The 72,089-nt window shown below is 39.7% G+C and overlaps 3 protein-coding genes across 3 annotated transcripts in view; 1 reads left to right on the forward strand and 2 right to left on the reverse strand.

The window, feature by feature from the left end:
- Positions 1–11,009: 11,009 nt before the first annotated feature.
- On the reverse strand, positions 11,010–51,688 carry Sirt6 (sirtuin 6). Its single transcript, XM_076211669.1, has 7 exons — positions 51,116–51,688; positions 40,742–40,869; positions 39,220–39,338; positions 36,497–36,620; positions 27,322–27,495; positions 20,591–20,714; positions 11,010–19,667 (listed from the first exon to the last, which is right to left on the reverse strand). Exons 1-7 carry the CDS (start codon positions 51,179–51,181, stop codon positions 19,113–19,115), a joined length of 1,290 nt encoding a protein of 429 aa, XP_076067784.1. The 5' UTR covers positions 51,182–51,688; the 3' UTR covers positions 11,010–19,112.
- A 2,266-nt stretch (positions 51,689–53,954) lies between these two features.
- On the forward strand, positions 53,955–54,758 carry LOC143040803 (general transcription factor II-I repeat domain-containing protein 2-like). Its single transcript, XM_076212236.1, has one exon. The coding sequence runs from the start codon at positions 53,955–53,957 to the stop codon at positions 54,756–54,758; it is 804 nt and encodes a 267-aa protein (XP_076068351.1).
- Positions 54,759–65,773: 11,015 nt separating this feature from the next.
- The window catches only part of LOC143040804 (uncharacterized), a 34,648-nt gene continuing 28,332 nt past the window's right edge, over positions 65,774–72,089 (reverse strand). The window contains exons 9-10 of the mRNA XM_076212237.1: positions 68,057–68,239; positions 65,774–65,931 (exon numbers count right to left, since the gene is read on the reverse strand). Of these exons, the coding sequence (XP_076068352.1) occupies positions 65,786–65,931; positions 68,057–68,239 (329 nt within the window). The 3' untranslated portion in view covers positions 65,774–65,785. The remainder of the gene's footprint in view (positions 65,932–68,056; positions 68,240–72,089) is intronic.

Consider the following 72,089-nt stretch of genomic DNA (forward strand, 5'->3'; position numbering starts at 1 on the left):
TTTATTTATTTATCTATTCATCCATTAGTTTATGTAATTTTTATTCATTTATCTATTTATTCATCAATGTATTTACTTATTTATTTATTTATTCATTCATATATCCCTTGTGTAACTTCTTAATACTGGTCGTAACCTACAAAATAAAAGCCAAACAATTTCGTTCGGCAGAGGAAAACCTACAATGGAGACGTTATGTAACCCGTGTTTGCATTTTGTCGACAAATAAACAGAGCTTTTATCCTCGATGACAATGTCCAAAGTTGTGGAGTCGCAAAGATGGTGAAGGAGAGATGTAAGGAGGACAGCAGAACGGAAGAATGATAAAAGTGATCATCATTCTTTTTGAGTGGAGATTAGTCGTCAGTCGTAAGGGAATACTTTGATTTAATCATTCAATTCTCTGAGGTATCAACTGCATAAGACATATAATCACAACCACATACAGATACTTAATCTTTCATTTTATCTAATCCTAACTATACATAAAACGTAGCATGAAATCCATGAATATAATTGGTGGATAAGAGGATGGAGAGCTTGTGATTGGTGTTCAGGAAGGAGGCGGGAAGCGGGTTGTGTGTGTGGGGGGGGGGGGCGTCATACCAGCATTTGGCACATTTAACGCTCTCCCCTAGCCTCCTCACCACCTCACCCTTCGACTCCCCGCCCACCAATCACGAGCTTTTACTTACTCAGTTTACTTAGTCGAATTTAGAAGGTCTTTCTCATAGCTGTGGTGGTCCACTACTACTTCCAGTCCCTAGTTTCTTCTCTCCGAAGATCTATCTGGTCTGGTATGGAGTTAGAGGCTGCTCTGCAGTATTCTGTATACCCAGGTACAAGAGGCTTATCGGGTAGTTCCTTTAAGAATCTGTCTAGGTGGAGCGAGTCTAACATAACGTGTACAAAGAGGCACCTACGCCAGGAAGCGCCTAGCTGCGTCCTAAGCTGTCGCCTTTGACCTATTCCATGTGACCACTCGAGTAGCTAGAACGTTGCGAATTTTTATTCCTTCCGGAGGATTCTGACCTTAAAAAGATGGGTACTTCATTCTTTTATCTTTTTTGGTTTGCGAAGGCAAGTTCCTTATTTGTGTGTCTCTCGAACCGGATGATTCTATTCGGATGAAGAAAACCCACTGACCTTCGAAAAACAGGAACTGGAACTAGGAAGTACGCAGCCCGCCGCCACCAGGAGGGACTCTTAGATTCCACCTCGTTTTTAATCCTTCAGAGGCTTTGTCATGGCTGACGCCAGACGACTTTATCCAGATCAGGGGAATCCCTGGGTCCCAAGGAGCTAAAAATGGGGAAGCATGAATGGCTGCCTGCGAAGGACCTTTCAAAGATGTAGAAGATAAAAAAGTTGCAGAGGAATGGAAGATATCGTGCTTAGTGCCTGTCCATAAGGAGAGAGAAGATAAGTCTAATCATCCCGGTAAGATCATACAGCAGAATTCCAGATACGAAAGGAAACAGAAGAAAGGTATGAGAAGAACAAAGTTTAAAAAAAAAAAAAAAGGAAATGCTACATAGAGTAGGTACTTATCTAAAACAACAAAACAAAAATATATGAATAGTGGAAAGTATGTACGGCGTTCATGGATTTCGAGAACGCATATGGTAGAGTGGACAAAGTAACAACTTGGTAAGTAATAAGAATGTATGGTATGGAGGAAAGCCTGAAGATTGCGAAGAGCATGTTCGAATCAGGATAGGCATGTGCGAAAGGGTGCGGAGGAGAAACAAAATTATTTAAGGTGATGGGGTTGATGCAAGTGTTTGTTATGTCACCATAGTTCTTCAGTACATGTGTGGTTCGTGCTGAAGGAATGAAGGGAAGAACAAAGCTGATTGGGTTGGACTTGGGGGAAGGTAGCGAAACGTAGAGAGTTAGTCACATCATGCAATACAGACGATGTGATGGAAAATAGTGATAAAGAACTGCAGACTTGGTACTGTTGTTTATAGAAATATGGGATATATTTAAAATAATGTTAGCAACAGCGAGGTGGTGAGGATGGGAAATAGAAAAGAGGCAATTGCAAATCAAATTAAGAAGTAAGGTGAACAATAAATGTAAAATATGTCGCCCGGGGTCCACATAAATATTTTTTTGATGTGTAACAGGTGCAACCACTGGCAACTGTATCATCATCCCTTCCGTATCTATGTGCCATCTACGCCCTTGGTAATGTCCATCACCCACACTGTACCCTTTCTGTGATGTCCTACGTTACTCTAAGCTTTTAGCCTCCATGCCATGAACACCCCCCCTCCCTCCCAATGCTTTGAATTATAATCTTCCTTTCTGCTCGGTGCCTTTTTCTTATTTAACAGGCGAGGCGGAGCAACCCGTTGCTAATTCCCGCAGGATATTTTGCAAACAAACTATTTTGTCGAATAACCGGCGCTTCTAACTTTGTGGACAGTATCGCACCGAAGAAGTTGAGTCATAGAGAAGGTAAAGAAGTGATTTAATTAGGGCAACAGAGAGGTGGAATGGTAGAAGTTGAGAGTGATCACCGGTCTGTTTTGAGTGGAGATTCGTCTTCAATCGTCAAAGACCACTGCGTGGCTCTGGTCCGTAGGGTTGTCACTTAAGTCCCTGGGGGTATTGCACACACAAAAATTATGCAGTCTGAACCCCATATGGCGAACAGAAGCTTCGGGCAAATGAGTAACCGATGGCTTCATGCCAGCCCCCAAGGACGCACACGCTTGTCCTCTCCTGTTTTTTGTGCTCCTTTTTCGAGCTCACCACCACCCTCCTCTGTAGACGACCCTGGTCACACCATCGCCACTCCTGGCGACCATGGGAGGTGTTGGCGGAGGGTGCCGGTGGTCCTTGGCTTAACTTGTACACGTCTGTGGGTCACTAGGATTTCCCCAAGGTTCCTCACCGAGAGGAGGGGGGGGGGGGGAATATCCACAGTCCAGTGCGATGCGTTACTATTAATGCTAAGGGATTTCCCTTTAACAGAACGAAATCGCCACAAAAATATATTTGTCCGAATGCTGTTATACATAGGTTACTCAAAATGGGGTCTAATCCAGAACTCACAGTGACGTCATTAAGCTAAGTAACATCTGCAGATTATACCAACATATCGAAGGTATTAAGTCTTTTACTCCTGTGGCCCCCGTAAAGACCAAAACAATTGTTTGACGCTGATAAGATATATAGAATAGCCTACGTAATCGCAAGGAAAACACTAAATGGCAGTACTCTTGATTATATATACATACATATATATATATATATATATATATATATATATATATATATATATATATATATATACTGTATATATATATACCACAGAAGAGAAACTTGTAGACAGTAAGTACTTTCGTATATTACATCTTCAGACTGGTTATTTTGCACTTTCGTATCACGGTGATGTGATTGCTTGCATATATATATATATATATATATATATATATATATATATATATATATATATATTCCAAGAGCTTTTTCTCCCATCAACCACCCTTTCCCCTCTCTCATATTAGCTACTCATGGATGACGGGTCATTCCTTTATCCCGCCCCCTGCCCTGGTTCAGAAGCAAGGCAATGCAGCAAGACATAGTTCATCCACAACGATGATTGTCATCTGTGATTTGATGGCTGAGGTATGGCTGGAAGGTCATCTCAGAGTATTATATGAAAGAGAGGAATTTCCCCATTAACCCGATAGCAGTACTGTTAGATTGTCCAAGAATTATTGAACATTGAATTCAAATAACTATTGGTATAGTTGCCATTTGCTGTACTAAATTTTCTTACAGACTAGTCTCTGTTCATCTGGTCCATCACTAAAGTTTTCATATACCTTCACTCTACGACATCCATGATACCAAGGAAATGTAAACAAGCACATGCCCAGATACGACAAACACAACGCCATCTAGTTCCCAGCCAAAACCCTAGCCGAGTTATTTGCATCAGAATCGTTTTGGGCAGTTTCCACTCTTCCCTGTATTTTCTGTATTTTGATCCATCTGCTTTCCAGCTTATCATAGAACGAGAATGTGCGGGCATAAAGTAGCCCATGTGCCATGCGTATTTTTCTGTATTCAATAGAGTGTGTGAAAAAAACGTGATCTACCCTCAGTAAAAAGTATGTACCCACGATACACTAGTTGTTGTTGTTGTTCCCTAGACTGTCTGTCCGAGCAGTCCCGTCTCCCAAAGGAATGTCACGGCCGAAACGAAGTTTTCCCACAAATCCTTTATAAAGTGTAAGTTGTGTTGTTTGCGTGCAGAACACCCACATACACCAAGAAATATAAAAAACACCCAAATATCTATATCACACACAAATACTCTCTTCTCTTCCTCCACAACCACCAAATACCAGCCTCCGGAAACATATTCATAATCATATCACTCACTGCTCCATTAACACACTAAAAGACAACACATTGCTGCATGCCAGACCCCCTGATATCCACCTCTCTGAATCCTCTCTCCCACGAAAGGACAGAGTCCACTTGGCCAGACTGCGGTGCGGTCACCACCCAGCAGCCCTTCTAAGCTACCAGAAGAGACTGGATGACTGCATCGTGGACAAATGCCCAGGATGTAACACTTCACCTCTTACTATTCAACACGTCATGGAAGACTGCATTATACACCACAACGATACACTAGTTCAACCTATTGGGTTGCTCAGAAACTATTCTGCATTGTTGCCAAGAGATCCACCCCATACTCAGGACCTCTAGTCAGAAGGCCCAATGGTCAGATTTTTTCTTTCAATATGAGTTATGGTATCATTTAAATGTAAAGGACTTCTGCAATATGCAGAACTTTAAGTTAGGTCGGCTCAGGATATTTCATGAAGTATATTTTTTATATTTCATTTAGTATATTTTATGAAGTATATTCATATGTGCATTATTTTAGAAGTGCACACCTACGCGATATAGCAATAGAAAATTGAATATCAATTTTGTAAGTTATAATACATCAACGTAATATACGTTTTTCTAGGTAGAAATCAACGATAATAATAAAAAAAAAACTCACTGAAAGCAAACACACTACCGAACGGAGCTGCAACGATAGGTTCGGGACGCCATGTTGTCCAATCCCGTCAATGTCAATTTGACGATGGCGTTGACGTTGTGTACCGGGTGTCTTCCTACCCCAAGTGACGTCATAACGCCACATGTTTTTAAAACGGTACTACGGAGCTGAGCTTTATGTTTTTCTTCACGCTACGAAACTCCTCAACACCTCGCAGTCCGATCGGGTGACAAAACCTGATGACCTCTAGAATTACAGGTTAGGTTAGAGAAATTTATCTTGCTTTAATTTCTTCGACTTCCGCATCTATCAAAACAAAGATGATGTCTCAAGCAGTCGTCGTAGTTCCGTTCGTTTGTGTATCGCTTTTAGCAACTTTTTCTGTTATTGGTTTCCGCCAAGAAAAACGTATATTATGTCGATGTATTATGATGATGATGATATGGTTTAACGTCACAAACTCCCCCCTATCGGAAGGCTAGGACGGTGCCCCTCACAGAGGGCTTTGTAGCGTGGAATTTAATGAACCATGCCCTTGGTTCAACTTCGCTGGTGGCAGGATTCGAACCGCCATCCCCTCGACCTTCGCCGCAAGTAACGACGCCCTAACCCGCTCAACCAATCTACAAAATTGTTATTTAATTTTCTATTGCTATATCGCGTACTTGTGCATTTCTAACATTTTACCCATATATGAAGTATATTTTATCATTCAAATGGTGTTCAGTGTATACAATAAGCGGACCAGTTATAGAATAACCCCCCCACACTGATCAGCTGTAGAATCTTCACTCCAATTACAATCAATTGTAGGATCTCCACACAAACACACTATTGACTCTCCAGCCTAACATAGGCTAGGCTAGGTTTGGTTTGGTCAGGTTAGGTTGGGTTATGTTATGTATCACTATTCATAATCAACTATAGAATGTCAATGTAATATATCCCCCTTTAGTGACCTGATTACTGTGATTTTTTAAGGGAAAGCATGCAAATGGAATGAGAAGTAGAGTAACAGCAGCAACAAAGCCTTTAATGTTTTTAATATAGTACATACATACACACATACATATACCAAGGCTTTTTCCCCCTTACAAGGGGGGTAGCCAAAAAGAATGAAGGCATAAAATCATTCCCACCCATTCCATCCCTGAATACACTCCACACCCCTCCACCCTCCCTCTTATCTTAACACCTCCTGAATGACGGGTCATCCCTGCACCTTGTCCACTGCCCTGGGTCAGAAGCAGTGTCGCAAGACACAGCACATCCACAGCAAGGCCGCTTCATTAAATCGGCGACCCCCCCTCTCCGTCCCCCCATTGCATAAAATGAGAGGACGGGGAGAAATCCCTTCGGGCTGCGTCAAATTTTGCTAACACATACTACCTCACCCCCCATCCACCCGCCCATTCCACCTCATGCTATCACAACATCATCCATATACAACCACTCTCCATTCACCCCTGTCATAAGAGAAGAAGAGAGAAGGAGTTTGAATGTGTTTGAGATGAGGTGTCTGAGAAGTATGATGGGGGTTACTAGGCTAGAGAGAGTGAGAAATGAGGAGGTGAGGAGGAGAACGGGGGTGGAAAGGGAGCTGGGAGATAGGGTTGATGAAAGAATATTAGGATAGTTTGGACACATGGAAAGAATGAGTGAAGAAAGACTAGTAAAAGAGGTGTGGAAGGCAGATGTGGAGGGAGTGAACATGAGGGGGCATCCTAGGATGAGGTGGATGGATGGGGTGAAGGGGGCTTTAGGGAAGAGGGGAATGTCTGTTGAGATTAATATAGTGGCATACTATATAGATTTGAATCTGGCTGATGGAAGACAATTTCATTCAATTTAGGGATATGGTGAATAATGATGAGATTGGGCTGTAGGATGTGAATTTTTCCTGATTGCTTGGTTTTGATATGGGTATTATATGGGCTCTTTTTCCAGACTGCTGGAATTTTGTTGTACAACCTGGAGAGGTTGCATGCATCCATAATGTTTATTATTGCATTTGGGCCAAGGTGTTTTAAATGAATATTTGAGATTTATCAGAGATGGAGTTTCATCTTTTGGTGGATTAGTATCTGTCACCCAGACAACCAAGGGAATCTAGCCTCTTGGATGATAAGCCATATATAATTACTCAAAGGACCTAGCTTAGTGAGCTCTACTCCTTTCCATGTCTGGCATTAGCTGTTTGGATAGTGCTCACTTGGGTCAAAGATTTGGAGAAGAGTTTCTTCAGGACTCAGTAAGCAGGTCAGAGGTCGTTCACATTGAAATGACCCAACATCCTCAACTATTCCGTTGACATAGCTCTCTCTGTTCCTCCTCAAGAGCTATATTCCACCATTTCAGTCCCGTATTGGTCCAGGTGTCCAGCCAACCTGGTACTATGGCTCGTCTCTTCTCCGGGGCCTCACATGATACCACACCACTCCCTAACCTTGGGTGCTTTCAGAGTTTCACATTTGAAGGCATCCCACAGTTCTTCAGGGTCCTCAAGGGTACCAAACTCTTTGCATTGATTGAAGATTGCTACTGCATACTTATAAGTACATACATCATCCCTGAGTTTCTCAACCCTGACACAGACAGAGGCCTTGATATACAGACTCAGTTTGACTCATTGACTATCATGAACAACACACATAATCATACACATATCCCACACCAAGCCCTCTACACTTCCTCCTCTCCTGATATCACCTTTTGCTCCCCCTGCCTAACCCCAACAACATCATGGAGAGTGGTCGGAACCCTTGGCTCTGACCACCTTCCAATCATCATCACCACCAAAACAAGATGCACCCCAGTTGGCCACAGACACACTTACACCAATTACAAGAGAGCTAACTGGGAAGCTTTTACTGAAGAGACAGAACAACATTTTGAAACACTTAACAGTACACCAATCACAAACATAAACAATGCTGTGCACACTTTTAATACAATCATACAAAATGCAGACAAGAGATACATCCCTAGAGGCAACAGAAAATCACACAACCCCAACTTCACACCAGAAATCCAAAGCCTCATCAGACAATGTGACACACTTAAACACGGTACCCCCACACCTATCCCTCAAAACATAGCAGACCAAATACAAACACTAAACACTGTGATTGCCAATAAAATACATGAACAAAAAACACAAAATTGGCAAAACTTTATCAATACACTTGATCACAAAACAAACACCAGCAAATTGTACAAAACACTCAACAGCATTACACTATCCAACACTAACACTACACGCTCTCACGCAGCAATAATCACAACAACAGATAATCTACCCTCAAACAGACAACAAGCAAACGCACTCATACGTCACTTCTCACCCTGACGACCGACGCACCATTCGACGTAAGAAAGACTTTCCCACAGACTCAGACTATATACCCTTCATAGACAGTCAGACAAAACTCATAATACATAGTCTCAAGCACTCATCTGCCTGTGGCCCTGATAACATAAGCAACATCCACCTAAAACACATTGGACCACAAGGTATACACGCACTCACAAACATTGCAAACTACAGCTATTCACACAACACTATACCCGACATCTGGAAGCATGGTAAAATAATCACCATTCCAAAACCGAACAAAGACCCAACAATCCCAACATCGCACCGCCCAATCACACTTCTCTGCACACCCTCTAAAGTCATTGAATGCCTAATACTTAAACTTGTCACACCACATATTCCCCTTGCTGACTCACAACACGGTTTTAGGCCACTACACTCCACAAACACTCTTCTGACAAACCTCACACAAAGAATTTTAGATGGCATCAATTCAGATAGGCCCCACCAAAGAACACTTCTTATAACATTAGACATTAGTAAAGCTTTTGATGCTATCCCCCGCCACAACCTAACAAATAAAATATATAACACAGACATGCACAATAACACCAAAAGATGGCTGGCCAATTATCTGGCAGGTAGGAATGCTTATGTGTCATATAATGGCCAATCATCACACATCAGAAACATTAAGAACGGAGTACCACAGGGCTCAGTTCTATCCCCCACACTATTTAATCTATACATGCATGACTTACCCACGCCAGACACCTCAGAAATACAAATCTCTTCCTACGCAGACGACATAACAATCACATGCACACATCGTAACACAGACAAAGCTGCAGAAATAATCCAGCCATACCTTGACACACTCAACACATGGTTCATCACAAACAGACTCAAAATAGCTCCAACCAAATCTACAGCAACACTTCTCACCAACTGGACAAAAGAACACAAATACATACCTCATCTCTACATCAACAACACTCTAATACCACACACAAACACACCGAAAATTCTTGGTGCAACATACGATACATCCATGTCTTTCAAACACATCACAAACATAAAAAACAAATGCACACCCAGACTTAACGCACTTAAGTCAATCACTGGAACAACATTTGGACAAAACAAAGAAACTAATATAACAATATACAAACAATGCATACGCTCAGTGTTGAATTATGCGAGTCCTGCATGGGCTCCTAATCTCAGTGAGACACACCACAACACCCTTCAAATCATACAAAACAAAGCCCTAAAAACAATTACAGGCTGCACAAATACAACACCTACAGACCATTTACACCATGAAACAAAAGTCCTCAAAGTCAAGGACCACCTCGACATGAGAGGCACACAAACACTTGCTGCAGCCACCACAAACACATCACACCTGCTACACTACATAGCAGAACACCCACACACACCAAGAAACATTAAAACAACACCCAATGACCTTTATCACGCACAGATACTCTCTTCTCTTCCTCCACAACCACCAAATACCAGCCTCCAGAAACATATTCATAATCATATCACTCACCGCTCCATTAACACACTGAAAGACAACACACTGCTGCATGCCAGACCCCCTGATATCCACCCTTCTGAATCCTCTCTCCCACGAAAGGACAGAGTCCACTTGGCCAGACTGCGGTGCGGTCACCACCCAGCACTTCTAAGCTACCAGAAGAGGCTGGATGACCGCATTGTGAACAGCTGCCCAGGATGTATCACTTCACCCAATACCATACAACACATAATGGAAGACTGCATTATACACAATCATGCAGGCAAACAACACAACATACGCTCTATAAAGGATTTGTGGGAAAACCCAGTTTCGGCTATGGCATTCCTTGGGGAGACGGGACTGCTCGGACCGGCAGTCTAGGGAATGACAACAACAACAACAACAACAAAATCCCTGAGTTTCTCCAGATGAAATCATGGTGGGTTACATCTTGGGATCCTCTAGGACTTGCCATGCAGGAGTGTTACGACCACAAATGTGTGATTAGTTCTAGAAAAACCCAACACTCCAGTAGACCCTGCAGAGGTTGAAGGATTGAAGGATCCTACAGAGGATCCTTCAATGAGCACTTACAAGGATGTAATCAGTCTGCATTTCCACACCACCAGCACTGCTATACCAAGTCTACCAGTGTGGTTATCTCTGGAATCAGGAGCTAGCATTCCTCAACCTGAATTTTGCAAAATTCATGAGAACTGTTAATGATCCTGGTTTGAGAATGTCAGGGACCAAGTTGTACTTTATGGCCAGCTCCATTCTTACAAGTTGCTTATTTTGGTAAACATTTCTTTCTGTTATCCAAATCCTGTGCCTACACCTGTTCTAAGTATGTTCAATTTATTTGTCTTCACTTAAGAGTCTTTTACTTGTGGGGTGAAGGTTATTTTTGTACCAAATGTGAAGAGATTGATCATTTAATCTATTGATTTCTTCTTAGATTCATGGTAGTCAGAGGTACAACATCAATGGAGATTTCTGAAGGAATGTAAACATTTTGATTTTTGTCAGTCATAATTCTAGTTTAATGAGGTGTTCTTCAATGCTATTTTGTAAGTACAGCACTGGGCTTCAAGGATTAGTAAGAAAATAAAAATCATTTATGACATCTATACAATATGTGCTTTTATTTTGAAGTCTATAACAAAGGCACATGATCAACATAGTGATGTTAGGCCTATCTAAGTTTTAACTGAACATTCCATACAAATTTTAACCACATACACTCTTCTGATTGTAATTCTTTGGTATATCGAAAGTTTTTGTGTCACAATTTACTTGCACTTTCCAACTACAGTATATGACAGAATAAAGTTCAGTTGTTAATCAAAGCTAAGACTTGAACTTGTATATCTTTTGTTATTCAAGCTGCTGAGAAATAGAATAATAACTGAAGACAGACATGACCATATTCTAAAAATATTATGGCACATATACCATATTGCATTCATTCCATAATATACTTTCACTTTTAATTTACTTCTTTAATACATTTTACCATTCATACTTGCATATCTACAGTGATGTGCACTGACTCTTACAGGGGCAGGGGCTCCATTGGAAAAAGGACACTTCCTTTACATTTTTAAAAATTAAATCTACAATACCATTCAAGCTATATATTGATTTATCAATCAATCAATAATCCGTTACCCCAGGTCTCTCTTGCACCCATGACTCCTGGTAACTGGTAATGGCCACCTCATTGGGTCACAAATCACTCAAAGAAGAGATATTCTGTTGTTTGGGTAAAGCTATAGTTGGGCAGTGTTTAATGCCTTCTGTGTGGTGAGTGGTTGTGAGGAAATTTGATTCTGTACCCTGGCCTCATGTTAGTATTGTTTTAAAGGCTGGCAGCCCTAACACAAGTGCGCCAGTGTGGTTTTTGCTCATCATGGGAGGGGTATTTTTGGGTTGCGTAATGATTCAGTGATGGCAGAACCAGTGTTCGTAACATATCTTCCGTTAAAATGCATTTCTGATGAAATGGGCACTTTTGATATGAAAAAACTTCAAGAGCTCCCCCAACCCCCAGTGCACATGTCTTTATATCTATTATAAATATACATGAAACTACATATAATGTATCCTGAATTACTACTGTAACTTTAAAATCAGCATCTTTTTGTAGTTATGCCAGAATACCAAACATTTACTGATAACAAAATTGTGAGAGCTTTACTACATATACAAAAGCATGCACGCACACACACATGACATTCGAAGTGACAGTGAAGTTTGAAACTCCAGGAAAACTTCAAATTTCGTCGATCTCAATGATGAGGGAGTACCTTTGTTGTATTAGTAGAGAAGGGGAAAGCTCGTGGTGTAGTGGGAAGGTGAAGAAAATGGAAAAAGGGAGGGATTACTGAGTGAAATGGAAGGGAATGAGGAAGGAGATGAACGGGCTCCCCCGGACGTCAGAAGGAATATCAACAAAAGGGCTGCAGACGATGCAAGTGAAATCGAAAATATCAGTAAAGGCACTAAAATTAGATATATAGATAAGAACAACACAATAGAAAGTGGAGATAATAATTTCCATGGATTTAATGAGGGAGAGGATGCCAACCTCCCCTGATTAGCAAGTCTAGAGGAAAAACTAGAGAAAATGAATGAACACTGGGAGGTTAGGTTCAGCCAACTTACAGGGATTATGTAAAGAGTTGATAAATTGGAAGAACTAAAGGAGAACCAAAACTTAAATAAAGAAATAGAAGAATTAAAAAGACAGTTAAAAGAAGTAAAAGATAAGAATGAGGAATTAGACAAGAATAATAAAGAGAATAAAGAGTCCATGCAAAAGAGGTACAGGGTTGGAGAAAAGTCCAAGAGAACAACAAAACTGAATTTAGAGATATCATGACACAACAGATGAAAGAACAAACTAAGGGCACGTTATTAAAGTGATAAGAGAGAAGGAAAATATAGTAAGAGACTTAGCGGACAAAAAGAAATATATAATTATTTTAGGGATGGAAGAGAAACATAATCCAAATAGGACTACAAGAGTAAAAGAAAGGAAGGAAAAGGTAAACAAAATATTAGAAGTAGTTCAAGAGGATGAACAAGAAACAGAGAAAGAAATTGAATATATAGAATAGGGAAATACAATACAGAGAAGACCACACCAATTAAGGTTAAATTTAAGTCACAAACGACAGCAGAAAATATCTTAGCAAAAACAGGGAAACTAGCAAAACGTGATCAGTATAAACAGGTATGGATAAAAAGAGAAATGAATAAAGAGGAAAGAAAGGATGAGAAAACAAAAAGACTAGAAGCTAGGGAAAAAAGCAAGAAAAGAATAGAGTAAGACAAAGAGAAATTCTAATGGAGAGTAGTGGATATGAAAGTGAGGAAATGGTTCATAGCAGAGAAAAACGGAAGGGAAACAGAAAACACGATGGAAGTAGCAGAAAATTAAAAGTGTCTTACACATAGATGGCTTAATAATAGGCTTGAATGAACTGAATGATTACCTGAAGGAAAAAGAACCGGACATAATGGGAATTGTGAGACAAAATTGAAAGTGTAGGGCATGGTGCATGGTGCATATAATTATTGGATTAGAAACAGAGAGGTAAAACAATGTGGTGGAGTTATGTTCCTGACTAAGAAGGATATAAATGTGAGGAATGTCACATATGGAAAGAATAGAGTAGAGATGATTATGATGGAAGTGGAAGACAGGGATGGGAAGAGCAGGAAGTTTGTAGTAAATTATGTGCCTCCTAAAACGGCTTCATGGGAAGAGAGAGAACACAAAAATATGTCAGAAGACACAAGGATAACACTAAATAAGATAATGGAAGATGGAGGAAGGATAGTTATAATGGGTGACTTTAATTGTAAAGAAATCTGATGGAAAGAGATGACAGTGAAGGGTGGAGATGACCTATGGGGAAATGTACTACTTGATATGATTATATAACATACAATGACGCATTGGATACAAGAGAATACTAGGTATAGAAATGAGGAAGAACCATCGAGACTAGATCTAATAATCACATCAGAACTCGGAATAGTGGACAAGATTGAATATAGGACACCAATAAGTAAAAGTGACCACATATTGGTTGAACTGGAACTAAATGAGGAAAAATACATGGAAAAAATGAACAATATAGAAAGGGAAGATTGATGTATGAAAAAACAAATTTTGATAAAATTAGAGAATTCTTTCAAAAAGCAGACTGGGAATGGATACACAAGGAGGAAACAACAGTAGAAAAGAAATGGAATATTTTGACAAAAATTTATAAAGGAGTGGAGAAGTATGTTCCAAGACAAAAACAAGAAAAAGAATATTTAACCTCTTCCATACGGTGCCGCCTACGTAGGCAGCATGGGGAGCAAGTGGATACGCGAGGCTGCCATATCGGCGTCTTGATTATATTTATTGTAGTTGTCCCTGCGTAACTGACACTCTCTAAACTGGCTTCATCACATTTTCTAGTTATCAAAATTCACGGGTGAAAGAGAAAACGATCGATATAAGCGGTGACTATTTTTTATGATGCGAGTATTATGATGCAACATCGTACGTCTGGCAGCTAATGCTGCCCGCGAGATTTTGGCCCGGAGTGAAGTGGGTAAAGTGTTGGTACAACAAAAGATGTAGGGAGTTAAAAGACAAAAGGGATAAAGCTTAGATAAAATGGAAAAAAGACAAATGACCTGAAAAATGGAAAATATATACTAGTTATAGAAATCAATACGTACAAGTCTGCAGAGAAGAAAAGAGAAAATACAAAAAAGATGTCATAGAAAAATGTAAAGATCAACCAAAACTATTTTACAGATTTGTAAACAAATTGAAAAGCAAAAAAGAATTAGAGAAACTATGACAAGGAGTCGAATACACAGAGGAAATAGAAATGGCAGAAATCATGAACAAGCATTTTAAATCAGTGTTTACAAGGGAGAACATACAATTTAGAGATATCAAGTGGGAGGAGAAAGTTCCCCCTATGAAAGAGATAGAAGTAACAAGGAATGAAATAATGAATCACTTGAGTAATCTCAATGTCAAAAAATCGAATGGACCAGATGAAATGGCAAACTGGATTTTGAGAGAATGCAGGAATGAACTAACAGACAAAATACATAGTCTAATAAGCAGTTCATTGAAAGAAAGAAAAGTTCCAGAGGATTGGAAAAGAGCAAATATAGTACCAATATATAAAGGGGGAAACAAGGATGACCCTACTATCTATAGACCAATTTCTCTTACAAGTACGATAGCTAAAATTTGCGAAAGAATTATCAAAATTAGATGGGTAAGGCATTTGGAAAAAAACAATGTACTAAATCCAAGGCAATTTGGATTTAGACAAGGACGATCATAAGTCACAAACTTATTGTGTTTCTTTCAAGGCTAATAGATGTAATACAAGAAAGAGATGGATGGGCTGATTGTGCATTTCTACACCTGAAAAAAGCTTCTGATAAGGTGCCACATAAGAAATTGCTAAAGAAATTAGAAACTGCAGGAGGAATACAGGGCAAACTGCTGAAGTGGATGGAAGACTTCTTGCATGAAAGAAAAATTGAGAGTGGTGATAAGAGACAAACACTCTAATTGGGATGAAGTGATTAGAGGAGTTCCACAAGGAATAGTTCTGGCCCCAATAATGTTTGCTATATATATTAATGGTATGGATAAAGGAATTGAAAGTTATATGAGCTTCTTTGTGGACAATTAAATTTTTTTGAAAAAAGTGAACACTGTAGAAGATTGAGTCACTGCAGAGTGATCTCAATAAAGTATGGGAATGGAGTAGGAAGTGGGAGATGGAATTCAATATTAAGAAGTGTAGTATAATAAAATTTGGAAGAAGCAAAAAAAGAATGGTGGGATCATATAAATTGGGAGAGGAAGAAATTAAAAAAGTAGAAAATGAGAAGGACCTGGGAGTCATTATTATGAATAATATGTCCCCTGAGAAACATATAAACAAAATTTCTGGAGAAACTTATAATTCAATAACAATCAAAGTGGCATTTACATACCTGGACGAAGAAATGGTGACGAAAATACTAGTCACTTTGATAAGACCAAGATTGGAGTATGCAGCGATGATGTGGTCACCAAGTACAAAAAAAATTATAACAAAACTTGAAAGAATACAAAGAGCAATTACGAAATTGGCACCAACACTCTCAGAATTATCATATGAAGAGAGAGTAGCAAAACTTGAGCTACAGACATTAGAACAAAGAAGAGTGAGAGGAGACTTGATAACTATTCATAGAATCATGAAAGGCATAGAAACTATTGATAGAGAGGATAGTAGAGATACAAGAGGACATAGAAAGAAAATCAAGAAAGACAGTTATAGAAGAGACCTGACAAAGAACAGCTTTCCCCAAAGGGTAATAGACATTTGGAACAAGTTAGATGAAAATGTGGTGTGTGCAAAAACGATACACGGATTTAAAAACAGTCTACATAAAACGAGATATGAAGATGGGACACCACGAGTATAGCTCCCCTTCCAGTAAAATACAACTAGGTAAATACACACACTATGTATCAGAGCTGGGAACGTTAGCACTGGACAGGTAGTGCATTACTTCCAGACAGGTAGTGCATTACCAAAAAATCTGAGGTGCATTTCTGTCAATGTATATTATATACATGTATATGTATACACACTATGTATATGTACATTTTTTGGTAATTCATTACCTGTCCTGCAATAACATGCCCAGCTCTGCTATGTATAATAATGATGTTGCCTTGAGTTTCTATGACTAGAAACCCATAGCCCCAAAGTGGCTGACAACAGTCCTCAGGCCCATAGATCTCTTTGATAAGAAACATTGAACTATTGTCTGTGGTGTATTAGTGTGGGAGGGGCCAACAGCAGTTACCTATTTGTGGTGGTGTACAAAGGTGGTGTGAGATTGTCCATATGGATAAAAGCACCAATATACTACAGTCCATAACAACAGCAACTTTTTGTGGTGGTCCTGCAAGACACATATCTGAGAAAAACCTCCCTGCTGCCTGTTTTCAAAGTCCATCAACAATTTCAATTCCATCCAAAGGTTCAACCCTGAGGTGTAATCGGTCACCAGACCAGCCTTAGGATCTCATCAACTTTCAATTGTATTTTCTCCACCTTTTCACATAAGAATAGTTAACACCAATAACTGCTCTCTCCTACTCTTACAAATTGGTGACACAAAAACAGTCCCAACTATTACGGCAGAGACAGTCCAGTCCAAAGTTTATTCCATGCAGGATCCATGAAAGGGGCCAACAGCTGTTGGCAGCCACTGTTGGACTGCAGATTTCATTAAAACTTGTGCCAACAATTATTATTACTCTTCGTGAGACTCTTTCTATGTCACTAGTAAGAGGAAGCTCGCTGGTTGAGCAGGTTAGGGCGTCGTTACTTGCAGCGATGGTCGAGGGGAAGGCGATTCAAACCCCACCACCAGCAAGTTGAACCAAGGGCATGGTTCATTAAATTCCAAGCTACAAAGTCCACCATAAGGGGTACCATCCTAGCCTCCCGATAGGGGGGAGTTTGTGATGTTAAACCATATCATCATCAGTAAGAGGAGGAGAACAGTTGCCAATTCTGAGCTCTCCTTATGTGAAAATGTGGAAGACAGACAGTCAAAGTTGATAGGAATATTTTGGGCACAGTCCAGATCAGTGGTTCCCAACCTTGTCTGGCTTGAGGCACCCTTGCCAAGCTTTTCAGAAGTCCCTGGCACCCTTATTAGAAAGTCTAAGTTCTAGTTTGTCAGTATTTTGTCGATTCAACATCAGTGTACCAAAATTTTGTCCCTAGATAATATGAAAATACTCATCTTTACAATGATGCTGCTTTAATGAACGAAAATGGATGACAGAGAGAGTCGGTAATACGAAAATTATTTTTGCCCTGAATTTTGGCAGCACCCTCGGTTGATCTCGCATCAGTCTTTGGTGCCGTGGCACACCGGTCGGGAACCAGTGGTCTAGATACTGTCAGTCTATTGAGGCTCCAATTCCAGTTCCAGATGGAGGTAAGGGTGTTGACAAATTGTGAAGGTATGTAGCAAGGAAATTATACTCTAGAATTCATTTCACAGGACCACCACTTACAGATACCTGTCATTGATCCTTATGTACATATGTTTGCAAAGTGTAATTTTACATACATACATATACCAAAAGGCCCTTTCAACTAAGGCAGTGGCCAGCCGAGGCATACAGCCACCCTTCACCCATCTTCAGTTATACATGCATATGGAAAAATATACCCAGTAAACATGCACTATCATACGTAAGCACAATCAGTATCCAGTTTTGTGTATATAAAAAAAAATCATTCACTTCACAGCATTATATATCTGAACACTGAAACCCCATAGACAAGCTTTTTCATACTAGATGAGAGGTCTAAACCTATTTTTTCTTACTTGCTAACACTCAGACTCTATTTTGCTTAAATGCAAACTACTAAGCCAGTCACAAGCAAGTACCCTACAATTTAAATATTGCAAGACCATACCATCAAATAATCTCTAACCCACTAACCAACTACTGCAGCTTGGCATGTGACACACTGACAACCTAGTTCATGCAACTGTTTCAATTCTGTTGCCATACCAACATTGTGCAAATGACAAACCTACATAAAGCAAGGATGACTTTCGTGTGATGGCAAGAATGTTGAACTCATTCTCATTCTTGAATACAGATGTTTTCACAACATCTATTATATAAATAGAAGATTCCTTACAGTGCTTCAGGCTAATTCTGCAAGTTAACCCCTTCAATACCGTGCCATGGTGAAGAGCAAAATAAGATTGGTGGCACCCACAATAAAAGGAAAAATGAAACCTAGAAAAAAAAAAAATTAATTAATAACCCCTTTGCTACCACGGGATGGCACAAAGAGAAATAAAATAAAGTCTAACGGCAGCCTGAATGTGGGGGAAAGTACCCCCAAAGTACAGAAGGAACCTGAGACAGGTCCTTGAACACCAATGGGGTACCACAAAATTAATCAAATAGTCCGACAACAACCAAATAACAGGAGAAGTACCATACAGCACAGAAGGGGGTTAAACTACAAATTTGTTGTCATTAATGAAAGCGAACATTTAATGAAAACTCAAATTCAAATTTCTGGGAGTTGATAAATTTGCACTCTGTTAATCTGAGGCAACAGTAACTTCAGTCTACATAATATCTACATTTAAAATGTCTCAACTATTAAAACATCATCACCACACAGTCCTGGAGTATCGAGAATAGTTGGCTTCAGATCGTGCTTGAATTCTCTCTTAACTAGCGTACTCTCCTCCACAACACAATTCTCTTCCCTTTCTGCTAAGTTCTGAAACCTGTTTCTGTATTCTTGATCTGTTGTTTGGTTATTCATGCTATAAAAGATATTTTCAATTCTTCTTCTCTTGGCCACCTTGATGTCCTCCTTCTGAGACTCTAAAACTCCCTTTTTATTTTTTATAACTTTTCTGCTTTTCACTCGTTTTTGTAGTTCAGGCTCTTTCAGCCATGAATCTAAAACAGTCCATTCAATAAATTTTTGATCATTTATTTTTCCACTTTTTACATCTTCTTCATCCTCACTTCCTTCCTCATTGATTTTTCTCTTCCTTCCAAAACTTAAAGAAATCTTCACAGGATCCGTCAGAGGTGAGTACTCTAAGAGTGGAATATCTAAGACAGCCAGCAACTTCTCCATGACATCATCAACGTATGTGTTTATGATCAAGTCTGCATGGCGATCCTGTAAAAGAAAATAATTTCAATGTAAAAGCAAAAATGAGGTGACTATAAGATGTAAATAGTAAAGGACCAGAGGTGATCCTGTATGATGCATGGCAGAGAGAACTGTCTCCCTTCCACCCATTTTCAAAACCCATCAATTCCCTCCCCTATATCTGAAGATACAGCCCCAAGGGGTTGCCATTTTATGTCTGGGTCAGGCCCAAGATATCTTTCAACATCAACTTTATTCCTTCCACCCTTTCACGTAAGGAATGCTCACAGATACTTAATCCCTCCCTCCTCTTACAAGAATGGGCTATGTTCCTGCAATAATACTCATAATTATTGCCTTCGAGTTTTTCTAAGAAAAACCCAGTCATCAGGAATAGTCTTCAGACCCTCCCATTGCGAAGAAACTTTGGACTGTTGGGGGGGAGGGGGGCAATAATGAGTATTTGCAAGTAGTCTTGCAAGATGGACATGAGAAATAATAATCTTCCTACTCCCCATCTGCAAATACTGTCAACACTCTAACATCCATCTAGAGGTGTTGTTGAGTGCAAGTGACATTGTGTCTGGACCAGGCCCAAGATCTCTATAAACATCATCCATATTTCCTCCACCTTTTCCCATAAGGATAGCCGATAACTGGCAACTGCTCCCCTTATCCAACTAATTTACTATGAGCTGGTGACATTGAAACATCCTACACTAATCCAACACAGGAGAACTATAGGAGGGCTTGGAGATTACTACCAGCCACTGTAGGGCTGTAGAAAAAGGGAAGGTTGAGTCAATGTACAAATCCCCACCATAAACAAATAAAACCTATTAAGCCTCCCTTTCCATCTCAACATATTGGTGATGGAGGGTTGCCCTATTCTCCACCACATGGAGGACAGAGAATGATCTGAAATTGAAGTAAATCAGTGAAGGGCATACCTGCTTGGTGGGTTGTAAGTTGCAAATCACAAGTTTGCCACCCCTCTTCTTGGTATATACAGGCAAGTTCCCACTGGGTACAATCTGCAGTGTTGTTCCTAAACAGATGCTCAAATCTGCAGCACTGGTAGAAAGCAAAAATATTATTTGTTTATCTATCATTTATTTACAAGACAGAAACATGGAACATAAGAGAGGAAAAGAGGAGGAGTTTGAATGGGTTTGAAATGAGGTGCCTGAGAAGTATGATAGGGGTTACTAGGCTGGATAGAGTGAGAAATGAGGAGGTGAGGAGGAGAATGGGGATGGAAAGGGAGTTAGGAGATAGGATTAATGAGAGTATTGGGATGGTTTGGACACATGGAAAGAATGAGTGAAGAAAGAATAGTAAAAGAGGTGTGGAAGGCAGAGGTGGAAATGTGAACATGAGGGGGCGACCTAGGATGAGATGGATGGATGGGGTAAAAGGGGCATTGGGAAAGAGGGGAATGTCTGTTGAGGAAAGACGGGAAAGGACAGAAGATAGGGGTGAATGGAGAATGGTTGTGTATGGATGATGATGTGATGCATGAGGTGGAGTGGGTAGGGGGTGGGGGGGTGAGGGAGTATGTGTGAGAAATAAATTGACACAGCCCAAAGGGATTTCTCCCCATCTTCTCCTGTTCTGCATGAGGGGATGGAGAGGAGAGGTCACTAATTTAATGAAGCAGCCTTGCTGTGGATGTGCTGTGTCTTGCAACACTGCTTCTGACCCAGGGCAGTGGGTGAGATACAGAGATAACCTGTCATCCAGGAGATGTCAAGATGAGAGGGAGGGAAGAGGATGGACAGGAGTGGAGTATGTTAGGGATGGAATGGGTGGGAGTGGTTTTTATGCCTTTGTTTCTTGGCTACCTCCCTTATAATGGGGAAAAAAGCTTTTGGTTTATGTATGTATTATTTTTGTAACCAAAATGTATCATATCATCAAATTATACAGTTCAAATCTCCTGAAGTGGAAGGAACTATCAATGCACTGATGTGGTCAGTCACTCAGTCTGTTGCCTCAGCTCTCACTTATAAGAGACCCACAGCTCTCAGGTATCTGGCAATCGCTCTGGGAAGGAGTATTGTGTTGTTGTCTTGGGAATGTTAATGTGGGATATTTACGAACAAAGTGCTCTGTGTCTTTTGTGTAGCGGACGTCCTCAAAGCATATCTAAAAAAATGTAACATAAGACTTCAACAACTGGGAGGAAACAGCAAGAAATAAATCCCTCTGGAGAACCACCATCAGAGAAGGAAAAGCGACCTTTGAGTAAAAAAGGTCTGCACAGCTGGAGGAAAAAAGAAAACGTCAGGACAACAACAGCCACGGCCAGCACTTCCTCCAGGAACTGTATGTCTGCACTGCGACTGATCTTTCCAGGCATGAATCGGTCTCATTAGCCACCTTCACACACACCAATAATAACTCACGAAGACCATCTTCCTTGACCATGAGGGATAGCCACGACGCATCTAATTCAGTTTGAATCTGTGCCCAGGCCTATTCTTTGTTGGTACAGTGAGTCCTTATTATACGGTACATGTGCATTCCTGAAAACCTCACTGCAAATTGAAATTACCGTATACCGAACCTAAGTTTCAACTTATGGCAGATGTACCTTCTCCCTGCTCTTTCCTCTTCAAAATATCTAATTTTACCTCCAAAACATGAGCGGATACCGTATCTATGAATTTTTCTCTGACCCAGGGCAGTGGACAAGGTGCAGGGATGACCCGTCATTCAGGAGGTGCTAAGATAAGAGGGAGGGTGGAGGGGTGTGGAGTGTATTCAGGGATGGAATGGGTGGGAATGATTTTATGCCTTTTTCTTTTTGGCTACCCCCCTTGTAAGGGGGAAAAAGCCTTGGTATATGTATGTATGTATGTAAATAGAATCAAGGGTAGTAATTACCAAATACCGTAACTGTGAATTTACCTGATAAAGAATTACCGTATAAGGAGGACTCACTGTACCATTTTAATGCTGGATGGTGTTCTAAATGCAAACATGCCAGTGTAGTTCTTGCTTCTTTTAAGAGGGATTTTTCTGTGGGGTTAATGTTTGAAAGGGTGTTGATTAAGTATCAAGTTTGGTGGTCTACTTTGGAGAGTTTGTTTAGTTATCTGAATGTGAATGTTTTTCTGTGTGGTTGTGTAGTTGGGTGTAGGTGGAACGTTGATATGGTGTGTACCCAAATTATATGCAAGTTCAAGAAGAACCTTGATCTTGTACTTATATATTTCTATCTATAGATAGATGTAAATACAATGAGGAAGGTTGATATGACGATCCCTAGACTGTCTGGCCAAGCAGTCCCACCTCCCTGAGGAACACCATGGCTGAAATGAGGTTTTCCCATAAATCCCTTATGTGTTGTTCTATCTATCTGTCTATATTTATATAACAAGGGTCTTTTCCCTCTCATAAGGGCAGTACCCAAGACGAAAGTCATGCACCCACTCCCACCTATTTAACTCCCATCCACCACCCACTCCTCCCTCTCATCTTAGTTCCTTTACTTCTAGGACTCAGGGAAGCTCATTGGCTGAGCAGATTAGGGCGTCGTTATTTGCGGCGAAGGTCAAGGTGAGGGCGGTTCGAATCCTGCCACCAGTGAAGTTGAACCATGCTACAAAGCCCTCTGTGAGGGGCACTCTCCTAGCCTCCCAATAGGGGGGAGTGTGTGACATTAAACCATATCATCATCATATCACTTCTAGGATTCTACCTCATTAGTGTGACATTGTTCCCAGGGACAGAAGTGTTGTTTATTGCTGATAAAATACCATAGCAGCAAAGAAGTTAGCTTTGTAAATATCATAGCAAAAAAGTATGAACTTTATATTTACAAAGGGGATTAATTAGTTTTGCAAATATTATCACAAAAATATATTAAACTTCATGTACCCTCCTTACTCACCTTCGTTTAATTCAGTCTAGGTTTAGAATTTCATTTCCTTCACAAATATTTTGCAGAGGGCAAAGGTAATGTTGAACTGATCATGATAAAAGTCGAAGGCATACATACATACATACATATACCAAGGCTTTTTCCCCCTTCCAAGGGAGGTAGCCAAAAAGGGAAAGGCATAAAAACACTCCCACCCATTTCATCCCTAAATACACTCCACACCCCTCCCACCCTTCCTCTCATCTGAGCACCTCCTGGATGACGGGTCATCCCTGCACCCTGCCCACCGCCCTGGGTCAGAAGCAGTGTCGCAGGACACAGCACATCCACAGCAAGGCCGCTTCATTTAATCGGCGACCCCCCCTCTCCGTCCCCCCTTGCATATAAGGAGAGGACGGGGAGAAATCCCTTCGGGCTGCGTCAAAACTCACTCACACACACTACCCCACCCCCCATCCCCCCGCCCATTTCTCCCCATGCAGTCACAACATTATCCATATACAACCATTCTCCACTCACCTCTGTCTTCCGTCCTCTCCCTTCCTTCCTCAACAGACATTCCCCTCTTCCCCAAAACCCCCTTCACCCCATCCATCCACCTCATCCTAGGACGTCCCCTCATGTTCACTCCCTCCACATCTGCCTTCCATACCTCTTTTACTAGTCTTTCTTCACTCATTCTTTCCATGTGTCCAAACCATCCTAATATTCTTTCATCAACCCTCTCTCCCAAATCCTTTTTCACCCCTGTTCTCCTCCTCACCTCCTCATTTCTCACTCTATCTAGCCTAGTAACCCCCACCATACTTCTCAGACACCTCATCTCAAACACATTCAAACTCCTTCTCTCTTCTTCTCTTATGTTCCACGTTTCTGCCCCATATAGTGCTGTTGGCACAATCACTCCTTCATACAGTCTCCTCTTTGCATCCATTCCCAAATGTCTATTTCTCATTACACTCTTTAAACCACCAAGGCATTTACTCGCTTCTCTCAATCTACATTCTAACTCCACCTTCACTCCACCTTTTCCTGCTACACTTGCACCCAAGTATCTAAAACTATCCACTTCCTCCAGTCGAAGGCAAGAATATGAAAAGTAGAAAGTTTGTGGTGACCTATGTGCCTCCAAAATCGAATGCTTGGAAAGAGAATGAACATACAAAAATGCTAGAATATACAAGAAAATCACTAAATGAGATACTAATGGGTAAGGGTAATCTGGTAATTATGGGGGACTTCAATTGCAAAGAAATTTGTTGGGACAACATGACAGTGCGAGGAGATGACTTGTGGGGCAATGTACTGCTAGACATGACCATGGAGTACACAATGACCCAATGGGTCAGTGAAAACACAAGGTACAGAAACAATGAAGAGCCATCGAAACTAGATTTAATATTGACAACAGAACCTGAAATAGTGGACAGAGTCCATTACAAGACACCAATTGGAAAGAGTGACCATGTACTCATCGATACTGTACTAAAGGAAGAAATAGACATGGAGAGGAACGAAAAGCATAGGGAAGGAAGATTGATGTACAGCAAAACAGACTTTGCAAAACTAAAGACATTCTTCCGGAATGCAAACTGGGAAAAATTCTATATGGAAGAGACAACAGTGGAAGAGAAATGGAATATATTGATGGATAATTACAATGAAGGGGTAAACAGGCATGTACCAAGACAAAAGCGAGAGAGAGTACATTAAATGTTGGTTCAACAAAAGATGCAGTGAAGCAAAAGACAGAAGGGACAAAGCTTGGAAAAGGTGGAGAAAAGACAAAAAACAAAGCAAATGGCAAATTTATATAAACTATAGAAATGAGTATGTTAATATGAGAAGAGAGGAAAAAAGGAACCATGAGAAGGATATTATAGATAAATGCAAAGATCAACCCAAGCTATTCTATCGGTATGTGAATGGTAAACTTAAAACCAAACAGGAAATGGTGAAACTATGCCAAGGAAATATAGAATACACAGAAGAATTAGAGATGGCCAAAGTCATGAACAACCACTTTAAATCTGTCTTCACCAGAGAGAAAATACAAAATTGGGACGTAGATAATAACAAGCAATCTTCCCACATGTGTGAGTTTACAACATCACAAAAAGAAATATCAGAACATCTATCAAAACTGGATGTCAGAAAATCACATGGCCCAGACGGTATTGCAAATTGGATTCTAAAGGAATGCAAAGAAGAACTAACGGACAAAATACACATCATAATAAATAGCTCACTCAAAGAAGGAAAGATACCTAATGACTGGAAAAATGCTAACATTGTACCAATATATAAAGGAGGAAACAAGAAAGAACCCACCAACTATAGGCCAGTATCACTAACAAGCACTATAGCCAAAATTTGTGAGAAAATCATCAAGAATAGATGGGTAAAACATCTGGAAGACAACAACATATTAAACCCAAGACAATTCGGGTTCAGACAAGGAAGATCATGTACCACAAACTTAATATGCTTCTACTCAAGGCTAATAGACATAGTGCAAGAAAGAAATGGATGGGCTGATTGTGCATTCCTAGACTTGCAAAAAGCCTTTGACAAAGTACCACACAGAAAATTACTAAAAAAAAAATGGAACACATAGGAGGAATACAAAGGAACCTACTAAAATGGATGGAGGACTTCCTAACTGGTAGAAAGATGAGAGTAGTGCTCAGAGAAAAATATTCAGATTGGAAAGAGGTGATCAGTGGAGCACCGCAAGGATCTGTACTGGCACCAATAATGTTTGCTATCTATATGAATGACATGGACAAGGACGTGAACTGTTACATGAGCTTCTTTGCTGACGACGCCAAACTGTTAAGGAAAGTAGAAACTGATAAGGACTGTGAAGCACTGCAAGAAGACCTGAATAGGGTATGGAACTGGAGTCAGAAATGGGAAGTGGACTTTAATACTAAGAAGTGTAGCATAATGGAGTTTGGAAAAAGCAAAAACAGAATATCAGGAAAATATACAATTGGAACCAAGGAAGTAAAGAAAGTAGGATCCGAAAAAGATTTGGGAGTAATCATCACGAACGACTTGTCCTATGATAAACAGATTAACAAAATTGTCGGGGAGACTTACAACTTGCTAAGATCAATAAAAGTGGCATTTGCATACTTGGACAAAGACATGATAAAAAAAATATTGGTTACATTGATAAGGCCTAGACTAGAGTATGCGGCGACATTGTGGTCCCCCAGTACCAAAAAGAATATAAAGAAAATAGAAAGAATCCAAAGAGCAGCTACAAAAATGGCACCTGCACTTGCAAACCTATCATACGAGGAGAGATTGGCTAAACTGGAGTTACCGACACTGGAGCAAAGAAGAGAGAGAGATGACCTACTGACCATCTACAGAATCATGAAAGGCACAGAGATACTTGATAGAGAGGACTTACTTAACTGGGACAAGAAAAACACAAGAGGACATGGAAAGAAAATCAAAAAACATAGCTATGGAAGAAAACTGAAGAAAAACAGTTTTCCACATAGAGTTTTGGATACTTGGTACAAATTGGATAATGAAATAGTATGCACAAAAACCATTCATGAGTTTAAAAGCAAACTAGACACTGCGAGATACAATGGCGGGACACCAAGAGCATAGCTCCCCTTCCCGCAAAATACAACTAGGTAAATACAACTAGGTAAAATACTATACATACACACCTAATTTGCAGAGATATGAGTACTCTGTCAGTCTACATATCTGAAAATGTTTATGAATGTACTGCCAGGTTTACTTTTAGTTTTAGTATTTTCTTACCATGAGTGCATGTCTGCAAGCTGAAGATCATTTTCTGGCAAATCATGCTCCCAGTCGAGTATGGTGTCATGAAGTTTACCACGACATCTACGATTATTGGCCCTTCTGCCAATACAGTTCTCATTAAGTGTCTTCTGTCCTACAGTCGTGGCAGCTTTTTCTCTCACAAACTGCCTGTATTCAAAGAAAATAAAAACAATAACTGCAAATTCTGGGTGAAAGAGGCCAAATAAAAACAGAGATATGGGGGACAGAGAAGGGAATGTAGGGAGGAAGAATGTACAAACACAACTAAAGGCCCTCTCCTACTTATGTAGGGAGCAGCAAAGTCAAAGTACATACCTACCGTATATTTCCACGTATAAGACGACCCTAAAATCCAAAAATTCACCCCTTAAAATAGGGGGTCGTCTTATACTACCATTATAAAAATCAGACCTTGAATTCTATGTGAGATGACTTGGTAGGCTAGCCTGCCAATAACCACCGATACACAGGAAATGATTCACATTATGATAAGAACTGGTAATAAAGGTAATTAAACCATATTTACCTTATATATTATTGGCATATCTTTATAGTAAATGGCAATTGTTAATAAATTCGAGGAATAATTCTATATCAATGAAATTACAGTACTTTTAACTACTCTATGTAAACACATTTAACACAGCTGAAAAAATTTAAACATTGAGCACTGGTTGTGTTCATAGCAACCTTTTTCTTTCACTAACTTTTCAGTAATTTTTAAGACTGAAAATAATAATTTTGGATTTCAGTACATAAAACGTTTATTTATCAATAACAAAATATATTACAGTAGTTGAACCAGGAGCATAAACAAATCATTTTTGTTAGTTGACGTGAGTTCTCAGAAAATCATGATACATGACTTGCTGTGTTATTTCATTTATTTTGAATTTATAAGGATACAGTAAGTAATTTACTGTATCTGGTATAAGGATACAGTTGAGTAATGAGAAAGAAAAGAGAAAAAGCGGAAAAAAAAGCTGATAAACGTAAACAAAACAATTCTTTTTGTACGGTAGGTTTGATACACTGATGCTTTTGTAATTTAGCAGTCGTCTTATACTACCAATATGAGATAAATTCATAAAAAATTGCTCTAATTTTGTACCTCGTCTTATACAAAGGTCGTCTTATACACGTAAATATACGGTATTTCATACTCAATTAAAACTGATCTAACACCCTTTTCATCTCATCACTTCATGGATGAAAGATTGTGTCTCCTATCACACAACTCAAATTAAGGGCAATGCAGTGAGGCAATTTCCACAGAAGGCCCCGAAAACAAGGGGCCACTGTTTCATCAAATGGCAACTCCCCTCCATCCTTATTTTACTCAAAATGAATTATAAAAGAGAGAAGTAGAATATTCCTTCACGATGCACCATCCTTTCATACATTCACAATCTCCCTCCATTCACTCCTATATTTTGCACTCTCTCTTCCCTCCTAGACAGTCATTCCTCATGAATATTTCAGAGAATTGTTGAATGTGGAGGAGGTTAGGGAGGGATTGATTGTGGCAGTGGGAGAAGCTTGGAAAGTTATCTTGATGGGAGAGGAAATGAGAGCTATAGAAAAAGATGAGGCAGATGTGCCAGAAGGATTTTTTTTTTTTCTTTTTTTTTACTTTAATGGATCTAAAGAAGGTTTATGACATGGTCAACAGGAAGGTATTGTGGGAGGTATAGGGGAAAAGCTTTTAAGGGCAGTCAAGAGCTTTCATGAGGATAGTAGAGCTTATGTTAAGGTTGAGAATAGTGAGAATGAGTGGTTTAAGTTGAAGGTGGGGCTGTGTCAAAGTTATGTCACCATGGCTGTTCAATGTGTACAATAAGTAAATGCGGGAGTGATGGGCTGAGGAACGAAGATGGTTAGTAAGAGAGGAGAGAAGATAGAGGTAATCCAGTTGTTTACTGATGATACTGTGCTTGTAGCTGGGTCAGAGGAGGGTCTAAGGTAATTTGTGACAGTTTGAGAAGGTATGTGCTAAAAGGAAGTTGAAAGTAAATGTGGGTAAATGCAAGGTGATGAGATATACAAAGGGTATGGGTGGCAGTTGTATATGGTTATATATGGATGGGTAAATGCAAAGTGATTAGATATACAAAGGGTATAGGTGACAGTTGTATATGGTTGTATATGGATGTTGTGATGCATGTGTCAGAAAAAATTGACGCAGCCTGAAGGGATTTCTCCCCGTCCTCTCCTTTTCTGCATGAGGGGACGGAGAGGAGGGGTCGCCGATTTAATGAAGCTGCCTTGCTGTGGATGTGCTGTGTCTTGCGACACTGCCTCTGACCCAGGGCAGTGGACAAGGTGCAGGGATGACCCGTCATCCAGGAGGTGCCAAGATAAGAGGGAGGGTGGAGGGGAGTGGAGTGTATTAGGGATAGAATGGGTGGGAATGGTTTTTAAGCCTTTTTCTTTTTAGCTACCTCCCTTGTAAGGGTGGAAAATGGCTTTGGTATATGTATGTATGGGTGGCAGTAAGTTGGTGAAGTTTTAAAGGAGAGAGCCTAAAGGAAGTGGATAATTTCAAGGACCAGGGAATGGAGGAGTGGGGGTGAAAGAAAACTGTAGATTGAGGGAAGCAAGTAAATCTCTTGGGGGATGAAAAGTATCATGAGAAATAGATATCTGGGGAAGGATGCAAACAAAAGGTTATATGATGGGGTGATTGTGCCTACAACACTATCTGGGGTGGAGCTTTGGAGTTCAAAAGAAGAAAAAAGGAGAAATTGAAATGTGTTTGAAAAGTATGGGGTGGGGTTATGAGGATGGATAGGACGAGAAATGAGGAGGTGAGGAGGAGAGCTAAGCTGGAGAGGAAGCTGGTTGATGAAAGAATACTGGGATGGTTTGGGCACAGGGAAAGAATGAGCGAGGAAAGACTAGCAAAGTGTGTGGAAGGCAGAGGTGGATGAAATGAACTTGAGGGGTTGGTAGACCAAGAATGAGATGGATGGATAGGGTAAAAGAAGCTTTGAGCAAAGAGGAATGTCTGTTGAGCAGGGAAGAGAGAAGGTAAGAGATAATTGTGATTGGAAAATGGTTATGAATGGACTTTAAACTGATATGGCCTGAAGGAATTTCTCCTTATCTTCTCTATACAGTCAAACCTCATTTATCCGGCCTTCACATATCCGGATTTCGGTTTATCCGGATGTTTTGAAGCAGCTGGGCAGCTAAACATTATTTTCTAAAATAATATTTAGCTGCACGAAAAAACGAAAAACCGCCACATACGCGAGGCTAACGATACCGAGTTACAGTAGTTTGAAATGTAAACACTAGATGGCATGCGGCGGGGTATATAAATGATGCTAGTCGCGGGGTGAAGGCCATACAACACCTATTTACAGTACACTACTATACAGTACTACAAATACAACTGTGTCATCATGCCTAATAAAGTCGTGAAACAAAAGCGAGTTGCTCTAACAGTTGAACAGGTTAGTTGAAGGGTGAATTTGGGTTTATAACTTTGTATTTTGAACTAAAATAAAAGCACTTTCAATATCCGGATTTTTTCATTATCCGGGCAGGTAGCTGCACTAATTAATCCGGAAAAACGAGGTCTGAGTGTATTTTGCAAGAGGGGACAAGGAGGGAGAATCACCATGTAAATAAAAAAGTGGGGCCCTGCTGTGGATATGCTGTGTCTTACTGCATTGCTTATGACTTGGGGAGTGGGCAAGAGACTGGTATCACACTTCATCCACAAAGAACTAACAGTGGTATTCTTAAAAAAAAGTCTTTCCTTATATAAATTTTCTATAAATCCTTGAAAGGGAAAGATTTATATAAGGAAAGGATTTTTTTTTAGAATACCACCATAAGATTCTTACGGTCGTATTATAAAAAAAATCTTTCCTTATATAAATCTTTCTATTTCAGGGATTTACATAAGGAAAGAATTTTTTTTAAGAATACCACCATAAGAAGGGAAACAAAAGGATGATGAATGGAAGTGGGATGGGTAGGGATGGGTGCATGCCTTGGCTGGCTACCTCCCTTAACCCCTTGAGTAACGGATGTGTGTTTTGTGACACCTGCGTGTCACGGCTGAGTGCACCTGCCAGGAACCGAGCGTGCTCCCCATGACACGCACGTGTCATGGTTATAAGCTGTGTGTATTGAGGGCTCTCAAGGCCTCAGTTTCTGGGTTATTTCTACCCACGTGGTGGCAAGTGTCTGGGTTTACAAACATAAGGCTCCAGCCATTCATGGGACGGTTTGAAACGTTTGTTTACGTAAGGTTGACGGGTCGGTAACGAAGGGGTTAAGAACATAAGAATGAAGGAGACTGCAAGAGACCACAAGGCCTACACAAGGCAGCTCCATATCCATCACCACCTGTCATCCCCATCCATAAAGTTGTCTAACCGTTTCTTAAAACAACTGATAGTTTCAGTGCTCACTACATGGTTACTAAGTCTATTCCATTCGTTGACCACCCTATTAGTAAACCAATTCTTGCCTATTTCCTTCTTAAATCTTCTTCTCCCTTATGAAGAGGAGCCTTTTGGTATAAAGACAGACTAATCTCTTTCAATGTTATTTTGAGCTCAACATGCAAAGGAGATGCAAGCAGCAACAGACTTATTAGTCCTTATGGGGCTGTTTGTGAATTGAAAGGGCATGTAAACAGAGGAAACAGTTAAGAATCACAGTTAAGAATCACCGACAAGTTCGCAATGCTGAGAAATAAGTTTTTTGGCATTTTTCTATGTGTCAACTGTATTTGAACTTATAAAATAAACAGATAGTTTGTTCCAAATATTTAAAGAGGCAGTAAAAGAAAAAAAATATTCATTGGTGTATAATCTCTTACAGACTATTTTTTAATAATTTTTTCTTGAGACATTACTATGGTCCACAACAAAATAATTAAGTTCATGTTAACCTCTTCCATAGAATGATACCTATGCAGGTGTCATGAGGCATGAGAGGGTATACAAGGATGTCGGTGTCTTGATTATATTTATTTAGTTGTAGCTGAGCAACCCCCGGATTTTGTGAACTGGCTTGATCACATTTTCTATGTTTATTATTACTTAGTGAAAGAGAATGAGTAATTCAGCAGTGACTTTATATTTCCTAAATTGAGTATTGAGATGCATCAATTATTGTACATCAGGCATCTGATGCTGCATGTGAGAATTGGACTCATATTGAAGGGGTTAATGAAAACATGAAACATTTCAAAGACTTCAGTTAAATCACCCTGCATTCTATATTTGGATAAGATAAATAAATGTGTTCACTAAGATGCTCTTCATAGCCATAGGGTTTACTACATGAATGAAGGATCATTTTAGTCATTCTATGTTGTACCTTTCCTAATTTGTCTATGTCTTATAAGTCATGAGGACCAAAACTCAACACAATATTTGAGAGTCTTGCAAGAGAATGATATAGAGTAATTACTCTTTCAGTCTTATATTCAAATGTTCTTACAATAATTCATATTTACTGAGCAGTTTTTGCAGATTTTTACACTGAAGAGCCAGTTTTAGATCCTTGGATACTATGAAACCTTTTCTTTTTCATGATCCGTTTTCAGAATAATTACTGTTTATGGAATAATCATTACATTTATTTTTGTTGCCTATAAGAAAACTTTACTTTTAACAATGTAAAATTCCATTTGCCGTTTATTGCTCCACTCAACAAAAAACCCAAGTCAGACTGTAGTTGATCCCTATCCACTGCATTACTGATTACGGGTCATCCCTGCACCCTGTCCACTGCCCTGGGTCAGAAGCAGTGTCGCAAGACACAGCACATCCACAGCAAGGCCGCTTCATTAAATAGGCGACCCCCCCTCTCTGTCTCCCCATTGCATAAAAGGAGAAGACGGGGAGAAATCCCTTTGTGCTGCGTCAAATTTTGCTCACACCTACTACCTCACCCCCATCACCCCGCCCATTCCCCCTCATGCATCACAACATCCTCCATATACAACCATTCTCCATTCACCCCTGTCTTCTGTCCTCTCCCGTCCTTCCTCAACAGACATTCTCCTCTTCCCCAAAGCCCCCTTCACCCCATCATGTACATACATATACCAAGGCTTTTTCCACCTTCCAAGGGAGGTAGCCAAAAAGGAAAAGGCATAAAAACACTCCCACCCATTTCATCCCTAAATACACTCCACACCCCTCCCACCCTCCCTCTCATCTGAGCACCTCCTGGATGACGGGTCATCCCTGCACCCTGCCCACCGCCCTGGGTCAGAAGCAGTGTCGCAAGACACAGTACATCCACAGCAAGGCCGCTTCATTTAATCGGCGACCCCCCCTCTCCGTCCCCCTTTGCATATAAGGCGAGGACGGAAATCCCTTCGGGCTGCGTCAAAATTTACTCACACATACTACCCCACCCCCCCGCCCATTCCTCCTCATGCAGTCACAACATCATCCATATACAACCACTCTCCACTCACCTCTGTCTTCCGTCCTCTCCCTTCCTTCCTCAACAGACATTCCCCTCTTCCCCAAAGCCCCCTTCACCCCATCCATCCACCTCATCCTAGGACGTCCCCTCATGTTCACTCCCTCCACATCTGCCTTCCATACCTCTTTTACTAGTCTTTCTTCACTCATTCTTTCCATGTGTCCAAACCATCCTAATATTCTTTCATCAACCCTATCTCCCAAATCCTTTTTCACCCCTGTTCTCCTCCTCACCTCCTCATTTCTCACTCTATCCAGCCTAGTAACCCCCACCATACTTCTCAGACACCTCATCTCAAACACATTCAAACTCCTTCTCTCTTCTTCTCTTATGTTCCACGTTTCTGCCCCATACAGTGCTGTTGGCACAATCACTCCTTCATACAGTCTCCTCTTCGCATCCATTCCCAAATGTCTATTCCTCATTACACTCTTTAAACCACCAAGGCATTTACTCGCTTCTCTCAATCTACATTCTACCTCCACCTTCACTCCACCTTTTCCTGCTACACTTGCACCCAAGTATCTAAAACTATCCACTTCCTCCAGTCGCTCTCCCTTAATTTTCACTTCCAGTCTACTGCCACTTTCACCCCTTGTACATCTCATCACCTTACTTTTACCCACATTTATCTTTAGCTTTCTTCTATCACATACTCTCCCAAACTCTGCCACCAGCTTCCTCAATCCCTCCTCTGACCCTGCCACAAGCGCAGTGTCGTCCGCAAACAACAGCTGGCTCACCTCCCACTTTTCTCCATTTTCTTTAACCATCTCCAATCCCTGACCCACTACCCTAGCATTCACCTCTCGCACCACCCCATCCATGTATAAGTTGAACAGCCAGGGCGACATAACGCATCCTTGACGAAGTCCCACCTTTACTTCAAACCACTCACTCTCTCCATTTCTAATCCTGACACATGCTCTACTACTCTCATAAAAACTCTTAACAGCTCCCAAAAGCTTTCCTCCTATCCCATAAATCTGCATAACCTCCCACAGTGCCTTTCTGTCTACCCTATCATAAGCCTTTTCCAGATCCATAAAAGCCCAAAAAACATCCTTCCCCTTTCCTATAGCTTTCTCACATATCTGTCTTACCACAAAGATCTGATCTACACAACCTCTACCTGTCCTAAATCCACACTGTTCCTCACCAATTACTCCTTCTGTTCCTCTCCTAATCCTCTCAATTAAGATCCTCCCATAAGCCTTCCCTACCACACTTAACAGGCTAATCCCTCTGAAACTACTACATTCACACTTGTCCCCTTTTCCCTTGTAAAGAGGAACTATACAGGCACTTCTCCAGTCCTCCGGTACTCTACCCTCTCTCCAGCAAACATTAAATAACCTCACCAACCAGTCCACCATCACTGAACCTCCCTTTTTCAGACATTCTGCATGGCATCCATCCAGACCAGGTGCCTTACCTGCTTTCATCATCTTTACAACTGCCTTCACCTCATCCTTCCTTATTTCTCCTCCATTCTCCTCACTCATCACTCTCATTTTCTTCGCATTTCCCACTGCAGCTATCTTTCCTTCCCTATCCTCCTTCACATTTAGCAACTCCCTAAAATATTCTGCCCATCTTCCCCTTACTGCCATCTCTTCCATTATCATCTCTCCATCTGTACCTTTTACCTTTTCTTCCCTACTTGATTTGCCTCCTCTTCCTCTCTTAATTTCCTTCCAAAACATCTTTTTATTACTTTCAAAATTTTCTGTCATACTCCTACCCCATTTCACATCTGCTCTCCTCTTTGCCTCCTTTACCTTTAATTTGTGTATTGTTCCAGCCTGGGCTATATCTCTTAAGCTATTCCAAGTACTTATGCATCTACAGTGAGACCTCTCATTAACGGACGTTAATTAGCTGTGTTTGTGGTGTTTTCGCTGTGTTTTAGGTGTTTTTGGTGCTGTTGTTTAGTGTGTGCAATCACTGTGCCACCCAAAAACCACTCCAAAACATCGAAAACACAGCGAAAACACCACAAACACAGCTAATTAACGTCTGTTAATGAGAGGTCTCACTGTATATGGAAAATGTATTTCTTCATATTCTTTAGACATGTAGTCTTCTTTAATTTGTTCTCATGACCTCTTAAAACCCTCCTCTCTGCAGTTAAAAGATCTCTTCGGTCAATGCAATCTATCCCTTTTAGTGACCTGAACACTGTAATCATATCACCTCTCTCTCTTCTGTCAATGCAATCTATCCCTTTTAGTGACCTGAACACTGTAATCATATCACCTCTCTCTCTTCCGTCAATGCAATCTATCCCTTTTAGTGACCTGAACAATATAATCATATCACCTCTCTCTCTTCCGTCAATGCAATATATCCCTTTTAGTGACCTGAACACTGTAATCATATCACCTCTCTCTCTTCGGTCAATGCAATCTATCCCTTTTAGTGACCTGAACACTGTAATCATATCACCTCTCTTTCTTCGATCTTTCAAAGTTGGCAGACCCATTGCTTTTAGTCTCTCCTCGTATGGTGTGAGTATTTTACTGAGTAGTCAATTATGCAGGATCATATCAAATGCTTTTTGGAAATCTAAGTATATCATACAGACTGATCACGAGTTATTAGATAAAAAGTAATGATAGTAATCAATGCCCATAAACAACAGAGTATATCAGTCAGTTGCAGAAATAGTATATAAACTTACCTTTGACAATAGCTGCACTTCTCAGTAAACATATCTCCATGGAGCTCAGCCAACTTCTTACGCTGTAGTCCAGATCGTAAGTGCAGTCCATCTATGTTTTGTGTTACAACATATTGCACAAACCCTATTAATGAAATAAAAGTGAAAATGAGAAGAAAGAAAAACAGAAAATCATAGGTGTTTCAAGTTACTGATGGACAATTTACATTCTTTTATGAACCAAGTCAAGTACTGTACAGGTTTTACTATATTGTTACATAATATATATATATATACATACATATATATATATATATATATATATATATATATATATATATATATATATATATATATATATATATATATTTTTTTTTTTCTTTGTTTTTGGGGGGCTACCTCCCTTGTAAGAGGCAAAAAGCCTTGGTATGTTTATGTATGTATATATATATATATATATATATATATAATATATATATATATATATATATATATATATATATATATATAATATATATATATATATATATATATATATAGTACTACCTCTCATTAACGGACATTAATTAGCTGTGTTTGTGGTGTTTTCGCTGTGTTTTCGGTGCTGTTGTTTAGTGCGTGCAATCACTATGCCACCCAAAAACCACACCAAATCAACGGATTATTCACATCAACGGACACAGTTACCCCCCTTTTAGTCCATTAATGAGAGGTAGTACTGTATATGTATATATATAATGGTCAAGAGGGAAACCAAGAAAAAAAAATGCAAGATTAACTGAAGATCCCATTAACTTCTTTATCAAGGCCTAACAAGATAAAATTATATATGGATTCCATATCTACTAACAGCTGCCAGTGCAACTTTCAAAATCCTCTTGCATGATTTTTTAAGTGAGAATAGGGAAAAATACATGACCTTTCTCTTCCCTTAACAGACTGGTACTTGCCAGTGGTGAGCCATACAAGATAAATAGGATAGAAAAAAAAATATCCATACTGCCCATTTTCAAAAACCATCAACCCTTATGAAGCTGCAGCCCCATGGAGCAGACACTCAAGCTCCGGACTGGGCTCAAGATCTCTCTCTGTTAACTTCAACTGTATTTCTTTCACCTTTACACATATGGAGAGCTGACAACAACTCTCTTCCAAGTACTTTCAGCCTGTGACAGAAACAGTCCCATAATTACACAACACAGACAACGTTCCAAAATTTCTTCCTGCCAGCTACTGAAGGGCTTTAGGTATTCAGTCAGTGAAACTTAAGGCAACCAACAATTATCATCATCTATTCTGTAAAGCAGTGATTCAAAAAAAGAAGAAAAAAAATTCTAGTTATACAATAGCTTTCTTTGGCAAATGATGTTCCAATACTTCTTTTAATCGACATGCTTACAAGTTTCAGGTATTTCAGGAGAGGCAGCTGTCCTTCTACCGGTACCATGTAACCCAATACTACCTGCTACACAGTAAGATTGTTGCCTACTAAACTGGTTCTCCCACTGGTGGCTTGCCAGTGAGGAAGGTGTTGTACACCCACATGAAGGAAAAAGAAAACCATCAAAAGGGTAAATGAACTCTGAGTCAATGGCTACACAATACCATTATGGGTCACTAACCCACATGTTTGCTGTGAATGGCATCCCTGCAGGGCCCAGAGACGGGAGTCCCGGAGGCTGAGTGATGTCCCAATGCCTTGGTTGCACTGAGGTGTCCCCTTGGGACTAGTCACATGCCTCTTTGATCCTCTATTTAGATCAGAATGGGTGGCCTCTCTTGGTTCAGAAAGGCAAATCAGCTGGGCTGACTGACTTAAAATTGAGGGTCAGGCATGCCTTGAATCAAGCAACTACCATCTGGTCTGACACTGCACAGTCTGTGGCTGTCATCCCCTAGTGTCAAGGTGGTGTTTGTGTATACTCTCCCATGAGCCCTGGGACTATTGGTGGTGGGTGAGTGAATCACAGACATACATAACCACTCCCTACCCACCTCCCTCTCATCCTTGCATCATAGTATCATTTATATTCATTGCTCAGTGGACATTCCCTTCTTGCTCAAAGCCCCTTTCACTCCATCCATCCATCTCATCCTTGGTTGTCCCCTCAAGTTCACCCCACCCACCTCTACCTCCTATACCTCTTTTACTAATCTTTCTTCACTCGTTTTTTCCATGCATCCAAGCCATCCAAATACTCCGTCATCAGCCACTTCTGCCTTCTCATTTCACAACCCCACTCTCCTCCTCATTTCTCACTACACCCAACCTTGTAACCCCTACCATACTTCTCAGACATTTCATCTCAAACACATTTCAACTTTTCCTCTGTTTCCCTTAAATTCCAAGTCCCCACTCCATAGTGCGCTGCTGGCACAATCACCCCATCATATAATCTGCTCTTTGCATCCATTCCCAGCTGCCTATTTCTCATGACTTTAATCCCCAAGTTTCTATGAATCTATAATACTTCAGAGATCCAGGAGTTGTATAATTACTGATTCAAAGGTATATTGCTTAATTACTATCATGTGATCATTATTAGTTAGACAAAATTGAAAATTCAACCTGGTTCTGGAATCATGGGTGCCAGAAGCTTGGTGATGCATCCAGAATCAGCTGATGTTGTTCACCATAATTAAGGAAATGTTAACAATAATCTTAAGAATATTATATACAGTATTTAAAAGTGAGATAAATGCATACAATTTAAAGGAGTATTTATGAACTTCTTCTTACATACCTTTCTTTTCCAACGATGCTAATGCCATATGGGTAGAGGTTGGTTTAGCATCATCCCAAGAAATACTGATATCGGGTTTCAGACCCTTCTCCTCCAGCGTCCATACACCATTGGGACCTCTGAAAGTGATTGACATACACAATGCACATTCCAGAGATTTATAATGAATAATTAGAAAGTACATACATATACCAAAGGCTTTTTTCCCCCTTACAGAGGGGGATAGCCAAAAAGAAAAAGGCATAGGAACCACTCCCACCCATTCTATCCCCTACATATTCCACTCCCCTCCACCCTTCCTCTCATCTTGGCACCTCCTGGATGATAGTTCATCCCTGCATCCTGTCCACTGCCCTGGGTCAGAAGCAGTGTTGCAAGACACAGCAAGGCTGCTTCATTAATTCGGCGGCCCCCCCTTCTCTGTCCCTTCATGTTGAAAAGGAGAAGACGCGGAGAAATCCCTTCGGGCTGGGTCACACCATTTCTCACACATACTTTCTCACCCCCCATCCCCCACCCACTCCCACTCATACATCACAGCATCATCCATACACAACCCTTCTCCATTCACCCCTATCTTCTGTCCTCTCCCATCCTTCCTCAACAGACATTCCTCTCTTTGTAATGCCCCTTTTACCCTATCCATCCATCTCATCCTAGGACGTCCCCTCATATTCACTCCTTCCACCTTTGCCTTACACACTTCTTTTACTAATCTTTCTTCACTCATTCTTTCCATGTGTCCAAACCATCCTAATACTCTTTCATCAACCCTATCTCCCAGCTCCCTTTCCACCCCTGTTCTCCTCACCTCCTCATTTCTCACTCTATCTAGCCTAGTAACCCCTATCATACTTCTCAGACATTTCATCTCAAACACATTCAAACTCCTTCTCTCTTCCTCTCTCATGTTCCATGTTTCTGCCCATACAGTGCTGTTGGCACAATCACTCCTTCATATAACCTCCTCTTAGCATCCATTCCCAAATGTCTATTTCTCATTACACTTTTTAATCCACCAAGGCATTTACTCGCCTCTCTCAATCTACATTCTACCTCCACCCCCACTCCTCCCTTTCCTGGCACATTCACACCCAAGTATCTAAAACTATCCACTTCCTCCAGTCTCTCTCCCTTATGCTCACTTCCAGCCTGCTGTCACCCTCTACCCTTGTACATTTCATCATCTTACTTTTGCCCACATTTATCTTCAGCTTCCTTCTTTCACACACCTTCTCAAACTCTGTCACCAACTTCCTCAATCCCTCCTCTGATCCTGCTACAAGTGCAGTATCATCAGCAAACAACAGTTGGCTTATTTCCCACTTTTCTCCATTTTCTTTAACCATCTCTAACCCCTCTCGCACCACCCCATCCATGTATAGATTGAACAGCCAGGGTGACATAACACATCCCTGACAAAGTCCCACCTTTACCTCAAACCATTCACTCTCTCCATTTCTAATCCTAACACAAGCTCTAGTGAACTGAAGAATACTTTATCGTACAGTTTAATACGTACCTGAAATCTGGAATTCCTGCTGAAGTGCTTATACCTGCTCCTGTGTGGAACACTGTATGTTGTGATTCCTTAATCCATGTTGCCAACAATTTTACCTTCTGCTCAATCTCTTCTACAGTGTCGAATTTCTGCAAATAAGAAGTAAACAGTTCATGAAGAACTACTCTATTTAGTCAACTTTTTTTTTTTTAAATTTGACTTTTTTAAACAGGAACAAGTGCCACTGTTAGTCTCTTGTATGTTTAGTCTTTTCAACAAGCTGTAGTTGCTGTTTAGGTTCCAGGGCAGAACTGACAAACCCTGCCCACACAAACCCTTGTTCTGACATCCAGGTCTCCATCCCTACCCTTATTCCTATTCAAATTGAGAAGTCTTAAGAATGGGTCATACCCAAATCTCCTGCTGTGTAACCCATACTAAAAAAAAAAAAAACACATTGATACTCTCCAGAAACAGGGGGACCTCTGATCACTTGAAAGAATTAAGCCTTTTGAGTTTTGTTTCTACAGCCAAGTGCTGAAGACCCTTGGCAACATTGCCATATTTAAGTGGGGTTGCACTTCAATGCACACTAATACTGAAGAGATATGAATAGTATGCTCCTGATAGCTCTTTGCTTTATTCACTTGGCTGTGCTTGTGTAATGTAATGAGATAAGTGAGTAGAATGAGAACTCTTATATACAAATGTGTACCTATCATTTTCATATGCTGTTCTATGGAGAGAATTACTTTGGCTTCTGTGTGCAGGTGTTCTGTTTGGGTGGTTTTGGTGCATCTTATTATAATTCTAAATATTTTATTTTGCAAAATGTGTTAAATTGTTTTTGTTTGTTTTCCTGATTGTAGGAAACCATGCTGTGAAAGTATAGGCAAGTGCAGTTCTCAAGAGCTGTTTGTAGACTGTGAATAGAGTTTACTTCTATCCAGAGCCCACACTTACTACTGATTCTAGTATGTTGATTTTCACTATCAAGTCTGTGTGAGCTGAAGGTCATGAGAGTAAAAAAAAATTATAATAGTAAATAAATAAATAGATAGATAGATAAATAAATAAATAACAGATTTTTTTAATGGATCTTGGCCATTCAATTTTACTATTGAATGTTACTTTGATTCATGATTGTCTGAAATGTATAATGTTAATGATGATTTCTGAGGGGAGACCTTCATTCTATCATTTTTAAGTCAATGTTCTAGTTTGCCAAAGTAAACTTAGGTGTTCTTAGCAGCTATTTTGTAGTTATGTTATACTACTATGGCAAGGCCATCTGCATATGTGAGTGCTTTGGTGTTATGTTCTAGATTTGGTGTTAGGGGATCACTTGTGAAGAATTTGAATAATATAGGTGAGAGTATTGCTCCCTAGGAGACTCCATCATACACTCTTTCATTCTAAGAAATTTTGTTATTTTGGGTTACTCTAGTGTCAGCTAAGTTTGTCAGCCATTACTTGTAATTGTTTCCACAGCCTGTCTCTGATTTTTTTTTATAGTATGTGTCTAGGAGCTTTATCAAATGCCATACTTATATCTACTATTGCCATGACCATTCTTTCTGGTAATACTTTATTAAATCCCTCTAGCACTTGTTGTGTCATGTTTGTGAGAAGTGTGCCAATGAAGTAGTCCCTTATAATCCATGTTGGTTGCAAGAGATGAGTGAATTAGTTATATTTACTTCTTCTATTACCCTTTCCATCAACATGGATATGGTGGATAGTATTGAGATTGATCTCTTTGGATACTGGATCTTCTGCTGGTTTGTTTGATTTTAGTCTGGGTATCATATGATTATTTTCAAGATAGTTTGAATTTTGTTGTAAAACCAGGAGTAATTGAATGTATCAGTCAAGGCCTAGGTGATGTTTGAGGTCTTATCCTGGACCTTATGTGTGTGAATTTTCTAATTTTCTACTGCTCTTTATACATATTAATTGGAAAATGGATGAATGGTATCTGTGTCTAGTTTGATCTTTTGAACATACATATGTATACACATTTTTATAACTACAGTGGTGCGGTTGGTAGAGTCCCTGACTGTCACTAAGGCTGTCAGGGTTTGAATCCCACCCAGGGCTGAAATAATTTCAGTACCACTGCGCTTTGAGTCATTACCCCAACTCTCGTGGGCGGGGAGTTGGGTGTGTGTGTGCGTGTAAGGTCACAGCATTACCCATAGATCGGTCATACGAGCTCTGAGCTCTCTTCCAAGAGGGAAACAGCTGTCAATCACAAGTCCAACATGTGATTCAAAGACCAAGGTGAATCACAGTAAAATTCCTTTTATCCAACTTTGGTGGGATCTACCCTAGATCAGATGTTTAGAAAAGTCGGACGTTTGGACATACACTAAAAAATTAAGAAAAAAAATTTTGGTTTGAGACATTTTTACTTATTTATGGTACAATAAAAGCATAATAAACACAGTAGAGTTGAGGAGAAATAACCACCAAAGGCCAAACGTAAACAAACACTGAAATGCCCACAAAAATAACAGATGACCTGAGCGACATGAGTCAGTAGCGGCGATAACAATAACTAAACAATCACTCGATGGTCAGATGTTTGGACAAATTTAACTTTTATCTGACTTGGGGCACTGAAGAAAAAAGTCAGATGTTTGGACTAGTCGGACGTTCAAAGGTCGGATAAAAGGAGTTTTACAGTGGCTATTTTCCTATTTTCTGGAATTGTGAGTTTGAATATTTTTAAGTGTTTATTAAGGATTACAAAGGCGGAGCATGCCGACAGGAGACCTTTTGATCCATATCTAGGTCGGATGCGAAAAAAATAAATCATATTAATAATAAAATAATGAATAAAAACTATGATAATGTAAATAACAAATAAAATACATAGATAAATGCATAGGTATAGTTAAATAATAAACAAACAGGTAAATAGTAAATAATAATAAATTGGCATATAACTAATAATAAATGAAAATCAGACAGACAAATGATAACAAAACAAAAACAAATAATATAAGATAAATTATAATCATTACAGCATCTTACTTAGGTATTTATCTAAATGATTCTTAAAGCTTCGAACTGAACTACATTGCACTACCTGTGCAGGAAGTTTATTCCATTCATTAACTACACGGTTGGCAAAGTTGTTTCTACCTACTTCCAAATTGAATCTATTTCCGGACAGTTTGAGACCATTGTTTCTTGTCTGATTCTCATTCAATGTAAAAATTTGGTCACTTTTGATGTTGTCAATTCCCTTTAGAATTTTAAAGACCTGTATCAAGTCACCTCTGAGTCTACACTTTTTTAGGGAAAACAGATTCATATGTTTTAGTCAATTTTCGTATGATTTATTTTTGATATTTGGAATCAGTTTTGTGGCTCGTCGTTGTACTTTTTCCAGTCTGTCAATGTCTTTAATGAGATTCGGTGACCATACGGAAACAGCATATTCCAAATGTGGACGAACTAACGATTTGTATAGCTTGTTAATGAGTGATGGACTTTTGAAATCAAAAGATCGCGCAATCAGTCCTAGAATCTTATTTGCTTTCTCAGAGGCTGAAATACACTGCTTGGATGATTTGAGGTCGTTACTGATAATTACGCCGAGATCTTTTTCACTATCCACTTTTGTTAACGAATTTCCAAATAACTTGTAATCGTACTTACTGTTATTTTTACCTATGTGCATTACCTTGCATTTACTTGTGTTAAATTTCATTAGCCACTTTTCAGACCATTGCTGTAATTTATCTAAATCTTCTTGAATATCTAATTGGTTTGAGTCATCATTTGCCACTCCGCACAGTTTTGTATCATCAGCAAATTTGGAAACAGTAGATTTTAGTCCATGGTCTATCATTTATATATACTATGAATAGAAGTGGCCCAAGAACGGAACCCTGAGGAACTCCACTTGCAACACTTTTCCATCCAGAAATTTTTCCATTTAAAACAACTCTCTGTTTTCGACCATTCAACCAATTACTAGTCCAACCTAATAGACTACCACTTATTCCATGCAAAGCTAATTTAGTAAGTAGTCTTTCGTGTGGGACGGTATCAAAAGTTTTTGCTAAGTCTAGATATACTAAATCTATATTGTTTCTTTTGTCATAATTCGAGATAACTGTGTTGTAGAATTTGAGTAAGTTAGTCACGCAATTAATTATATTACATTACTGTTCTGGCAATGGTATTTCACCTTAGGTTGCTCTGTTTTTTCATATTTGTTATCTTCCTTATCTATTGCATTTGTGTATTTTCCAAGTTTTATCTATTTATTAGTTAATATTTTTGTTATTTCCAAGTCTCACAACTGTAGATTATTGCTGGTAGAATGCATTGATTGTAAACTATACGTTTCAAACATAAAGGTAGAGAGCCTCTCAAGATTTTTTTTTACTTACCAAACACTTTCCAACCAATTGTAATGCATCTTTTTATTTCATCATCATGATCTTTCATCATTTTCACCATCTGGCCTAAATAATTATACTCTTCAACTTCCTCAAGACTCTCGTCATCAATTACAATCTCTTTTTTACTTTGAACTTTCGTACTGAACATTACTTTGGTTTTACTTTTATTCATTTTTAAACCTACTTTGACACTTTCCTTGTTTAGATCACTCAGCATATCTTGCAAGTCTTCTGCTCTTTCTGGAATAAGAATAATGTCATCCGCAAACCTAAATTGGGTCAAATATTCGCCATTTAAACCTTTCTTTTCCCAACTCAATCTTATGAAAATATCTTCCAAGCAAGCTGTAAATAGTTTGGGTGAAATTGTATCGCCTTGCCGTACTCCTTTCTCGATCTTGATCTTTTCTGTATCTTTATGTAGTCGAATTATAGTGGTACTTTTCACATAAATCTTTTCTAAAACTTTTACGATCTGTTCATTTGTACCCTGATTGCGTAGCGAGTTTGTGAGACTTGGAAACTAATGAAGGCAATGGAAACAAAACTAAGGACAGCACAGAGGAGAATGGAGATATCAATGATGGGAATAATGCTGAGACCGAAAGAGAGCAAGTTGGGTGAGAGAGCAGACTAGAGTGAAAGATATTGTGGAAGCAGTAAAAGAGAGGAAGTGGAATTGGGCAGGTAAGTTAGTGCGAACGACTGATGAGTGATGGAGCAAATGTGTTACTGAGTGGACGCCGCGAGATGGGAAGCGTGGAAGAGGGAGACCAGACAGAAGGTGGAGAGACAAGATTGAGAAGTTTGTAGGAGTGACGTGGCAGAGGATGGCACGGTCTTGTGAATCATGGAATGCTATGGAGGCCTTTGTTCAGCAATGGACTCAGGATGGCTGATTTGATTGATTGATTGATTGGTTTTTGTTATGTCTGTGTTTTTAGTTGTTTTATATATTCTTTTTCTTATTCTATGAGTTTTTGTTTGCCTTTTACTTAATTTGTTATGGTGGCTATCTCCAGTGTATAGATGGGGTTGTAATTTTACCTGTAGCCAGTGGTGGGATTCAAATATTTTGTCATCCGGTTCTATATATATATATATATATATATATATATATATATATATATATATATATATATATATATATATATATACATACATATATATATATACATACATATATGTCAAATTTGCATTATTTATGTCCACATGTTGATCCTGGATTCTAACAAATAAAATGATCAATCATAGCTATTTCCCAAATAAAATATGTAAGAAATTGTTAAACATCATATAATGATATAGAGGTAATGATAAACTTGATAATATGAAGATATATCTATGCAGCGGTGGCGCCAGGAATTTTTAATTGGAGAGGCTAAGGGGGGCCTGAGCAAATTGTTTGGGGGGCTGAGCAAAATTTTTGGGGGGCTAATAGTAATATAATAATACACATATATTATCCTCATTTCAGAAGGGGAGGGGGTTAATGGTTGGGCTAGCACTGATGGCTGACAAATCTTTAGCCCTGGCAATTAATGATTCCACTTAATAGAATTATTTCAATGAGTGTTTTAAATTTTCAATTTGCTCATTTCAGTTGGGGGGCTAATGGGGTAGATGGTAGTCGTTCGCCAAATTAGCAAAAAAGCCATTAGATATAGAGTATTAATTAAAATAGAAAAGCCCATATTTTGAACCTAGCTGCCAGTGTAATTTCCTTGAATTATTACGTCTTCATCTGGCAAAATTTGTAATTCAGTTATTTGCTAGAAATCGTAACATTTTCAGGAAATGAATTCGTACGTTTTAATAAGTTATTGCTTTACTTTTTATCATGGTAACAAACCTGGTCACCACTTATGTAAATAAAATATGCACTAAATCACTAACAAAACGTACCTTTCAGGTACTTATCGGATACAGGAGACCAGTGACAATGACTGACAGCGACTAGCCAGCTTGCCAGTTAACCGGTTCGCCGAACTAGTAAAATTCCGTGAGACGGTTCTAACGAACCGGTACGAACCGGCTGAATCCCACTACTGCCTGTAGCCTCTTGCAATACAGCTCATAAGTCCTGTACGGTCAGATACCTCTTCCACTGCTCTGTCCATAAATGGGAACTTGTCTATGGCAGTGGTCTCAAATTATTTCTTGTTTCCTCTTTTTTTTTTTAGCTTATAAATATTTTCTTGTATGTAGGTTTTATTTTTCCTATTTCTGTGGTAATTTTTATTGGGAAGTGGTCTGAGGAGAGGTCATATATGGTTTTCCATGTTTGTATTTGAAGGAAGCTTGAGTTGCTTTGTCCTTAGGGTGTTTTAGTCTACATATACTGCATAATTTAGATATATGATTGTCATTGATCAAGGAAAATCAGAAACAAGGAGTTAATGCCCAGTGGGATCTGATAATGCCAGACAGGATACAGAGCAATTTACTTAGGGCCTGGAGCAATCTAACTTCTTGAATGTAGGCGTCATGAGCCATGATTGGGGTTTACAAGGATGCTGGCATTAGCCTCCTGATTATGGTTATTTTGTAGTTGTTACTGAAAGAGAATGAGTATAACATAATGCACGTATTATAACACATCATCATACATCAGGCAACCTGATGTGTATGCACATATTTGACTCATGTTGAAGAGGTTAAGTAATGCCCAGACATTGAAAATGTTTATTTGTATGATTTTACTGCACACCATTTGTTTAAGTGTGGATTTGGTTAACAAATATCAGGCAAAAGGCCTGATCCACTGCTTAATGTGCTTATTCAATGTAGAAAAAATAAAAATAACTGATTGAGGCATGTTATTTTGTCCTTAGGGTGTCTTAGACTATGTATATTATATAATTTAGATACATGATTATGACTGAATAATGAAAATTAGAAACAAGGAGTTCACGCCTTGGGAATATATGTTCCCCAAACAGAAACAAGACAATTACCCCCTAGATATCTACCCCTGGAAGATAATCCCTTGGACACTTACCCTGCAGTGACTCAAATATCGCCAAACATACCAGTATCCTATATAAATTGTTTTTTTTTTAGATTATTTAATTTCAGTCCGGCTGTTACAGAGTGCTTACACTTCGAATTCTGATTTGACTGTGATTCAAGTTATACCTACTACAGCTTCACTACAGGAAATTTTATTTTTCCATAGTGCAAGATTGGTTATGAGATACTGTAAGCTACAAGGAAAAAAAATTGATACTGCCAAAAGAGAGCTGTTGTTTTTACATGTGGAAGACATTGCATACAATACTTCTGGCAGGATGAAATGATTTCTAAGATAAACAATGGTTATGGAAGTTCAACATATTTCTGAGTACCAGTCCATGTGACAGGATATGGCAGCTTTTACAATTCATTATCTGTCACATCTACAGATGGCCTTCTACAGATACCCACGACCCCACTCACCTCCAAAATACCCAGTCAGTGGAAAAGAATCAGGAATGCAGACAACCACAAGTAACTGATTAGAAACAGCTATTTCCAATTAATTAGATTCTGATCAATTTTGGCAAAGGCCCTTGAAATTCACCCATTAGTTTGCGCCATCTCTTATGCACATAAGGTGGATTACCACATGGCTACTACAATGCAGGTATGATTGTTGTCAGTGAATTATTTTTCAATATGTTCAATGTTTTACACAATTGTATCTTTTATGTCCTCGTACTGGGGTTTTGCAATAAATATAATAATAATAATATTCATTCATTGTTTCTATCCCCATCGATTCTCATGTCTGGTAGGTATGCAACAAATTCATGCAAAATAACAATTTCAACATCCAGGCCTTACTTTGCTCCAGACCCTAAGGACAAAATAACATGCCTCGTTCAATTATTTTCATTGCCTGTTATTAATTATTTTTGCAGTTTTCTACAAAATCAACACCTAAACAAAATGATAGGCGATAAAATCATAAAAATAAACATTTTCAATATCCAAGCATTAATCAAATTGCTCCAGGCCCTGCCAGGCACTATTGGACCCCACTGGGCGTTAACTCCTTGTTTCTATTTTTCATTGAACAATCGCAATCATATATCTAAATTACGCAATATACATAGTCTAAGACACCCTAAGGACAAAATAACATGCCTCAATATTTTTTTTTTCTTTTTCATGTTTAGTTAGCACACTCAAGCAATAGATGCTACAGGCCTTTTGCTTTATATTATTTTTGCAATGTTTTTCAACCAAATCAACACCTGAACAAAAAGGTATGCAATAAAATCATAAAGGTACAAATAAACATTTTCAATCGCTCTAGGTCCTAATGGGAGTTGTCAGACCTTGCTGGGCCCTAATTAATAGGACCCTAACTAATGGCACAAAATATCATAGGCTAACAAATAACATATTGAGATGACTATAGATTATATAAAATAACACTGCTAGACTTACAAACAAGATAAGAGGGAGGGAGGAGGGTGGAAGGGAGTGGAATATATAGGAAATGGAATGGGTGGGAGTGGTTTCTATGCCTTTTTCTTTTTGGCTACCCCCCCCCGTGTAGGGGGGGAAAAGCCTTTGGTATGTATGTATGTATCACAGAATTCCACCTGAACTAATTTCCCTCTACTGGTCACCAATAAAAGTGAGAAACAAACACAAAATGTGCCTTTCACTTAGTAAATACTAAGTTTGGGAAAGCCTGAATGTTTAACCCTTACCATACGGTGACTACTATGTAGGCGTCATGAGGAGCAAGTGGGTACACGAGGATGCCGACGTCGGCGTCTTGATTATATTTATTGTAGTCGTACCTGCGTGACCCACATACTCTGTAAACTGGCTTCATCATATTTTCTATGGTTATCAAAATTCATGGGTGAAAGAGAACGAGCGATAGAGCAGTGACTTTATTTTTTATAATGCGAGTATTATGACGCAACATCGCAATGTGACCCGTATTGAAGGGGTTAAAAGGTAGACAGAATTCATATAGAGTTCTGATCAACATTCAAGTTTGACATTTATCAGATAAACACTATTTGAACCATGGTCCAATAACATGACAAGTGGAAGAATACTTGAAAAAGGATTAAATATTAATTTAAAAGATTATAATACATCAACGTAATATATTTTTATTGGCAAGAATCAATAACAAAAATGGTTGCTATAGGAGATACACTAGCAACAAGTCAAACAGTAGCACGTTTCAAGATGCCATTTTTTATTTGTTTGTTGTCGAAGATGAACTAATGACGTCTAAATTGGTCTAGTCTAACTTAATCTATCCTCCTATGGAGTGTGCCTTTAGTATTCCTAGAGGTCATCAGACTAGACTAGGCCAATTTGTCTTCCACCACAAAGAAAAACAAACATGGCATCTCAGAGCTTCAGAGCTTGCCAACATCAGAGTTGTTGCTAGTATATCACCGGGTACAACATTTTGATTTACAAATATCTAATTTTTCATTGATATATTGCTTAGGTGTGCACTTCTGGAGTAATACTGAAAAAAGCATCTCAAGAGTATCTAACATGCTTCCAGATGACTTAAAAGGCACTTGAGAATTGAACGATTATGATTCAAGAAAAGGCTAAGAATATTATATTTCTATTTGAGAGGAGCTATGACTGTGGATTGAAATTATGATGAATATAAACTGTGAAATAAGATGGAGAATAATGTTATGACATGAAAAACAAATGAATGAGGCCCAACTGAGAAGGAAGCTATCTCTGAAGGAGGACAGCAATAAAAATGTAAGTGTATACACTTACATAAGGGAAGAGTAATGCTCTTATACAGAAGAAAACATCTGTTATTATATGCTAGTACGAGAATCTATGAATACTAACTTTCATATCATCGCACTAAAAAAACACACCCTAAATAACTAGTTACAAAAATAAAAAAATGCCAAACCTAACCCATAGTATATGGGAACTTGGCAACCGAGCTTTATTTAACTACGATCTCATGTTTTCTTACCTCTGGTAGTCCAAGTTTACCTTTGTTCTCATAGTAACTAAGCCCTTCTGCATAATTGCAAGACATAGCTATTATATCAATACAGTACACGTTACAAACAAACGTCAATAACAACGCTGACAGATTCCGTCTTTGACCAACCCAGAATTAAGTTTGTTTACTTTAGTGGAACGTTTGCATAGGGAATCACAGTCGATGAATGACAACAATAATTTGCTTAAGATAGGTGACTCGTTTTTTAAATCTTAATTATATAACACATTTAAAGCAAACAAGTTTATGTAACCGATCTGAAATGAAGTTACTAGTATTATTTCTATCACGAAAACTATACTTATTTGAGTAATTTCAGAGCGTATGTAATATCTTCAAGCATTGTAGAATAGAAGGCACGTCTTCAAATGGTCTTGGAGAGAAGAATCAATTCCTAGGGGTTATCAGTGAAAACATAAAAAAGAGAATCATTAAATGTTAGAAAACATTCTTTCACATATCAAATGGTTGTCATCTGGAATCATCTACAATAATATATCGTCACTGCACTGGGCATCTCAGTTTGAAAAAATGCCTAGATACACGCAAGATTTGTACGGCAACACGCTCTCAAACATCTAGAGCAGGGGCGGGCAACATCCGGCCCGCGGGTCACATCCGGCCCGCGGGCCACATCCGGCCCACGAAGGCCTACCGTCCGGCCCGCAACCCTGCTAGGCATTATTATTGCAATCCCGCCCGCGGAACTCCCAGCAAAAGGAGAGAAAAATTCCAATAAATATTATGTTTTCAAATAAATAAATTTGATTATTGAATTACTTTATATTTTGTTAGTAATAGTAGTAGTAGTAGTTGTAGTAGTAGTGGTAGCAGCAGTAGTAGTAGAATTAATAATATAGTAGTAGTACGAAAATAAAACACTTATGGAAACAGTAATAATATGGAGTAGTAGTAGTAGCATGTAGAAATTTAAGCTAGATCAGATTAGCGAAGTACTAAATAAGCCAAAGTTTACACTAAATTCATCTCAACATTTAATGGGGAGTTTCAGAATTGCAAACATAAATTTATTTGAATATGAAATGTTAGAATTTGAATTTTTAATTAAATACAGTCAACGGAATAACTTTATCTATTAAGCATAATTGTTTTCTCTGACATACCAAACTGGCTTCACTGGAAGAGATCGAAGGTTTGAAAAAAAAAAAAAACACTCGGCAGTTGTTGGAAACATTGGATTTATAAAGTCAACTTTCAACGTTATCGTTCTTGAGAATATTCTGTTGTCAGCAATCGTTAAATTTCATTCTTCAAATCGAGTTCAAAGTCAACTGTCATATTCATTACTCGTCAACCGTATATTATCGAATTAAAGCTTCAAATCCAGTGTCTTCAGTTTATCGTTCAGGTCGGACAATCATGTCAAATTCCATTCTTCAAATCGAGTTAAAAGTCAACTGTCATATTCGTCAACCGTGTATTATCGAAGGCAGAGGAAGGCAGAGGTGGAAGGAGTGAATATGAGGGGGTGTCCTAGGACGAGATGGATGGATGGGGTGAAAGGGGCATTACAAAAGAGAGGAATGTCTGTTGAGGAAGGACGGGAGAGGACAGAAGATAGGGGTGAATGGAGAAGGGTTGTGTATGGATGATGCTGTGATGCATGAGGGGGAGTGGGTGGGGGATGCGGGGTGAGGAAGTATGTATGAGAAAAAAATTGACGCAGCCCGAAGGGATTTCTCCCCGTCTTCTCATTTTCTGCATGAGGGGACGGAGAGAGGGGGTCGCCGAATTTATGAAGCGGCCTTGCTGTGGGTGTGCTGTATCTTGCGACACTGCTTTTGACCCAGGGCAGTGGACAGGATGCAGGAATGACCCGTCATCCAGGAGGTGCCAAGATGAGAGGGAGGGAGGAGGGTGGAGGGGAGTGGAATATGTAAGGAATGGAATGGGTGGGAGTGATTTCTATGCCTTTTTCTTTTTGGCTACCCTCCGTGTAAGGGGGAAAAAGCCTTTGGTATATGTATGTATGTATGTATGTGTATTATCGAATTCAAACTTCAAATCCAGTTCAAGTCGTCATTTGTCAAATTTTCAATTTTTCACAAACCTTCTGTGTGATATATTGCACGGCGTCTTCAGCTTATCGTTCAGGTCGGACAATCATGTAATTAAAATAATGTAATTAAAATCTGCTAAGCAACACCCGCTGGCAGATACTGTTTTGGCAACTCTGCCCCTCACTTCACGGTCTATGATCCTGCCACTGCCAAAGCAGCCAGACGCCAGCGGTCAATGTCCGTTAGACTTTCGCGTTGATACAAGGTACATAAGCTTTTTGGTCAGTACAGATCAATTACAGTTATTTCTTGTAAAAAATAAATTACAACTACTAAAATTATGTAGCTACTAATTAATTATATTTAAATTAGATGACGTACATTTACAATCAATGCACCATTATTTCGCTTATTCATTGTTGATATACCTCATTTTCTTCCTTTTCAGCTCATCATGTCTGCGACTCAGCGTGTTAAGAAGAGGAAAGTGGACCTCGAGCATCGGACCTTCAACCCTGAGTGGGAGAAGTACTTCATTGAACGCTTTGGACAGGCTCATTGCCTCATATGTGGCTGTCCTAAAAGTGTACAACGTGCGCCGCTACTGGGAGACAGAGCACCAGTCGTCAAACTTTGCGTAGATGTCTGCCGCCGAGAGGAAGGACGCCATCGTTAGACTATCAGGCAACCTGCAGAAACAAACTTAGCTCTTCCGCAAGCAGAATGCTGAGGCCGAAAAGGTGACGCGCACCAGTTATGAAGTCTCCCGCATCCTTAGTCACCGAATGAAGTCATTCGCGGATGGGGACTTCATCAAGGAATGCCTCCTCGCTGTAGTGGACTCCGTCTGTCCAGAGCAGCGTTCTGCCTTTGAGAGCGTGAGCCTTTCGTCCCGCACCGTTCGTCGTCGCATCGAGGATATGTCGGACAACGTGCACGACTCACTCAAAACACGCAGCTCGAACTTCGTCGCCTTTTCCCTCGCTCTGGATGAGAGCACCGACACAAAGGACACGGCCCAGCTGGCCGTTTTCATCCGCGGCGTCACCGCTGACCTCCAGGTGTGTGAGGAATTCCTCCAGCTTGTCCCGCTGCGCGGCACCACCACTGGGCAAGACATCTGCGACGCCGTGCTTCAGTGTGTTGATCAGCACTCCCTGGACCTCTCCCGTCTTGTGTGCGTGACGACCGACGGTGCCCCGGCGATGGTTGGGGAGAAGAAGGGCGCCGCTTCGCTGCTAGTGCGCCACTGTGAAGCCGCCGGATACACTCAGCCCATTAACATGATGCACTGCATCATCCACCAAGAGTCCCTGTGCGCCAAGTCTGCCAACCTCGTTGATGTCATGTCTGTCGTGGTGAAGGTCGTCAACTCCATCCTCTCCCGTAGCCTTAACCACCGTCAGTTCCAGGTACTGATGGACGAGGTGAACGTGCACTACAACGACCTGCTCTACTCCTGTGAGGTACGCTGGCTGAGACGTGGGGCCATGCTGTCTCGTTTGTACGACCTACAGCAGGAGATTGCCCCTTCCTACGTCAGAAGAACCTTCCCCACGCTGATCAGTTCTCTGATCTGCGGTGGCTAGCTCGCCTGGCCCTGCTCACGGACGTCCCGGCGCACCTGAACGCCCTCAACATGATGATGCAAGTCAAAGATATTCTCAAGACAGACATGTACGCACACATCACTGCCTTCGAGGTTAAGCTGCGCTTGTGGGAGGCTCAATTGGCTTCTGGTCAGTTTGTGCATTTTCCTCGCCTTCGTGCTTGTGCCCCTGACGACGTGGACCTTGACACTTGCGTCAGTGTCGTCACCTCTCTGCGTGAGGAATTTGCTTCCCGTTTTGCAAGAGTCAGGGTGCTGGCTGCGGACTTCAAGCTTTTCACTGCTCCCTTTGACTTTCCCGTGGAAGACGCCCCTGCCTCCCTGCAGATGGAGTTGTTGTAGCTGTAATGCATCGATGGAATGAAGGCGAAGTTCCGCACCTCTTCTCCATTGTCCATCTTCCGCGACATCGTCCTCCCTTCTGACAATTTTCAAAAATACATTGCGCATGTTCAACGCATTGTGGCCATGTTCGGCAGCACCTACTGTTGCGAACAGCTCTTCTCCAAAATGAAGTACACAAAGTCTCACCTTCGCTTCCAACTCTCAGACCGCCACCTCAATGACATTCTTCTGTTGTCTACCTCAACCATCGAGCCCAACATGGAAATGCTTCTTCATGGCAAACAGCACCAGCAGTCTCAATGATTTGTAGGTTGTTCAATGCAATTTTTGTATAATTTATTCATTGTATTCAATGTATTGTACAAAATAGAGTAATTCTGGGGATTTTGTTTTTCACTCCGGCCCACGGCCTCCTTCCAAAAGTCTCATCTGGCCCTCACTCTGAAAAGGTTGCCCGCCCCTGATCTAGAGCTATATGTATTACCACATCTGGGTCTATCCCTACGTAAGATAAGTAGTCACAATAGACCGATAGAAGTAATAAAATAAGACGATATCGCCATTAGTTTCTAAGATTTATCAGTTGTATAAATGTTAATCAACACCAAGAGTATTATTTGCATAGTGGCAGCGATATTGTTGTTTTTTAATTAACCAAATAGAGAAGTGTTGCATTGTAAAATGCAGGAAATGAGTTACATTCGTGGAAAGTTATCTTTTTCTCCAAATGTGATACCTAGTGATACCTACGTAGTTTAGGAGATGGTGCATCTATATTTTCTGTGACATTCCTTAGACATTTTTTTTTTTTTTTTTCAATTTATTCCCATGACACCGTAACTATCCTGTCTCAGACCAGACCTCCAGTTAATTTTATCTCTTCCATATATGACCTGCATTAATATACCTCTTCCTTTTCTTTCTTTCAATGATGACAAGGCTAGTGCTTTCAACCTTTCTTTTTATGTTTTATCTGCAATAGTTGTGATTGACTACTCTACTGAGGACCACCTGTTAATTGTCCACAATCGGTGGTTCCCAACGTGGGGCGTACGCCCCACAGAGGGGCAATTTGATTTTTTAGGGGGGCAATTTGATTTTTAGGTTGGTAATCAAAGTCTATGTTCTTTTGATCTATTAGCCGTAACATTCCAATAAATAAAAATGTGGCACTCACATATTTATTTCATTCATTATTCTGTCTTCGATTTTCAAATTACTCCCAATTGCACTGCCAATTTGTTGCTCAGAACTTTAATTGTCTTCTGTTTATATAATTTTTCTTTTCCATGGATGCCATGTTGTTTTGAAGTTTGTTTATGCCTATGATTTAACAAACTTTAACTTTAAACTTTAAGTAGAAAATAAAAGTTTAAAAATTAAATCAAAGTATTGGTGTTTTAAGCTTCTTCACATGAAACGGAGTTAATTTCTAAATAAGAATTATATATCACCACATGGGGGGCATTAGGATTCTAGAGGTGATTAACTGGGGCATGGACAAAAAAGGTTGGGAAACACGGCCCACAACGGTGTAACGATATATCTTGACCAGAATAGAATAGTGGGTCTTGTTTTTTTTTTTCGATTACAGCAAAGCGTTATGTCGGTAAAAAAATTCAAAAATTAAATTGATTAGGATAACGGAACCCATATTATATCATTTCAATATCGTGTAATGCAGGTTCCCCTTGCAAACTGTCAATCATATTAGGAAAGCATTCACTCTGTCTCAGGCCCATTGCTATTCATTGGGTAGATAAACCATACAGTTTATGTGTTTCCTCATTTGTCAAAACATAAATAAATGTCAAAATTATATTACCCATTTATTAGCAACACCCAGATCATGGGGATTACATCTTATAACGAGAAATGAGACTGGGAATCACTTCTGCATAACAAACAGTACCGGATAGATAAACTCCCATTAACATTCACAAACGCATATTAGTCTAGGGGTAGTGGTAGATGGCCAATATGCATCGATTTGCATTTGTCTGTATTAATACAGACAAATGCAAATCGATGCATATTGGCCACAGGAATCAGCAGAGGGACTACCGACTTTGGGGGTCATTACTAAATAAATTAACACAAGAGGACCTGGGAATAGTGATCTCGAGTGACCTCAAGTCACCTGCTCATGTAGCAATGGTTGCTGCCAAGGCAAACAGTCGCCTTGGCATAATAAAGAGGAACTTCTACATCCTCAATAGAGAAATCTTGGTGCCACTCTATCTTTCTCTGGTCAGGCCAGTCCTCGATTATGGGGTCCAAACATGGTCTCCACACTTGGTGAAAGATATTCAGAGCCTAGAGAAAGTGCAGAGGAGGGCTTCCAAATTGATACCAGAGCTAACCTGGAATATGAAGATAGGTGCCAGTGATTAGGAATCCAGACCCTCCAGGACAGGAGAATGAGGGGGGACTTATACAAGTATATAAGTTGCTCCACGGCATTGACAATGTCTCCTTCAACAAGTTCTTTACCCTCAATACAAGCAACTTAAGGGGTCACTCACTTAAGAGACTGTCGCATCACTTTATAGAGTAGGTGAAATTAAAATGTCAAATATGTATTTAATGAACTTAGGTACAATTACCCCTTACATTAGTGTATAATTCTTCAGGGTATTGTGTTCCTCCCATATATATATATATATATAAGACATAGTGAATATGTAATGAGGAGGAGGAGGAGCCGGTGATGGACCGAAACAAGTGGAAACGACTAGCGAGGAACGGCGACCCCATAGGTGAAATTAAAATTTCAAATATGTATTTAATGAACTTAGGTATAATTACCCCTTACATTAGTGTATAATTCCTCAGGGTATTGTATTCCCCCCATGTATATATAAGGCATAGTGAATAATTAATGAGGAGGAGGAGGAGCAGGTGATTGACCGAAACAAGTGGAAACGACTAGCGAGGAATGGCGACCGCATATGAAAATGGGAAACGTCAACAGGAAAAGAAGACGAAGAAGAAGAAGTGAATGTTTAATGAAGATATAGTGAGCTCTAGTGAAGCTCTAATTACTTAATGAAAAATCCTACCACATCATTCAGCTTGGTATGAAGTGAAAGCTTAGAGTCTGGGGAACAAAAACTATTGAATACATTTTATCAAACTAATATCTCTGATTTTTTATCAGTTTGTTTCTCTGAATAATTAAAAATGCTGCAGAATTCAGGTTTCATAAATAAAAAAATATATAAAAAAATACATTTTATTTTTTTACTGTAGAAAATAAAGAGCATTATGTATTCTTTCAAATGAAACAAAAATGACAAAAATCCACAAAGAACAACCGAAGATATTACAACAGAAAGAACAAAAACAAACTTTACAGGACGGGGGATTTTAATTTTCGCGAATTTTTTTCGCGACCATTTGTTTGATGGTTGCGATGTATAGCAAATCTCCAATATACTCTTCTTTGCTGATGAGGTGTGAGGTGAGGGGTATGGCGTGGGTGGAGGAGGTGTAAAGTGGGTGTGGCTAATAGATGTTTGCGGAGTGCTGGGTGCAGCTGTGCTGCTTTTCTCCTCTTTCTTTCTTTTTCCTTTTTGTTTCTATTTCAGGAACTCACGGGCACTCTCTATATTCTGCCGCTTCATTCTCTTGTTTCTTGTTAATTTTTCCGTGATCACAGGAACAATACAGGCCGAGGAATCAAAATTGTTGCGTACGGTGAGAGCACCAATAGCGACGTCACCTTACTTTGACCTTTTCAAGAGTACTGGTAACCTGTGCACTGTCTTTGTTGGGTGTGCTGGGGGGAGGAGTTGCCAAATATCTCCATAAACACAATTCTGTGGCAAAAACGAGATAACTATAGAAATGTTGACGCTATTTCAATATACAGAATATTTTTTTTATGCAGTGGGGTTGCCAGATGTTGCCAATGTTTTATCTATTTTATGCTGTATAAAAATAGAAACGAAATACAGTTGTATAAATTTGTATGAGTGTTGCCACCATCATAGATTCTTTTGAAATTTTTACGTAAAATTCGCTCATGTACCAGAATTTTTCGAATAATCGCTGGAGACGCTCCCTTAAGCTGTCTAAACGCACACACTGGAGAACGAATTTGAAAGGTAACTGGTTTGCCACGAGAGTGGTTGAATTTTGGAATGCACTCCCAGAGAATGTAGTGACCGCACCCTCGTTAGCCTCTTTTAAAATTCGTTATGACAGACATGTAAGATTGATCCAATAACTGGCTAACAAGTCCTAGAGGTGGGGATCACGACAAGAAGTTTACTTATTTCCTCACTGTTTCTCGATTAAGTAAGCTATTGCCGTATTCTTAGCTCAGGATTGACTAAAAACTACGATCACAAGGACTTCAAAATTCATACCTATGTACACAACTCACATTGGATCAATTAGAGAACATTCATCGCCTATTTGGAATTACAGGATACAGAAAGGATGATTTGAAATGACAATTGCCGACAGAATGTTCAGAGACACAACGTGAAGATAGAACCTTTAATACTTGTTAGAAAAACTTGAAATGGCACCCCGTGGGATACCCTATCCTTGTCTCTTCCTCATCCATTCCGAGGTATATAAAAAGCTTAGAGGTTTCTGTATCTGTGTACTTTGTTGGTTAAGATCCTAAATAACCCCCCCCCCCCAAAAAAAAAAAAAAATCCTTAACCATTAGTGAGGCAGGCCTCGAAGTCCAAGTCTCCTGCTCATGCCTCCTGTGCCACGACACAAAATTCTAAAAAATATCCTTTGAACCGCCTAGTGGCCATAGTCCCATCTTATACACAAAAATATTTTTATTTTCCTCAAGACTTCCCTTCCCACAAAAACCGACCCCGCGTACGCGGGTGGTCTTTCCTAGGAAGTCCATAGCCCACTCGAAAAGATTCAACAATCGAAACGTTGTATATTTAATAGTTCCATACTCGCATGGTGTAAGTAAGCTTATTTGGTAAAGAATCAATATACATGAAGTGCAGATAATGACAAGAACACATAATTCGAAATAACAGTTACAATTGCCAAGGATAACACAAAAAAAGCATGGTGTCTACACTGACCAAATAGAATGGACCTACACGAGCCGGAATCAGTATAGATTTCGCGAAAGAAATTGATAAACTTATTGGTCTAGATTATTCTTCAGAAATACGTAGTCTAATTCTGCTTTGTCAAGGGTCGATTAATATGGCAGACTTAATGGAAAGTGAATGCAAGGTCTTACGCCAGTTTCTCCCGATGTTCTATTATCCGTTTTATTCTTTTATTCATTTATCTATTTGTTCATTTACTTATTCATTTATTTACTTATTTATCTATTCATTTATCTATTTTTCTTGTGTATCGTCAGTGGTCCGTCAATCTATGGAACGCGTTACCTTCTTCCATGATCAATGCTTCCAAACCAAATGACATTCAAACCTCGTGCGGCCATACAGTCAATTTCATTTGTGAATGAAAAGCACTTCAAGGAAAAATAGATTACAATATCTCGCGAGATATTGTTACTCTCATATAGGTATTATCAACTACGTAAATACTTTCCAAGATTAAAGGAGTCAAACCAAACCAATATTATCGTTATAATTTTAATAAATCTGTCGTGTCCTTACTACAGTAGTTGGCTCCAGAAGACTTGAAGCACTGAATCTAACTGGGTGATCCGTAAGATGGAGCCAATAAGTTGAGAATTTTTTGGTCGTTGGACTCTTCCCTGGTTCTCTGATCTGGTTGGTCTCAGGTGTCCCTGACACATACAAGCAAGACAAGGGGCTAAGAAGCCGCATTCTGCTGATTCGCCAACCTCATTCTACCTTACATACAAAAGGTGTACTTACAATGGACTACAATACAATGGGCTGGGAAAGTGCAACATATGTAGCAAATTGCATCGTCCGGTCGGGTGATGATATAGTGAAAATTTAATCCTCATAAATATACAGTGAGTCGCTCATGTGCCAGATCAGTCCACCTTTGAGTTTCTGTTGCCTTTAGCTACAACTGGCTATGGGAGAAAAATCCATAACAACATATTCCTAACTGCAAAGAAACGCTTGCGAATATGAAGACGTGTTCTGACGTGAGCTATTTTCTTTTGATGGCTCCTTGTAAAGGAAATCGATGATGTACTACCATGCCTAGTTAACCAAATATCAAACTCCAACATTATACCTTTAACTAAAAATACATTCAAACCTCTAAACCTCTAACCCTTGCAGAATAGTCAGGTTTTCCCAGGCCTATAACGTTCCTTGTGCAAGGTCTTGGACAGACTCAAAGGTAGGTTGTCTAAGTGTCCTAGGTTCCAAACAAGAACTGTATCCCAGTAGAGTAGAGCTATATCCTAGTACTGGCCTAGCTTGTGATATATATATATATATATATATATATATGAGAGACTGGGTGGAGGAAGAATAAGCGAAGATGGGCTGGAACTTTTTATTGCTTATACGTTTCGACCGACTCGGTCTTCTTCAGTAAGCTGTCTACAAACAGTTGGACCACACATTTATACATCCGAGGATGGGAACAAGGACAGGTCACCCCGCCGGCTGTCTGGGGATTCCCTTTCCCGTATCATGCATACGTTTCCCAATTGTATTTATAATTAATTTACTTGTTGCCTTTGACAAACAAACAAAACCTTCCCTGTCATTGATGTTTTCATAATAATTAATGTAGGCAGCTCTCCTTAATCCCGTGTGTAAAACCTCGACTCCATCCCAGTGGGGCAAATGTCCAGACCGGTCAGCATGTTGGACGAGTGAGTTGGAAGTCCTGTGTGAACTCAAGTCTCGTTTGTGCTCAGCTACGCGTTTCTCGACGCCTCGACCTGACTCGCCGTAATACGAAGATGAGCAACTACCGCAAGGAATACGATAGATGGAACTGAGGGCGTTTTGGGACAGTCCTTTTATATTCTTGGTCTTGACCATTTTTCCAATTTTGGAATTGGACGTCCTTGCTATTTTTATCCCACTCTTCCCAAGAAATCTGTCTATGCCTTCAGTTTTTCTAGAGTTAGGAACCGAAATATACTGTACCTTATTATCCTCGGACGATTGGACATTTGGTCTCATGAAAATGTTCCTAGCCACTCCTTTCAGTTTTTTAATCATTCCCCCTGGAATGGACTGTCCCAAAACGCCCTCAGTTCCATCTATCGTATTCCTTGCGGTAGTTGCTCATCTTCGTATTACGGCGAGTCAGGTCGAGGCGTCGAGAAACGCGTAGCTGAGCACAAACGAGACTTGAGGTCACACAGGACTTCCAACTCACTCGTCCAACATGCTGACCGGTCTGGACATTTGCCCCACTGGGATGGAGTCGAGGTTTTACACACGGGATTAAGGAGAGACATGAGGAAGACTGTTGAAGCTGCCTACATTAATTATCATGAAAACATCAATGACAGGGAAGGTTTTGTTTGTTTGTCAAAGGCAACAAGTAAATTAATTATAAATACAATTGGGAAACGTATGCATGATACGGGAAAGGGAATCCCCAGACAGCCGGCGGGGTGACCTGTCCTTGTTCCCATCCTCGGATGTATAAATGTGTGGTCCAACTGTTTGTAGACAGCTTACTGAAGAAGACCGAGTCGGTCGAAACGTATAAGCAATAAAAAGTTCCAGCCCATCTTCGCTTATTCTTCCTCCACCCAGTCTCTCATCTGTCTAAACCATTCATCACATATATATATATATATATATATATATATATATATATATATATATATATATATATACTGTATATATATAGACTGTATATATATAATAATTCCGACTGTCGTCCCCGGATTCGAACCGGGCTCGTGAATTCTCACTGCTGTCGCCTTACCGACTGAGCTACTGACCCTCTAAAATTTTCCAACCTGGAAGTTAATCTACTTCCCGAGGAACTAAGCCGACTGCTAACTGCCGTCCGTGCTTATTATTTTACAGAGAACCAGGGCTACTTGGCTAGTGGATAGACTGGCACGTTTCCTTGATAGACTTATCGTCGTTGTCATACCTGAATAGAATCACCAGTGACGATGATGTCGATCAAATAATTCCGACTGTCGTCCCCGGATTCGAACCGTCACTGGTGATTCTATTCAGGTATGACAACGACGATAAGTCCATCAAGGAAACGTACCAGTCTAACCACTAGCTAAGTAGCCCTGGTTCTCTGTAAAATAATAAGTACGGACGGCAGTTAGCAGTCGACTTAGTTCCTCGGGAAGTAGATTAACTTCCAGGTTGGAGAATTTTATAGGGTCAGTAGCTCAGTCGGTAAGGCGACGGCAGTGAGAATTCACGAGCCCGGTTCGAATCCGGGGACGACAGTCGGAATTATTTGATCGACATCACCGTCACTGGTGATTCTATTCATATATATATATATGTGTGTGTGTGTGTGTGTGTGTGTGTGTGTGTGTGTGTGTGTGTGTGTGTGTGTGTGTGTGTGTGTGTGTGTGTGTGTAAATATATATATATATATATATATATAGATAGATAGATAGATAGATAGATAGATATAGATAGATAGATATAGATAGATAGATATATTATTCGTAAAATTAGGTTCGCAATTAACAGTGTTCTTAAGTTTGCGACGGTAGATATTTTACAAGACCAGCGCGTCGAAATGCAGAGCTGTATACTTCCACTGCAGCAAAAACAACAGAACAATCACGAACATTCCTCCAAGATAAACAACCCAAGCATCCCAGTGAAGGACCATACCTGTGTGCTGGGTAGCACACTGGACAGTGGCCTTATCTGGACTCCACATCTCCATAAACAGGGAGCAAAGGTCAAGGCTGTGTGCTGAGCAGGCTTAAGCGCTTCAAAGTCGCAACACTCACCACCAAACGTTGCTTATGTTTAGCTTTGATCAGGCCGTTACTGTGCCAGTCTCCGAGACTGGGTCAGATGACATGCCCCACAGACAACTACTCACATCAGAGTGTTCAGAATGCCATAGTCCGATTTATCATGGGTTCCCGATGAAGCGACTTCAGAACCTGAGTCTCTACGCCTAGCTGCCAACATCCATCCACTCAACCAACACAAACATAAACTACACATGAGACATCTAGAAAGACTATTTGCCAAACACAAACACCTGATCCGACACATCACACCCAGACCGCACCGTACAGACCATTTGTCTTCTGCACCTCTCCCCCGCTCGGTATATACAAGAAATCGTGTATAAGCAAGTGAATATCGCTCATCATATTTACTGTTACATGCGAGAAGTAAAATCAACCACTTCTCAAAGGAAATATAAACACACTTCTCACGAACAAAATCACCCCCACTTGCACAAACATATACAGTTTTTTTTTCTTCTACAAAGATTCAATTAATTTCTAATTTCTTTTTTCATACTACATCTCATCTCAATTTACCTTTCACTAAAAATCATCCATGTTTCTGCCTTTCTCTACAACTGTCTCTGACCATTTCCCCACTTTCGTTGATTAACACAGATGCAAGCCTCGATGTCAAAGTTTCCTACCACGCGCCCCCTGAGCCGCGACACAAGCCCTAATAAGTATCCCTTATAAAATAGCCAGTGGCATGAGCCTCCTTTTATACATAATTATCACTTAAATTCTCAACATATTTCTCTCCCTCTCCCACATAAACCGATCCCGCGCAAGTAGGCCTGTCCAAGGTAGTCTATAGTCCATAGTTCTAGTTCTGTCAATAAATGACTCTGGTTACCTCTTTTGTCGTCGTAAGAAGTCCGGCGCAAGCTGGTCAGGAACCGCTGCTGGTCCAGAATTTGATTGTAGTAGCAACTACTCGAGCGAGATCCTTGAGGGCTCAAGTGGAGAAGGGTTCTATGTGAACATCACTTGAACATGGTGCGGTCGATCTTTAGCCCAAGGGGAAATCTGCCTTCCACCAAATATTTCTAGGTTATGCCAGCTCTCCAGATCATGTTGCTTCATCTATTAAGGACATCAAGAGCATAAAAGACGTCTCTCTCTGCCCTCGATAGCAATGATGGTACCCACCACTTCACTGTAAACAATTGCAGGCGTCTTTGATGACCAAATCGCGCTGTCCCTGTTTTCGGCGATGCGTTGCGCGATTCACGTCATCGTCAAGCGTTTTCCAGCCAGCCAATCACCATGCAGAAAAGAACGACGTGTACAAGTCCTGAAAAGTTATTAGTGAAGCGCTACCAAAGGTACCTTGGTATGCCCTTTTTTTTTAACTTTTCTTTTGAATTGATCGTATTTGTTTCTTATTCCTCGAAACGCACTGTATTAGGGGACTTATTTTTCATGCATACAAATTGAAATACATTGTACCAGCCAGTTGGGCACTTTTTAAATTAAAACAATAAATACAGTTCCAATTTAGTTCCTTAAAAACAGTTTCAAGATAATAAGGTTATAGAAAAACACATTAATTCTTCAGTAACTAGAGATATATTTACATAGTTAAGATTCCCGTCCCTACTTGGTTGTCAGCTCACGTTCGCGCGTAGTTACCTACGGCAGGAGTCGTCACATTTGTCCTATTAGCTCAGACAGGACATTTGTCATTTGCAAGTATCCAACGGGTCAAGTTCAGCCTTCATGGTCGACTGCAGGACCGGTGTATCCCTCGGAAGGGTAACACAGCCTTTGTGCCCCTCCACGGTGTCTTAGTCCGGATTGTTGATCTGGAGAACTGAGGTGTTGGAACTGTGACGGTCCAAGTTGGACCTCTTGTACACTTCTTTGACGAAGATAAGTGGGAGGATTGACGAAGCACTCGCTGTTACAAGGGTAGCAATCACCCATGTGTACCCTGTAACATTCAAAGACTTAATCTCTTAGAGCCGAAGTGAGGCACAGGCAGAGAAATACCGAAATTCAAGAATTCAGAATAAGTCTAGCTGACACTAGACGATTTTATGAAACTGAGGGAAAGTTACTCCTCCGAAGCGAAAGACATGTCCCCACACATTCTTGAATAAAATATTCTTGTACCTCTCATATGCTTCTCGAGACCTACCTAGCAACCAACCCACATATGCTCGCTTCTTCTCGTCTACTACCACCTTCACCTCTTCATCCCACCATTTACTACCCTTTCCTCTATTCCCAAGAGTTCTCCTCGTCCCACATACCATTTTTACACATTTTGTCACTTTCTTCTGAAAATATATGCATTTCTCTTCTACTCCTACCGTCCCTCTTACCCTCACCACCTCCCATAGCTCTCTCAGCTTCTACTGGGATTCCTTCCATTTTTCCTTATTGAATTTGTTAACTCCATGTAGTTATCTATCTGCCATCTTTTCCTTCCTCCTCCACTTTCCCTCCACTCTCAATATCCTTTCTATCAAAAATGATCCGACACCCCTCATTCTCTCCCCTGAAATATGAACATCCAGAATGAATTCTTTCTATAATTAATTTTTATACCACTACATAGTCCATTAATGTTCTATTAACCACGCTTCCGTCAGCGAAGTTTTCTCTTGTATACTTATGTTTGGTTACCTTCTCAAACATAGTCAATAGATTCAAATGACATAAACAAATCTCTTATAGTGGTTTAGACTTTCTGAAAATATCTTAACGCTGTAATTTGTCTTTTTCATTTGATTGAATCATGGATCAGCTTGTAGTCCAACAACAACAATAATAATCATAATAAAGATGATGATGATGATGACGATGATGATATTACTATATAAACCAAGGACTCTTTATCTCTTACAAGGGAGATAGCTGTGGATATGTTGTGTCTTGCGACACTGCTTCTAACCCAGGGTAGTGGACATGATGCAGGGATGACCCGTCATCCAGGAGGTGCCAAGATAAGAGGGAGGGAAGAGGGAGAGGGGAGTGGAGTATGTAGGGGATGGAATGGGTGGGAGTGGTTTCTATGCCTTTGTCTTTTGGCTACCTCCCGTGTAAGGGGGAAAAGTCCTTGGTATATGTATGTATGTTCTTTGCAGCCAGTCCCTGAATGCTCACCACCATCCTCCTTGTTCCACATACCATATATGTACACTTCCATTCCTCTTCCACTCCTACCTCTACTCTATCCTTCACCACCTCCCACATTTCTCTCAGCTTCTCCCTATATTCGTGCTCCTTTTCCTCCTCATCTAAACAGTTTACTCTGAGTACCTCTCTACTTTCCGCCCCTTTCCTCTCCCTCCACCTATCCTCCACTCTCAACTTACCTTCCACCAAAAAATTATCTGACATTCCTCCACTCTCTTTCTTAAGAACATGGGTATCCAGAACGCTTCATACTCTTCTCCTGGATACCAATACATAGTCCATTAATGCCTTATCAATCCCCCTTCCATCCACCATCCTCTCCCATGTGTACTTATGCTTGACTTTTTTCCAAACACTGTGTTACCTATCAATTCTCTAAACACATATCCACAATTAACTCTCTGCTATGATTTTTACCTTTCCAACCCCTCTATCGAATGGTTCATCCCCTATTCCAGCAGTGAGGTCTCCCAATACTACTGACATTCCTCCTAAAACTCTCTAAGCTCTCAATTAAATCTATCAAAAAAAGACTCCTTTTACTCAACACTCTTCTCACCACCAGACCCACATCTCCCTTCCCAGTTCACTTTCATCCACATTAACCTTGAAGAAATTTTCCACTCTACCACACGCTTACCTATCTTTTTACTTACTAGCAGAGCCACCTCTTCCCTCGTATTCTCCTGACTCCGACACCCCCACCATTACACTCCCAAACTCAAAATCACCACACCCTTTCAACTTAGCTTAACACAATTCCAACACATCCATATTCTTTCTCACAAACATACTGCCTATCTCTTCCCTTTTACTCTCATCTGTACCACACCTACTCTCATTAAGTATTCCCTCATCTGAATAAATTCGCCTGGCGGCATTTACGGGCTACGTACACCTGAGACAAAGGTTACCTATGTCCTTGATGAAGAAGAGGAGAAGGAACACCATTCCGACCATGTTCTCGCCCATGGCGAGGAAGGCGCCCAAAACGACCTCGGGGCACGGGAAGGCCAGTTCGACGGTGAGTTCGAAGTAGAGCGGCACGGCTGCGTACGAAAACGTCATGCCCAGGGCCACCGATGTATAAACTTGCCCTGTGGAAATGTGCAGGTGATTATGCACGCACACAAACACATGTACAGTATACACACACAGGCACACACATAAACACACAAATAGCTAAAATGTGTGAAGGGAATGTAAAAGAAGGATGGAACGTTTAGAGGAAGGAATACTGACTGACAACCAATATGGATTTAGGGAAGGAAAGTCTTGTGTAATCAACCTGCTAAGTTTGTACAGACTGGTTGATGTGCTCCATGAGAGATAGGGATGACAAAGCGCCACACAAAAGATTGATATGAAAGTTGGAAAACGTAGGAGAGAATGAAATGAGGAAAGGACTGTAAAAGTGACAGATGTATAAGAATAGTAGTAAGAGATGTAAAGTTGGACTAGAGAAGAGTTATTCATGGGTTATTAGTATCTGTAATATTGTACATAAGTGATACCATGAAGAAAACAGACAGCTATACAAACTGATTTGCAGATGATGCCAAGATCATGAAGTAGGTGAAGAACGAGAAGGATACACTACTGGGAGACCTAAATAAGGCTTATAATTGGAGCCATAAAAGGAAAATATTTTTTTATGTAGATAAATGTAAATACTGCCAAAGCATAGGAAATATAAAGACCGACGAAAGAATATAAAATGGGAAATGAACTAATGGCAAAGGAAAAGGACTTGGTGACCTTAATCTGGGATAAACTAGTGCCAAAACATAGGAAATACTCGTACAAAGACCGACGAAAGAATATAAAATGGGAAATGAACTAATGGCAAAGGAAAAGGACTTGGGGCCTTAATCTGGGATAAACTAGTGCCAAAACATAGGAAATACAAAGACCGACGAAAGAATATATAATGGGAAATGAACTAATGGCAAAGGAAAAGGACTTGGGTACCTTAATCTGGGATAAACTAGTGCCAGAAAATCACGGAAACCTAGCAGGAGAGACGTATAATTTGCTGAAAAAATGTAAATAAGAGTAGCATTTCACTACATGTAAGTGAACAAGGTGAAGAAAACCATTGAGAGTCTGTTTCATTCCAGACTGGAATACGTAGCGGCGGTGTGTCACATACCTAAAGAAAGATACAAGAAAAATGGAGAGAATGCAAAAGGCGACAACGAAGATTATCCCAAGTCTAAATGACAAGACATATGAGAACAAATAAAAAACAACAGCAGCGTCAACTAGGAGTTCCCATATTGGATGAGCAAAGAGAAAGAGGCGAGATGATAATAATATTTAGATAGAGAAAGGTTTAGGAAATGGACATAAAGGATTTGCTGGTACAGAATAATAAAAAAAGAAGTAAAAATAAAAATGTTGGGAAATATAGCTTTCCGCATAAAGATGTAGAGTTATAAAACAAGTTGTGTAGAAATATTATCCAAACCAACGCCATAAACAAGTTAAAGCAAAGTCTAATAAGTGGAAGCAAAGCGATGGGATTCCATGAACACAAATCCAACCCTGAGTAGTACAACTAAGTAATCACACACAAATACACACACGCGCGCGCGCGCGCGTAGACCGATTCACAGCGAAGATTGGAGCTCCGAAGAAGAAGGGAAATTTTCGTGGATCTCAACAACGAGGAAGTACCTTTTTGTATTATAGGGAAGGGGAAAGCTCGTGGTGTAGTGGGAAGGTGATGAAAAAGGAGAAGGGGAGGGATTACTGAGGGAAATGGAAGGAAATGAGGAAGGAGGCGCAAGGGCGCCACCTGACGGGAAAAAAGTAAACAAAAGGTCAGCTGACGCTGGAGAAGTAAATAATTCCAGTAAAATCATTAAGTTTAGAAATATAAATAAGAACAACAAAATAGAAAGTGGAGATAATAATTTCAATGGATTTAATGAAGGGGGGTGCCAACCTCCCCCTATTAGCAAGGCTAGAGGAAAGACAAGAAAAAATGTCTCAACACTGGGAAAGTAGGCTAGGTGAACTCACTCAGATTGCACAGCGAGTTGATAAATTGGAACAATTAAAGAAGGAAAACCAAAGCCTAACTAAAGAAGTAGAAGAATTAAAAAAACAGTTAAAGGAAGGAAAAGATGAGAATGAGGAATTAAAGAGGAATAATAGAGAGAATAAGGAGTCCATAGCAAAAGAAGCACAGGGTTGGAAGACAGTCAAAGATAACAATAAAATTGCATTTAAAGACATAGTAACACAGCAAATGAAAGAACAAACTGAAAATACAGTTATTAAAGTAATGAGGGAGAAGGAAAATATAGTAAGATACTTAGCAGATAAAAAGAAATATATAATTATATTAGGGATGGAAGAGAAATATAACTTAAACAGGACTACGAGAACTAAAAAGGAAAAAGAAAAAGTAAACAATATATTAGAATTAGTTCAGGAAGATGAACCTGAAATAGGAAAACAAATTGAAGAGATGTGTAGACTCGGGAAATATAGTACAGATAAGACCAGACCAATTAAGATTGAATTCAGGTCACAAACGACAGCAGAGAATATTTTAGCAAAAACAGGAAAACTAGCAGACAGGGATCAATATAAACAAGTATGGATAAAAAGAGAAATGAATAAAGAGGAAAGAGAGGAGGAAAAAACGAAAAGACATGAAGCTAAGGAAAAATATTAGAGAAGAACAGAGTCAGAAAAAGAGGAATTCTATTGGAGAGTAGTGAATATGAAAGTGAGGAAATGGACCATACTAGAGAAAAACAAAAGGGAAACAGAGAATACAATGGAAGTAGCAGAAAATTAAGAGTGTCTTACACAAATATAGATGGATTAATAACAGGCTTGGACGAACTGAATGATTATCTGAAGGAAAAAGAACCGGACATAATGGGAATTGTAGAGACAAAATTAAAAGGTCCACTACCACCCAACAGTGTAGGACATGGTCCATATAATTATTGGATTAGAAACAGAGAGACAAAACAAGGGGGTAGAGTTATGTTCCTGACTAAGAAGGATATAAACGTGAGGTGTGTCACATATGGAAAGAATACAGTAGACATGATTATGATCGAAGTGGAAGACAGAGATAGGAAGAGCAGAAAGTTTGTGATAAATTATGTGCCTCCAAAAACAGCCTCGTGGGAAGAGAGAGAACATAAAAGTATGTTAGAAGACACAAGGATAATGTTAAATAAGATAATGGAAGATGGAGGAAGAATAGTTGTGATGGGCGACTTTAATTGCAAAGAAGTCTGCTGGGAAGAGATGACAGTAAAGGGTGGTGACAACTCATGGGGAAATGTTCTCCTCGAGATGGTTATTGACCATGCAATGACACAATGGATTCAAGAGAACACTAGGTATAGAAATGAAGAAGAACCATCAAGACTAGACCTAATAATCACATCAGAACCCGAAATAGTGGAAAAGATTGAATATAAGACACCAATATGTAAAAGTGACCACATATTGGTTGAACTGGAACTGAATGAGGAAAAATACATGAAAAGAAATTAACAATATAGAAAAGGAAGATTGATGTATGAAAAAACAAAATTTGATCAAATAAGATAATTCTTTCAGAAAGAAGACTGGGAAAGAATATACAAAGAGGAAACAACAATGGAAGAGAAATGGAATATTTTGACAAAAATTTATAAAGGAGTGGAAAAGTATGTCCCAAGACAAAAACAAGAAAAAGAATATGTAAAATTCTGGTACAATAAAAGTTGTAGGGAGTTAAAAGACAAAAGAGATAAAGCTTGGACCAAATTGAAAAAATATAAAGACCTGAAAATGGATAATATATACTAGTTATAGAAATGAATATGTACAAATGTGCAGAGAAGAAAAGAGAAAATATGAAAAAGATATAGAAAAATGTAAAGATCAACCAAAACTATTTTACAGATATGTAAACAACAAATTGAAAAA

This window comes from Oratosquilla oratoria, chromosome 29 (genome assembly GCF_046742065.1).
Source record: "Oratosquilla oratoria isolate Oo_2021 chromosome 29, ASM4674206v1, whole genome shotgun sequence".
NCBI lineage: Eukaryota > Metazoa > Arthropoda > Malacostraca > Stomatopoda > Squillidae > Oratosquilla > Oratosquilla oratoria.

Coding starts and splice junctions, on each gene's coding strand:
- Sirt6 (XM_076211669.1), bottom strand. CDS start 51,181: ATGTCTTGCAATTATGCAGAAGGGCTTAGTTACTATGAGAACAAAGGT. Junction 36,621..39,219: donor AGCATCGTTGGAAAAGAAAG/GTATGTAAGAAG, acceptor TTTCATTAATAG/GGTTTGTGCAATATGTTGTA. Junction 20,715..27,321: donor CTTGCAGACATGCACTCATG/GTAAGAAAATAC, acceptor GCTTTCTACCAG/TGCTGCAGATTTGAGCATCT.
- LOC143040803 (XM_076212236.1), top strand. CDS start 53,955: ATGAAGTCATTCGCGGATGGGGACTTCATCAAGGAATGCCTCCTCGCT.